The following is a 72,089-nucleotide window of genomic DNA, read 5'->3' on the forward strand; positions in this document are numbered from 1 at the left end:
AACAGCTGACTGCTGTGCTCAGAACACTGGAATTAGCAGGAGAGGAGGCTGCTGCTGCAGAGAGGACCGTCAAATAAGGCCCAGGAACGGCATTGTTAGACACAGTACAAAGCCAAGGGAAGTCATTGCCATGAGCCACCATGTCCACCAAAGGAAACGCAGACATCCTTTGGGAATGAACTATGCTGGCAGCCCTTCTCCAAGGGCTATTTGAGGTAAGTGCCAAGCCATCCTGGGTTTGCATTACTAAAGACGTGCAGAGGACCCTAGCCGTGTGTGTGTGTGTGTGTGTGTGTTGTGGGGGAGAGGGGTGGAGCTGGAAGTACCTGGAGGCTTTCCTGCCTAAGGCACAAATTCTTCCAAACCTAATTGACCTACACCAAGCTTTCCACATCAGGAAGGAAGCTGATAATGTATTATTGAGCTTCGGGACATATGTTACAGGAAAACTGAACAATAGTACACTGGTAGTTGATGCCAATACCATTTATAGAAAATTACCCACAGACTCATAGACCAAGAACAGCCAGCCCCAAAGGATGGGGCTCTTTCCTGTAGAGGAATGACAAATGAACTAAGGGCATAACCCCAAGGAAGAGTAAACAAACTTATGGTTTATTGGAAGTACTTTATGGACAGCCATAATTACTTAACTCTTTTCCCACTAAAGCTAGACTTTATATCATGCACATATTCCTGAGATGTTTTTCTGACTTGCTTTATGCACTGTTTAACCCAGGTTCATTATAGCCTCCACACAGCGGAGAAGCTTGAGTCTCACAGGGCTCCCTTCTATGGCTCAGATAATAGGACTCTTCATAATGCCACTTCGGTGGAAGAGGGACAGATTGACATATCATTGATAAAGGTGGTGGAAGAATTAGCTTGCTGTTAATCAAAATACTAGAAATGTAATTTAAGACTTAGTTGTTGTAAATTCATAATGTAGCACATCCCTCCGTCGAAGTAAAAGAATTCCTTTGAAGCTTAACCCTAGGGTTGGTCTAACTCAGGACAGCAGAATCAAGGCTATCAAGAGAAGTAGCCAGGCACAAAACATCCCCAATTTAGATAGCCAATGGAGCAGGAGACAGCAGGGCATGGTGGCCTAATAGTTCCTGAACACATAAAGGTACTAATTGTTTCCTTCCTGTGATCCGTGTAAGAGCTGTTTTTTGTCACATGGTTTAGGGTGTATAATTTGCTTGATTTTCACTGGATTTTTGAAGCATTTGGGAGGTAGCAAACCCAGTTTCCTTCTGTTTTTGCACTGCAGAATAAACGTGCAGTTTCTTGAATCAACCTCGACTTTGTCTTTGGCTAAAACATTAACAGACAATACTGGGCCCTTGTTCATGGGACATCCTGACATCTGTAGTTAGATTTCTGGGATGGCTTACCTCAGTCCTTGATTCTCAACACTGAAAGAAGTCACGCAGCAGAAGCACTTTTGTTATCCAAGTAACTTTTATGAGGGAATGGGAAGTTTTAGGTATTAAAGTCTTGGATAGTACACCTGGAAAGTGTGCAAGGCCACATGTGAAGGCCATGGGAAAGTTCATGTCCAAAATGGCCACTTCAGGGGAGCACAAAAAAATGTAGAAAATGGCCAGAAAGTGGAGTCCATAGAGCCAAAAGGGGAGTCCCAGAACCAAAAGGAGAGACAGACAGAGAGAGAGAGAGAGAGAGAGACCGAGACTCTAGAGGACATGCAGGCACGTGCACGCCTATGCAAAGGAGATAGCCCACCCTCTGACCAGTAAGAGAGCTACCTGAAAGAGACGCCTGAGTGAGAGAGAGAGCGCGCAACAGAGAGCCCTGATAGGGCATGGGGGCCAGTGTGAGCCCTTGCCCTCCGACCTGCAAAAGAGCACCTGAACAAGTGGAATGGCTTCCCTCAGTCTGCTATTTATCCCGTCCTGTCACCATGTAGGGGTGGGGGCTTGGTTGGGGATACTGGCCCAACTTATTGGTTGAGTTTAGGTGCGCCAGTGTGTTGTGATATTACCGGTGCCCGATGTGGATGTGCCTAGGTTGATCTCACCTTGGACCTAGGTAACCATAGTCTGCGCATGCCCAGCGTTAGATTTTTCCATACGTATCTAATGTGTGCCTAATTCCTTTCCAACTCCTTTGTTGTGGCATGGCCAGCTAATTTTTGTTTAGGGTAGGCATTTTTTGGAGACAACTCCCTTTATTCCTAATATATCTACCTGTCCATTTGTGTAAGGTCGAGAGATGTGATTCAATTGTGTCACGAGGCCAGGTGGGTTGCAAACAGTAAACTTTTTTATTAATCGCCCAGATGCAAATGGGCTGAATCAGGAAAGTGCATCAGCCCAGAGTTCAGGGTCTCGTGTCCTTATATACTGTATAGAAATGAGGAATGGGTTTGACCCGTCTGGGGTGGAAGATACAGGCTGAAGTTTTCTTGGTCAATCAGTGTCATAAAAGCTTCAGGTATCAACTCCCCGATATGATCACTGAAGACAAATGGGTGCATAAGCAAATGTGGTGAAGAAAGCTGTTGGTGCCCCGCTATCAAAAGATATAGTGTCTGGGGTTTTAAAGGCTTGAAGGTAAACAAGTGGCCATCTAGCTTAGAAGCAACAAAGCCCAAATGGAAGAAGCACACCAGCCTGTGTGATCACAAGGTGTCAAAGGGATCGGGTATCAGGCATCAAAGAACAAAAAATCATATCATTTTGAATGAGGGGCTGTGCAGAGGGGGACCCAAAGTCCATCTGTAGGCCACTGGACATCTCTTACAGAAGGGTCTCAGGGAGAAGATGAGCCAGTCAGGGTGCAGTGTAGCACTGATGAAACATACAACTTTCCTTTAGTTCTTTAATGCTTCCTTCTCCCCCCTCCCCCACTATCATAACCCCATTTTTACATTACAAATCTGGCTAGACCAGAGCATGTACATGGGTACAGATAAGAGCTAGAAATACAGGGAATCCAGGACAGATGATCCCTTCAGGACCAGTGGTGATTGTGGTGATACCAAGAGGGGGGAGGGAGGGGAGAATAGAGAGGGAGAACCAATTACAGGGATCTACATGTGATCTTCTCCCTGAGGAACGGACAACAGAAAAGTGGGTGAAGGGAGATGTTGGACAGTGTAATATATGACAAAATAATAATGTATACATTATCAAGGGTTCATGAGGGAGAGGGGAGCATGAAGGGAGGGGGGAAATGAGGAGGTGATGTCAGGGGCTTACGTGGAGAGAAAATGTATTGAGAATGATGAGGGTAACGAATGTGCTTTATACAATTGATGTGTGTATGGATTGTGATGACTTGTATGAGCCTCCAATAAAATGAAAGCTTCAGGTGTCCACTTTCAGTCATCTTCATGGTGCACTGATTCCCTTGCAGTGGTCACTGTCCTTGGTTCACTGGTTTCTGACAAAGGCACATTCTTTCCTGTTTGCGCAGAAATTTTTTATGGCAGGGTCAGCCTAGGAGCAGAACTTTATAGGGTGGGCTAGGGGGCAAACATGGAGGCACTTTGGTTCTTAGTAGACTCTGGCCAGCCTTACAGTTTGCATCACTATAAGAGCCCTTGATAACACGACTTAGGCATTAGCTGCAAGTAGGGAATCCATTCTATGGGGGGGAGGGGGGAGCACTCACGGATGATAGACATTGGTTACTCAGGCACAATCCTGAGTGTGCAGACTTTAAGGAACTGCTCCACTTCAATTTCCCCAATAAATCTAAGCTAACTGGACTACGACTGAACCAAATAAAGACAGAAGCACAGAAAGTAAGCTTGGGAGAGCCTCTCTGGAATTGACCCATCTGGCACACTTATTGGCTCCATGATTTACACAGATTAAAAACTGTATTTATTGTTATTATTTTATTCTTAAATGTCTTCACCTGTTGTGATATTGGATGCACACTCGTAATCTGCTCATATTTTATAACTAGAGCTGACAAGACAGTTCAGAGGATTGCTCTCATTAGGCAGCAAAGGAATGCTGACGCTTTCTAGGTTAAATACGTAATAACAGCGCATATCATGTATTCCAGGAGACTGATGGCCTTAAGGCAGGTTATAAGTCTCAAATGGGCAATTGTGAGAGATATAAACAATAAACATAAACGATTGGAATATAAAGAAGCCCTGGCGGCATAGTGGTTATTTGTTGGCCTGCTAACTGCAAGGCCAGCAGTTCAAAACAATCTGCTATTTTATAGAAGAAAGAGAGGTCTTTCTAGTCCAGTGAAGAGTTCGTCTCAGAAACTCACAGGGCCAGTTTTACCCTGCACTGTAGGTTCCCTATGAGTCAGCCCTGACTTGATGGCAGTGAGTGTGGCGTTTGGTATTTTAATGTAAGGCTGCCTTAACCAAACTAGCAAGTCTCTCCGTTTCCCAAAGACTAAGAGGAGTCTTCACATGTCAACTAATCCCTGTCTTCTTTAGACTTTTGAGATGCAACAGTAGAAACAACCTTTGCTATGCAGAGGGGAGGCAGTCAGCCTCCTAGCATTTGTCACTTGGGTGAAAGATTCCCCTACAGGTGATATATTTCACACATAACCACTAGCCTGGCCCTGGTGGTCAGCAGTTTGAAACCACCAGGAGCTCCATGAAAGAAATACTGAGCTTTCTACTCCAGCAAACAGTTACAGTGTTGGGAACCCAGGGGGGCTGGGTGGTGGTGTCACGATGACTCAGCATTGACTCCAGGACAGTGAGTCGGGTTTTGGGATTGCATTTCCTTATCACCTTTAGTCTCTATGAACCCCCACTCCTGTGTTATTTATAGTTCACATTTATAAGAGAACAACCACTTTACAAGGATCTACATGTGACCTCCTCCTTGGTGGACGACCAGCAGAAGAGTGGGTGAGGGGAGTCGTTGGACAGGGCAAGATATGACAAAAATAATAATTTATAAATTATCAAGGGCTCCTGAGGGAGAGGGAGCGGGGAGGGAGGGCAAAATGAAGAGCTAGTGGCAGGAACTTAGGTGGAGAACAAGTGTTTTGAGAATGATGAGGGCAGCATGTATACAAATGTGCTTGACACAATTGATGTATGTATGGATTGTGATAAGAGTTGTATGAGCCCCTAATAAAACTATTAAAAAAAACTTGGGAAACTTCAGAAGCACTCAGATTCTGTTATAGTTACTATGAATGTCTTCCAGAACTGGTCTTCTAGTAAACTCAGTTGTCTCTCCCTTTGTGAGCTTGGAGTGGTTATTGATTGGGCCAAATCACTCTCGTCAAGGACTAGGCGTTTGGAGGTTGTTACATGTTGAAGGTCTATGTCACCAGGCTTCTGTTCCTCAGAGAAAAGCTAGCAGGTTTCTCCCCAGTGGTTTTCCACAACAGAGTATCACATACGGCATTAAGACAACACCAAAAGACAGTAAATGGAGCAGAGATCTTCAATCACTTTGTTAGGTTTTGCAAGTAAGAAATACCTCCGTTTGGGCTTTGCATGAGACAGAATGCATGCCAAAGCCTGGTTTGTGATCCAAGTGGGTTTGTATAAAGGAAGGAAGAAGTTTTGGGTTTTACAGTCACTGAACACCCACAGGTGGTGGCCTGGAGCTAGAGATATAGACTATGCCTGGGTGAACGGAAGGAGGAGAAACAGCTGAAAGGGGTTGGGCCATCTTGAGGTCCCAGTTTGGTGCCTTTGGCTGGGAGGTGTGGTCGAAGGTATTGGCTGAATTAAGTCCACCTGTCTTAGTTTGGACCCACCCAGGTGTACCACTCACCTGGCTCCGTGGCCTGAATTAGCCTTTTGGCTGGTTAAGCCCTGCCTGGCTCTCTGAAGCAACCTCCTGTAGGGGTTCTCCAGGCATGGAGAGGGACAACCCCTGGTCCCTGCTTCTGGCTACCTGACATTCCCACACTGAAGGAGGATGGACACAATTCTTTGAGGTACTGGTGACGACATCTCTAGCTGCTTCCTGCTGGCAAAAGGGGCATGGCATGGGGCTTTGGGTCCGCACCCTTCCTACTCTGTGGGAAAGGGTTGCTCACTCAGGGCCAATGATGGATGAGGATGGGGTTATCCAGGAACAAGTGACCCGGGGGTTGGCACACTGCCTCAGAGACATGGGTAACCTGAGGACTTCTGAAAGAAACAATACAGGTGGACAAGGGTAAGGCTGTGAGATGGCCGTGCCCTTGGACATGGGGGTTAGTGTCACGGGAAGTTTAAAAAAGAAATCTTATCATTGACGGGCATGGGTGCTAGTTCACTTTAAACACAGGAATTTGGTGAAAGCATTTCCTGGCCTAAAGACTGTGGTGAATCTCAGGTAGGGCTTTCTGTGGAGCACTTACCTTTCCTGGGTGGCAGTGAAATACCCCCAAACAGCTCTCAGGGGTGCTTGTCTGTATGCGCCACTTCTCAGGGTTCTAGGTTCAACAGTTTCCACAGTTTTACCTGTGAATGGTGTGCAAGGTCCAGGGAAGAAGCCAAGGACAGGACAGATGGCCCCAGTATCAAGGAGAACATTTACTGACCTTCCTCCTACACCAATTACTCACCTAAGGTTCCAGACCCATAACAGCTGTCTCCTGTTTCTTCGCTGGCAGGGCCAGGCCAATCTTCAATGATCCCACTGGCCTGCAGGCACCTTCCCTCCTAGTTATTTGACAAAGGACAAAGGGTAGCCCAATGACCAGTTTGTTTGTGGTGGTGGCATGCCCTCGGGGGGGCCCTACCCCAGTCAGGGCAGTTCCATGCCCAGTGGCCCAGCTTCTGACACACAGCACTTGGCACTTTGTCCACAGGTCTGGGAAACTTGGGAGGTAGTTGACGGGCAGTGGTTAGCAACTGTGGCCAGTACCTAGACATGTCTAATGTCCTTCTCTCCTCCTGAGCCTGCACCTCGCCACCCTGTTCCCTATTGTAAAAGGTGGCAGTAGCTCCAGCAACCATCTCTTCTAGGGTAACTCCTTCAGGCTTCTGCACTAACTTCTGAAGCATCTCCGATTGTCTGGTGGGGCCTGTGTGAGAAATTTGTTCCTGAGTGAGACTTGCCCTTTGTCGGAATCTATATGTACAACATTGTGATTCCTCAGGGCCGCTTTTCGGCTCTCTAAGAAGCCTATGGGGCTTTTCTCGGGCCCCTGGTGAATCGCTGTCACTTTGGCATACTTAATAGCTTTTTGCTGACCTGACTTCAGTCCACTTGTGAGACACACCAGAAAATGTTCCTGTGCCCACTTGTCCTTGGGGTCATGATGATCCTAAGCAGGGTCAGTAGAAGACACAGCTGTTTCTCCTATTGGGTACTTATCAGTCATCATATGTAAACTCACCTGTTAGCACTCATTCTTTCACAAAATCTGTCATAGTCTGTCCCACTATGACCATTATATCCTTCCAAGTCAAATCCTAGGCTAGGGTGAGGTGTTAGAAGCTCTCTGTGTACTATCCGGGTTTGTCAGAGTAACTGCCCAGTCACTTTTAATCTGCCTGAGTTCAATTAGGGTGAAATGCCTGTGAAGTGCCCGGGGACCAAACTTCCCAGCTGTCTCTACTCAGGGTAGAACATTGGCAGGGTTACCTGTTTCCCCAGCCTCTGCTGGTTCAGGGCCCGAAGGGGGTGTGTTGGGGCAGGGGATATTGCAGCCTTCAGCTTCAGGGCCCCTTAGTGGGTCCTGGGTACATTGGGAACAAAGATCTTTCCTGTCCCTCACCAGGAAAATGCTCTAACATAAGGGAATTCTCCCACTTCCCCATCCTTCCACAGAAATGTTCTAGCTGACTCAGGGATGGAAGGGAAAGTGTGTCGTTCTTGGGCCAGGTTTCCCTGTCACCTAGAATATACTGCCACCAGATAGAATTGCAAAATGAAATTGGCTTCTGTTTCTCCGGCCTCTCCAGTATAAGAAACTCCATGAGGAGGCCCAGCTTCTCTCGGGAGAACTTGGAGTAAGAAAAGTGCTTCAGGTGGATGATCAGGATCTCAGGCGGCATCCACAGATCCAGTTTCTTGGTGGTCAGCCAGTGCTGCTTACAGTTAGGGCAGTACCAAGGGTTCTCTTTCTCCAGAGTCTCAACAGTGGTGAAGAGCCCAGTGCACTCCTGCAGCTTCACAGAGCTTTCTTCAGCACATAGTTAACATATCCATGCTTCACATAGCCCTCTGCTTCCGCCTCATTGTAGTAATGCTTCTTCATGTCTGGCTCCCAGTCGATGGCAATGTATGGCTGGGCATGGCCATCTTATTGAAGATCAGGTAGTCACTGGTCCCATTGGAATTCACGGTCTGCAGGGTAAACAGCTGCTTGCATCAAGATCTCTGAGGCCAGTTGAAAGGTCCATGGGAGTTGTCTACAGGAGCCCGGTACCTCCCATGACTCCAGAGCTGGGCCCAGCCTGGTCCAGGCCAGGGTCTTGAGGGTTGCCTTCATTAGTTTGTCCAGACTTGGAGGGGTTGTTGCCTTTATTCCCGCCATCTCCTTTGTCTTCCCTGTCATTGTCATCATCAGAGTTGGGCCTGGCCACATAGCACTAGAGGTGGTACAGCAGGATGTGATACAAGGCATCCCAGGTAAGCTGGTCACGGGGGACAGAAAGCAGGAGAGGGTGCCCAAAAAGCATCAGGCCATAGTAAGGATTGCTGAAGTCTCGGGCTGGAGAGTGCTCCCTCAGGTAGAGAGGAGCACAATATCCTCTCTCATACCCTCGTCGTTCCCAGCCCTGGGTAACACCTCAGAGATGAAGATTTCATCTAGGTCTAAGATGTTACTCAGAGCTGATAAATCTTATAGAAGCGGGCTATACCAGGTATATGCAGGTATACTACCCACTGGGCTCCAGGGCCTGACCTGGTGCATGCCACTTACCCTGATGACTGGATAGGCCCCACCTAGTTCTCCGAAGTAACTTCCTGTCGGGGTCCTCCAGGGATGGAGAGGGACAACCCCATCCCAGCTTCCAGCTACCTAACAACTTCACCATTTGAAGAAGCTGGTGACATTTAGGGGTATAAAATTGCATGTTTATTAGGATCTGGTGGCAGAATCTCATTGACTTACCTTATCCACTATCCTGCTTCCCCAGGGGCCCTTATTATTGTACCCTGATGGTCCTTATTCCAGCATAATGTTTGGTCTCATAAGCCAAGGCTTCTGTACCTCATTATTATGCCAGGCAGTGTTTGTCAGTCAGTTATCTGGACATGACTTCTGGAATGAATCATGGGAGGCAATTTGAGATGAGACATCTGGACCTCTAATTCTTCTTGACATGACCAGTGGAATGGATCAGGTGAGGTGGTGTTGGGATGAGTCATCTGCACATGGCTGGTTTGAATGCATCATTGAGACAATTTGGCATAGGGCATCCAGACCTCTCTAGCTGGCCTGGACAGAGCTAACACCTCTGGGTGCATTTGAAGAGTCAACCTTTGAGTTATAATCCTAGCTTTTATCAGTTTGTACCATCCAAGGATTCCTTTGATTAAAATGTATTCATGGGTACTGTACTTAGGATTTCAATACACTTGAAGGAGAATATTCAGAGGACACAATCCCATCCATAACATTGAAAAATCATAATTTGAGCATCTAATACAGTTATTTCTTTATTTTTCCTAAGTGCTATCTCTCTTTTATTCTTAAATTGGATTTTGTGAATATAAAATATTACTGTTAATAGCTACAGACTCATTTTTTTATCATTTAACAAACTTTTTGTAAGTTCCAAAGACATGCCAAGATTGAGGCTGTTGCTGTTGAAATTAATCAGATAGCTATATGACTGCCCAAGAAGTTCACATCATTCCTTAACCTAAAGCAACAACTACAAAAATTAAATCCCTTTTGTTGCCCAGAGAGACATTTAGGACCTTACCTTTTTGGGATGTGTGTCTGCTAATGTCAGGGGATTGAAATCTCACCCATAATTTTCAAATAGATAATTGAACACAGCCAAGCAGCCCGACAATGTTTTGTATTAAACTGACAACTAAATAGTGTTTTAGAGTAAAAAAAGAAACCCTGTCTCAAATAGAATTTAAGAAGAACATTTATAAATATTAAGAGCGACAGCACAAAGACAGATACATCATCTAAAGGCCATTAATACAAAGTAAAAATGGCATCCGAGGGTTAGTTGAGATACAAAGCTTTAAAAAGGTCATGGGAGAGTGAAGAAAACTGCTACAAAGGTATGACTGGTGGCAGATCAATACATCCAAGGAACTACAGAAGCAGCAATAAGACCACGATTAAATAATAACATCAAAATAGGATGTAATTATTTTGTTTAATACCTTCTAAGTTTAGATACTTCTGAAGGTGGTATTCAAATCCATCTAACTCTATTCAAAGGATTCTATGCTCTTCAATTGATACCACATCAAAATATGAGTTTGGCATCCTTTAGGGGCTAAAAATGTGTCTTGCTATATATTCCTTGAGTTTTAGGAACAAAATGAATTCTGAGTGGGCAAGACTAGGGCTGTTTGATGAGGGGGATCAGATTTCCAAATAAAATACTATAGGTCGTACTTTGCAACCATCAAAGAATGAACAGATGCATTACTGTGATGAAAAAACAATTCACTAGTATAATTTTGGAGACCTTTAAATATTTATGCCAAGAGTTTTAAATTTTCTTACAACTTCTTCCTAGTGCTCTACTGTGCTGTGTCCTTTATGGACACCTATCAAGGTTACTGCTCTGAAATCCAAAAGAACTGTTAGGTTCTCAAGTGGGTAATACTTTAGTTCTTGGCGTCGCACAATGAAAGAATTCATGCTGAAGCCCATTTTGTAATGCAAGTTTTATGAAGGACAGGACAACTTTCAGGTTTTACAAAGGGGTTCACAACTGGGCACAATCACGTGGAAAAGAGCACCCACAGGTGTGGACTTGGGAGTGGGATCCCAGGAGGCAGAAGCCCAAGAATCCTAGAGGCTACGAGAATGTGGCCTCAGAGACTGTTGGCCCCATAGGCCCAGAGCAGGCACTAGAGGGAGACCTTTCCCCTCCTCCTGCCTCTGACCAGGAGTAGGGTAAGAGAGTGCAGGTGCAAGAGAGCAAGGGGAAAAGAGAGCATCCCAGAGCATCATCCCTGCCTTTATTCTAGCCTACACCCTGACTGGGGGAAGGCGTGGTTGAAGGTATTGGTTGACCCCATTGGCTGGATTGAGCCCACCTGAATGATGTCATGAGCCTGGGTCTAATTTGGACCGCTCAGGTGTACCTCCTATCTGGCTGGGGAGCTTGAGTATGAGCATGCTCGGTTTGGGGTCTTCAAAGACATCTAATGGTTGATTTCTTTCCAACCTCCTTTAGGGGGCCTTTGCAGGCATGGGAGTTACAAACCCCTGTCCCTAAACTAGCAACCTAACAGAGAAATCAACAAAACCTTCCGAGCTGACCTCTGTACCTTGAATTTAACTGACTCAAGCAGTTCACCACAGAAGCTACTCTTTTGATTGCCCCATTTTTTTTGAAAGCTCTATCCACTAATCATAAAGACATGTTTAAATGATGTATGACCTGGAATCCCAGTTTCAGTACTTTTTGATGTGTGTGTGTCCGCATGTGCGTGTGTGCAAATCTATGTCATTTCTGTCATCAGATGAACCCTGACTGTATGGCTCTCAGTGGGGGAGCCCTAGCTCCTTGGTTGGACCATCATGAGACACAAGAAGGCAAATGAATATGTGAACCCAGGGAGGAAGCAGGAAGAGAGCTGTTATATTGAATAAAATGTCTATAAAGTACTGAATGGAAAACTAATCTGTTCTGTGAGCATGCACCCAAATCACAATAAGTAAATAAATACAAATACTAAAGACATAACAAATGAATTAGAAAGCAAAACCAAACTAATCAGCAAGACTAAGTTAATTCTTGAAAAAATCAATAAAATGAATAAATTACAGGTCAAATTTATTAGAGAGAAGGTGAACAAGATATAAATAAACAACCTAAATAAAAAATGAGATGGGTGACATTAAAAATAAAACCAATAGAAATAAAAAGGATCCTAACAGAATATTATTAAAATTTATACTAATTTTTTTGAAAACTTAGAGAAAATGGACACATTTCTAAAAAAAAACCCAACATCACAAACTTTAATAAAATATCTGAACAGATCATAGCAAAATAAAAAATTGAATCAATTTTCTTAGTGACCATCCACACTTGGAATTAAACTCACCAAAGTGACTCAACTTTCAGCCAAACAATAGACAAGCCTATAAGGTGAAAAACATCAGTAAGGTATACTCCACTGAGAACAATCAATTACTCAGGGTCAAAAGGGTAGCATTTGTACATGGACAAAGGTCAGAGCCAGGAAGGAAGAAAGGAAAGAAGGAACAGAGAGGAAACAGGATGAGTATTGTTACATTCTAGGATTGCATTAAGCAAAATGTATGCAAATAGGAAAATGGAAAAATGTGGGGGGTTATTTTTCAAACAATAAAAGATAAAAATTGAACATATGACTTAAAACATTAACAATAACAACCTTTCAACTAAAAGGGAACGCCCTGCCTTAGCAGTTTCATTAAGGAATTCTGCCAACAATTCAGAGAAGAATTGTCACTAGTAGTAAACTGTTCAAGAGCATAAAAAGGAAAAAATTTCCCCAAATTCATGCTACAAAAACTACCTCAAAAGTCTTCATCAAAAATGTGAAAAGAGAACCTACAGACTGGGGGAAAATTTGACTTTGATTATCCGACAAAAGTCTACTCTCAAAAATTTATAGATAACTCTCACACCTCAGTAATAAAATAAATTTAAAATTCCAATTTGAAAACGGACAAAGGATTTGAACAGATACTTCACCAAAGACGATATTAAGGTGGTTAACAAACTCATGTAAAGATGTTTATAATCAGTAGCCATTAAACAAATACATATCAAAGCCACAACAAGAAATCATCTTATTCTGGCAGTAATGGTATTGATCAAAAAGAAAACAAAAATTATGGTAAGGGTATGGGGAAATTGGAACACTTATACATTGCTGATGGAACTGAAAGTGGGATAACACTATAGAAAATTATGTGACGTAGTCTTAAGACAATAGAAGTAGACATACCATGTGATCTGGCAATCCCATTTCTTGGTGTGCCTGGTACAGAAATAAGATCTGTGACACAAATAGACACACATGTACACCGATGTTCGTCACAGCATCACTCATAATTGCTGAATGATGGGGAAAATTTGGTTAGCCATCAATTGTTGACTGGATAAATAAACTATGACATATACATACAGCAGAATACTATGCAAAATGAATAAAAACAATCTGTGAAACATCTCACAAAGATGAGCAAATTATTGTCACAATGGAAATAACCTTTTCAGTGTAACTTTACTGTTCCTCTTCTCACCAATGCAATTTTCAATTTAATTAATAATAGTTCTTCCTAATAAACTCCTGTGACTGTCCTGTGTCCTTTGAGAAAATCCATTAAGATTACCCCTCTCAGATTCCAAGAAATGATTGCGGTAACTTTCTGAACTCCATCTTGAATGTAACTGGTCCAGCACATCCTGTAGGAAATCACTGATTTCATTGGGCCTATTTTTGAAGGGCCTAGTGAGACTGAAATAAGTGTGTTACTTAGTCATCTCATCTGTAGCCATCCACTGATTGCAAAGACATGTTTAAACACATTTTGTTTGGGATAAACATGTGCATGTATGAACTGGAAATTTAGCACCAATGTTCCTTTTTAAAGAGAACATTTACTAAGTCTTAACTTAAACAAAGGCAGGACAACTACAGAGACATAGTATCTGGGGGAAGGAGATAATCAGCCCAAGGTCATACTGGGTTTCAAGGGTTTGCTGAGATGCAGAATTTTAAAAAGGACACAACAGAGCAAAGGGAAATTTCACAAAAACTAATAATACATCATAGTTATCAATAGGACTCCCAAAGTGGGACTGGGTCCATGAATGGGAAATGTACATTATGTTAGAGTAGCTTACAGTATTGAGCTAGGAGCTTTCCTGAGGCAGCAGGGCTATGTGACCCTCGGTACAATGATCTCCATCTAAAACACACCCAGGTAAACTAAAGAGAGACTGCCCCAACTTGACTAGTCAGGCAGGTGGAAGTAATCCACTTTCCAATACACTCTGGCTGAGGGCAAGTCTATCCCTGATGAATAGCCAGAGGAATTCAGTGACTGAAGCACTTGACTTGAGGCCCATAGTCTTGAGGACATCTAGATCCATTGGCAAAACACAGTTCCTGAAGAGTATGTTGCATATCCCAGTGTGATGAGTAGTTTATGAGGTCTTAAAAGCCTGCTAGTGGTCATCTAAAAGGCAACTATCAGTCTCTGCATTTGAAGCAAAGGAGAATAAAGCACAATGAAGATTTTAGGAAACAATTAGTCCTGTCAACCACTGTTTCTAACACTATAATAGGTAGTCCCATTTAAAATGTGTACAAAATGTAGACCAAAATTCAAAGCAAAAACCAACCAAACACAGTCTCCTGGGCTACTGTTCTGAAAGAGACAAAGGAACCCCCTAAACTCTTGCCCTGAGATGACCTTCTGACTTGAAATTCCCCTCCCCCCAGAGGCTGCCTTTCTAGACAAGACTATAAACAATAACCTCAGGCAATAATGTGCTCCTTAGAATTACTAACTGTATGTGACCAAAGAGAAAAAGTTTTAATAAACCAAAGATGAGAAGGAAAGGGGAGACAGGGAAACCTGATGGGTGTAAGTAGGTAGCTCGGGGAGGACATACATCATCGAGTGCTGGTATCATACAGGGATCACAGTCAAGATCATGGAAACATTCATGTATGAACTCTTGACTAGAAAACTGACTTATGTGTGTAAACTTTCATCCAAAGCACAAAATGAAGTGTTTTAAAAAATGTTGTAAGTTCACCTCCAATTAAGTGTCTCTGAAGGAAGGCTTGGAAATCTGTTTCCCCCAATTAGCCCTCTAGAGCACAGATCTACTCTGACATGCATGTTATTGTCATAACTTGCTACCGAGTCAACAGAAAATGATATGATTTTAGTTTGTTTTCTTCAATAGACTGAAGAGTACTTTTCTGTTCCATCTTTGGGAGGAAACTGAGGCTCTGGGATGTATTGAGATTGAGCTGGCCGAGCTGGAGAAATCGAGCTTGGCTCTGTAGTTTCTAACTCATGCTTTCTAACTTTCACTCACAGGTATGCTCTTCCTTGTTCCCTGAGCTGCCCCGCCCCTGCGGTGGGATCATGCGGTGGGATCATGCGGTGGGATCATCTGCGACTCGTTCACAGGAACTCATCAGGAGAGAAAATAGCGTTGTTCTGGAGTCACACACTCTACATACTATTGTGGGTACTGCTTTACTGCTTTCTCTTTTTCACTTTAAAGGCGACATCAAGGTAGTTTTCTGTCAGCTGAAAATAAAAATAAAATAGAATACCAGCTCCTGGTTCAACAGGGAATATTTTGTCGAGCGGATCAGACATTTAAGATGAGATGTTTTTCTTCCTCCATTAAAGCAGAGCTAAGCAGAGGATAAAGAGGTGTTATCTTCTCTATACATATGCAAGCAAAAGCCTGCATCCCCATTCTTAGAAGGCTGAAAGAGTTAGATAACAGTCATTTCTTAATCTAGTGATTCAAATGCAACGTTCTTCTTTTTTTTTCTTCTTTAAACCTTGCAAGGCTGATGTGGCAATGCAGAAAAAATGTGAGGATGCAAGGAAAAAATAGAGTTTATACTTACATAGCAATGAAGCAATATCAAATGGTGCATCAGAATACCATAAATTATGAGTTCAGTGGGACAAGCATTTCACCCCCTAAAGGGATGAGCGGTGACATTAATAGCGTTGTGTATAAGAAAGATGATGTGTGTCCTGTTACAGAAGGAAACACAGATATAAAATTTAGTACAAACATTTTGGCCCAAGATTGAAATGAAGGCAGAAAGGTTACAGTTGATGATGTGGACATAAAAATATCAATCTGAAATATAATTATAAATAAAATGGTCATTAACTTTTACAATGGCTATATATATTTACGTAATGTTAAAACTTACACATCACTGATCTTTATATCAACTTGTATATGGGCATTCTGAGGAAAACACCATATTTCCTGGAGTTGTTTGTAAAATAATGGAGAAATTGCAAGCTTAACCGTGTCTCAAATGCACAGACTGCTTCTCTGTGTGTAAACGGCTTGTGTGCTATGTATACAGACTCATTAATAAAATCACAAATGGCTCACCAGAGACACCAGACATAGCCAGAGTAGTATTACCAACTTGACCTTTAGCAAAAACAGCATGGAAATATTACTGCTACATCCAAAGGGCTTGTTTAACCCACAACTGCATAATGTGAAGAAGAATTATGTGTCCTGACCACTTAGAATGGTCTAAACCAAAAAGTGTTTAACTCAGGGCCAGCAAAGACTGAGTTCAAATCCTGACCATCACGTCACTTACTTGATGTCTCTGGGCTCGCATCAATAAGGAGATGAGACCGTTGCTAGCTGCCCACAATTTGACCCTACGCTCATGGCAATCCCTTGCACAGCAAAATGATACACAGCCTGGTCCTGTCTCATTTCCATGAGCATCATACGTTTTTTACCGGCTTGTGTTTGCAATTAGATCCCTAAGTATTCTCCCTAGTCCATTTTGTCAGGAAGCTTCACTGAAACCTTTTCCGAACCTGAGCAGCACATCAGCCTCCACAGACTGGTAAAAGTGGTGCATGTGGTACATTGACCATTGACCCACATCAAAGGTCAGAGTTCTACCACTAACCTATCGCCAGCCTTAATGTAGGGGCCTTGGTGGCCTAGTGGGTTATGCTTTGGGCTGCCTAGGTCAATCATTTGAAACCACCAGCAGCTCCATGAGAGAAGATTTCTGCGTCTGTGAAGAATTAGAATTTCAGAAATGCACCGGGGTAGGTTTACTTTGTCCTATGTGGTTGTTATATGTCAAAATCAACTGGAAGGCAGTGACTATGCTTGTTTTTTTAATCTAAAGTTTATGCTAGATATAAAATAACATAAAAACCTTTTAAGAGCCCTACTAGATACCATGAAAAAGTGGCACACTCGTTCCACAGAAGAAATTTGCCATAACGCATTGTTCATCAATGACAACTAATCTGAAGTAGAAACAATAGAGCCAGATTCAAATTCCAATTGTATCACTTATTAGCTAGTCATTTAAGAACTAGATTTCTCTGTGACTCCATCTCATCATCTATAAAATGAGAAGAGTAATGTTCACCTAACCGTGTTGTGGAGATTGAAGTATCACTAGCTACACAGAGAATGATGTGTGGTAGACAATTGGTGGCTACTCCTCCTTCCTGCCTGCCTGCCTGCCTGCCTGAATTCAATTATCAGTTGTTCCAGGAAATAGTCACATTACACCTACCAACACATCAGGCAAAGTTGCTATGAAGTTCCAATGTGAGAATAGATGTGAAAATGACAATATTTCCTTTTTCTCATACATATTCACGGAATGGTTTCATACATTAGATATTATTCTATTGTTATTTTTTAAATGCCATTAGGTCAAGGCAAAATCATGGTAATATTATATAGAATGAAATTTCAGTCCTTCCTCATAATCACAATTACTGGTATGTTTGAGTTACTGAGGCAATTATATAAATACATCTCATTGAGTATCTCCATCTAATTGATGGTCCCTTATAGCAACCCTATAGAATTTGGGAGAACTTCCCCTGCTCCATGGCTCTCTACTTTATTTAGTATGATGGTGTCCCAAGCAATGGATCCGTCATGATGACATGCTCACAACAAGGACGTTGGTCGACATTCCATTATGATCCGTAGGGTTTTCAGTGGCTACTTCTCAGTAGATCACCTGGAGCTTTCTAACGAGCTTGTCTTAGTCTGAACCCTGTCCACCACAATGACCTTGTTAATATTAGAAACACTAGTGGCACAGTCTACTAACTTACATTGTTTCACAGTAGAACTGCAATCCTCATTTTTTGTAATAAATTGTCATATATTTCTTCCAAACCACCTTTGGATACAATAGAAGCTCCAATCTTTTGGTTAGCATTAGTTGTTTGCTAAGACAATTTATTTCCCCTCTTTCTGCATGGAGAAATGTTGAGAAGGGGTGTCTGTCCTCTCTGTCTTTATTTGCTCTTCTCTAATTGGAGAGTTTGAGGGCACAGTGAAGGGAGCACCTGCAGTGAGGCAACAGTGTACGGAAATATTTAAATTTTTATTCTATTAATTTTGGGAGTCTTGCTTTTCGATAATGTAGCTTAAACTTCTTCCTTCCTTGCATTCTTAATCATGTGCTACTTCTTGAAATGATTGAGTACTGACCGATTCCTTTTGGTGCAGTGAGTGTATGTATTCCTTCCATCCTCCTCTGACGCTTTCTTGACGTACTGGTACCTTCCCTATAGAAGTCTTCAAGAATGACTACCCAAAGCGTCAGTTATTTAGCTTGAGAAATGATCAGTATGTCCTTCCTCTTCAGTTTTCTAATTCCAGATCATTAGACAGCATTTTATTACAATACTGTCCTTGGTCTCCTTGAGCTGCCTTTTGCAATATTTTGTTCACTTCCTTTCCTTCAACATTTCTTATTTCTGTAACTTTTTAACATTCAGGAGCAGGTTTCATAGTATGTACTAACATCCACTTTGGTCTTTTCTTTTTTTTCCTGTGAAATGACCTCTTGCTTTCTTTATGTATGAAGTTTTTAATGTCATCCCACAACTCTTTTGGTCTTTAGACATTAGTGTCAATGTATCAAATCTACTCTTGAATTTCTAAATTCATGTAGGATAGATTCAAGGTTTGACCCTCATGGATTACTTTTAATTTTGTTCAGCTTCAATAGGAACTTGCTGATGGTCTGTTCCACAGTTTTGTTTGGCGGATGACATTGAGCTCTATTGTCTCCACAGATACAGTCTATTTGATTCCTGTGATCCATCTGGTGAGTTCCTTGTGTTTATTGAAAATGATGTTTGCATTGGTTAATTCATTGGTCTTGCAAAATTGTATCATGTGATGTCCAGCATAGTTTCTATAATCAAGGCCACATTTCCCAACTACTTGCACTTTCTCTTTATTTCCAACTGCTCTCCAAAAATGTGGTAGAGAACCACTTGGTCAATTTATGGAAAACATCAACATTTGTGTCAATTCCAATTTCAAAGAAAGGTGACCCAATAGAATTCAGAGATTATGGAACAATATTATTAATATCACATGCAAATAAAATTTTTCTGAAAATAATTTGAAAATACTTGTAACAAGGAGCTGAGAGAAATTCAAGCTGGATTTAGAAGAGGACATTGAACAAGAGAGAGGTCATAGCTGACATTATATGGATGTTGGATGAAACATAAAAATAACAGAAAGACCTTTATTTTCTTGATAAAGTGGAGGATCAGTAACACAATATGACAACCCTCAATGGGAAACCTTTACACAGTGGCTGCAGTAATAAGTTCAAAAATAAAAAAGTGTGAGGCTGGCTCAGAATAGGGCAGTGTTTGTTCATATGCTTTTTATGAACTGGATCTGACGTAAAAACACCTAACACTATTGGATGAATAAGAAGCCCTAGGGCCCTAGGAGAGATTAATCACTGGAGAAAGACATGATGCTTAGTAAAGAAGTGGGGCACTGATAAAGAGGAGGACTTTTGACAAGAGATTGACACAGTGGTTGCAACAATAGGCTCAAACATATGAACAATTGTGAGGATGGTGCAGGGCTGTTGTACATAGCATCATTATGAATCAGAACTGATCCAATCCCACTTAACAACAACAGTGGCATAATAGTTAAGTATCTGGCTGTTAAATGAAAGGTTAGTGGTATAACCCCACCCAATTGCTGTATGAGAAAAAGAGATTGACATCTATAAAGATTAAAGTCTTGGAAACCCTATTTGGCAGGTCTACACTGTCAAATGAGGTCACGATGAGTTGAAATAAGACTAGACAACACCTGGCCTCACACAATGTTTTTGGGGTAATACTAGCAACAATAGATCTTTTGGATAAACTTACTTGGTGTTGGGCACTCTATTAAGTATTTTAAATACATTAACTGACTAAATATTTAAAAACACATTAACAAATAATATTGCTATTATCTCATTTCCAGACAAGGAAATATAAACAGAAACTTACTAAACCACTGTCTTAATCTTAGGCTGGGTTTTTTACTAAAGCAAAACCAGTAAAGTATATGTGGGTGTGTGTATACCTATATCTAGATCTACATCTACATATAAGTGTGTATATATGTATTGTTGATATCTATATATATGATATATCTATATCTATGTGTATCTGTATGTATACCTATAGCTAAGACTATATCTAGATGTAGACCTAGACCTTAACCTAGACCTAGACAGATCGAGAGACAAAGAGTTTTAAAACAAGGAAATGACTCATACAGTTGTAGAATTGGGCAAATTCCCAGTCCAGTTCAGATGTTAGGTTGGAGGCTCCTTAAGTGGCAACACCTCCCAGGGCTGGGGAAATATTCTCTAAGGGGCAGAATATGCTCTAAACCAGTGACTGATATATGGATTCATAGGTCCAGAAAGCAAGGGATGGAAACCAGAATGGCACCATTTACTATTACTCCTAGCACCACACTTACAACATTTTTTCTTCCTCTCCCTGTGACACTGTGCTTTTTGGGTCTGAATTTCTTTGTTCCAAAGGGAGGAATATTCTAGCCTGGAAACACAACACTGATACTATTCATGGTCAAAATTAGTTTTATAAGAAACAATTCCAGAGTAGTTCCAAGGAGTTGGAGATTGACGATAGATTCCAAGGAGTTGGAGATTGACGATAGATATTACTTTGCTCCATTTCCTCCCTACTCTCCCTCACATCCCTGGGCTCCACCATGTGCTGCCTTATGCCACAGAAATTCATGAAACTTTGAGGCTATGTTTCACGTGATGAGGGGCGCTTTTCAGTCCAAAATCTGAGGAACAGGAAGAGGAAGATCAAATGCAAGGTTTGAAGCCAGAAGCCAAATGTTCAAAGGCCATAAGAGGTCTTCTTGTTCCTACCAAGGTTCAGTCAGGAAAAGAGAGGTCAGGGTTCCCAGGTGAGGTGAGATGTGTTAAAACCACCACTTTTATGCATAACCAAATAGAGTGTCTTCAACCAAGGCTTCTATTAAGGCAAAATCAGAGATGACCCCAAGGACACAAAGGATGTGGCTTGTTCACACCCTTTATTAAAGGTCTTAAAGAACTCTCAAGGAAGAAAGGGGTGTGTCCTGGTTTGTGCTTTCTACTGAGGTGGGGTCTTAAACATGCCCCCAAGAAAACAAAGGGTGTGGCTTGGCCCCCATCCTCCACCAAGGTCAGGTCTCAATTCCATCGCAGTCCTGTTCACAGCACAGTAGAGAATGCTCTCCGCAGTGGGACTGCCATCACAGGAGTACAAAGCTCACTGCCATAATACGTCATATAAGGGCCTCTGGCTGGGCTGGAGGGGCCATATGGAACTCATCATTGACTGGACGTTGGGTGCCTCCTGGCTCCTTGCTGAGATTTGTATTACATGTCGTAGGTAAAAAAGAATACGTGTGGAATACAGCATGTTCCTTAGGATGTCTCAGGGCTCTCATGTGTTGTGGGCAAATTCACAGTCAAATTGTGATTAAAGTCAATAACAAACTAGTTGCTGATTTAGATTAGTTCACCTCTATAGTCAGATGTCTCTCATCTTCTTGCTCATTTTGGTTTGATCAGCCCCCGCAACTATGTGAGTCAGCACATATTCAGGCCTGCTAATTAGAACAAGCCCTGCTGTTGATTCAGATGCTCCCCCATGCTCGAGACTCACTGCACAAGAACCATCAATCAAGAAATCTATTTTCCAACAACCAGAATAAGAGCAACAAGATTAACCCTCAACAAACAGGAAAAACTGTGCAGACTAGAGTGGAAATAAAGTGGAAAACAGAAAAAATCAGCAGGAGAAGAACTAGGTTTCTTGAAAAGATTAACAAAACTGAAAACTGAAAAACTGCTGCAAACATAACAAAGGAAAGGAAAGATGCAAATATCTAGAATTAGAGATGAAAAGGATGCAATCTCAATTTTCAGTCTACTACAAAATGAAGTCTACTATGACTGCACTACAAAAAGTGTGACAACCTCAAAAGATCCAGCATCTGCGGTCTTACAGGCTTGCAGGTCAACAAGCAGCCATCTAGCTCAGAAGCAATGAAGCCTACAGGAAAGAAGCACACTCGCCTGTGTGATCACTAGGTGTCAAAGGGATCAGATATCAGGCATCAAAGAACAAAAAATCATATTGTGAATGAGGGGAGGTACAGATTGGGGAGCAAAGCTGATTTGTAGGTAATGGGACATCCCCTTATAGAAGGGTAGTGGGGAGGAGACAAGCCAATCAGGGTACAGTGTAGCAAAAATGAAACATACAACTTTCTTCTAATTTTTAAATGTTTCCTCCCATCCACTATCATGATCCCAATTCTACCTTACAAATCAGGTTAGACCAGAGGATCTACACTGGTACAGATAGGAACCAGAAACACAGGGAATCTAGAACAGATGATCCCTTCAGGACCAGTGGTGAGAGTGGCAATACCAGAGGGTGGAGGGAAGGTGGGGTAGAAAGGGGGAACCCATTATAATAATCTACATGTAGCCACCTCCCTGGGGGACAGACAAGAGAAAAGTGGGTGAAGGGAGGGAGTCATTGGATAGTGTAAGACATGACAAAATAATAACAATTTATACATTATCAAGGTTCATGAGGGAGGGAGGAGAGGGGAAGGAGGAGGAAAATGAGGAGCTGATATCAAGGCTTTAAGTGGAGAGAAAATGTTTTGAGAATGATGCCGGCAACAAATGTACAAATGTGGTTGACACAATGGATGGATGTATGGGTTGTGATAAGAGTTGTATGAGCCCCCAATAAGATGATGTTTTTAAAAGTGTGATGACCTCAAAGAAATGAACAAATATCCAGAAACACCCCAGCTACCCGAATTAATTCAGACTGATGTAGAAAACCTCAACAGACTAGTAATAAAGAAAGAGAGGAAGCCATCAAGAGACCCCCAACCAAGAAAAATCCCATGATCAGGTAGCTCCCTAAGGAGTTTTATCAAGTATTCAGTGAAGAACTGTCTATAATTCTACACAGAATGTATAAAAGACAGCAAACTTCCAAACTCATTCTATAAAGCAAACATATCCCTGATATCAAAACAAAGCTAAGAACCCCAAAAGACTGAAAGCAACAAACCAATATCCTGAATGAACTTAGATATAAAATTTCTCAACCAGATTCCAATAGAGTTCAATTACTTATCAAAAAATAATTCACCATAATCAAGGGTGGTTCATACTAAGTACACAAAGATGAAACAATATTACAGAAACAATAAATGTAATCTACAACATAAAAAGGCCAAATAAGAACCACATGATCATATCACTAGATTAAAAAAACAAACAAAAAACATTTGACATTATCAAACACCAGCTTCTGATTAAACCCTTAACAAAATGGGAATAGAAGGAAATTCCTCAACATAATAAAGACCATATATGAAAACCAGCAGTAAACATCACACTCAATGGGGGAAAATTGGAAATATTTTCCCTGAGAACCAGGGAAGCAGACAAGGATGTACCCTTTAAACAATAGACAATGCACTTTTTACCAATCCTATTCCACATTGTGCTGGAAGTCTTGGGCAGAAACGAGACAACAAAGAAAAATCAAGGGAATACAACTGGAAAAAGAAGGTAAACTGTCACTATTTGCTGATGACATAATTTTATATGTAGGATACTCTAGAGATTCAATGAAAAGTTTGGTTATTTTTGTTGGTGTAGTGAAACTGGAACTCTTTTTTTTTTTTTAATGTGCTGCTTTTAATGGAAGCTGTGTACAAGATATTTCACTCTTGCATCTTCTCAAGTGATTCTTCTTTGTATTTGCCCTTTTCCTTTCTGACTTGGCGAGATTTGGCTTTCCGCTCCAGGATCTTTTTGCGGTCTTTGTCCAGTTTTAACCTCGTAATCACCACCTTGCTGGGGTGAATGCCCACATGGACAGTGGTGCCGTTAGCTTTATCTCGCTGCACCCGCTCAATGTAGATGACGTACTTCTTCCGGTAAACCTGGACCACTTTGCCAATCTGTTGACCTTTGTAGTGTCTTTGCACAACCTGAACTTCATCACCCTTGCGGATAGGCATGGACCGGACATTGTATTTCTGTCTCAGTTCCTTGGAAAGCGGTGAAGACATAATCTTCCTGCAAACGTGGGAAGGGGCATTGAAATACCTTTTCCGGTTTTTGCTCCGGTCCGAAATCACAAAGGGATTGAACTTCATTTTGGCAGCTACTCCTTCAGCGATGGCCCCAAAAGGGAAAAGGAAATTGGAACTCTTATCCACTGCTGATGGGCTTGTAAATATGTACAGCCACTATGGAAGGCGAAATGGAAATTCCCATATCAGATGGTAATTGAAATACCAAATCATCCAGCAATACCATTACTGGGCATATACCTTGAGAATTGAGATAGTTATTGTTCCAGCCTGGCCGATAAACACATGTGGGATTAATTGAAGGGTGGAGAGAGAAATGGCTCAGCGAGCCTCGCCATTCTTATCTCTCACTCTTTGATCATCGGACCAGTATGTGGCTGCCTTCCTTGTTCTGTGCCTCAATTTGCAAGCTACACTACCTGTGGGACACCTAACCTATGGACTGTGTCTCTGTAATTTGAGGTCACCTTAAGACTTGCCTCACCAGAGAATTGGAATGTACATCTCTGGAGCTGGAGACTGACGGTTGGTGACCTGGCTGACAGTTGGTGGCCTGCCTTGCTGTTTGCTGCCTATTCTGGGATAGCCTAGCTCACTCTACAGAAGATTACCTGGTGGCCCTCAAGACTTGAAGGACTGCTAGTGTCTCACAACTCTCTCATGGGAGTGAGTTGCACTGAGGCATTTGTACTGCATTATAATTTAACTGTTCATTTCTTGTATTATATATATATGTATATAATTTAACAGTTCATTTCGTTGTTATATAGCTATCTTTATAAATATATATAAAATTATCAGCAATCTGGTTTGCCTCTCTAGAGAACCCTATCTAACACATACCTGAAAGAGATAAGAGAGAGATCATGAACAGACATATTTATTGCAGCGTAGTTCACAATAGCAAGAAGCGGGAAACACCCTACATTCCTATCAGTAGAAGAGTAGATACAAAACTCTGTTTTTTTAGAATACTGTGCTTCCTTAAAAACCAGTGATGAGTCTATGAAACACCTCCAGACTTGGAGGGAGCTGGAAGACATTGTGCTGAGTGACGTTAGTCACTCACCAAAGGACAGATATACTGCGTGAGGGCACAGCTTTAGGAACAAGCAGCAGAACAGGCACAAGCTCAGGTTTCTGGCCATCCAGTCGGCTGGACGGGGGCCAGACAGCCGGAAGAGAGATTTACTGGTGCCAATGAGTCCTACACCCTCTGCTCTAGGTCTTTTGAAGGTCAATTTGCCAGAGGCCACCTCACATCAGCTGGGATCAAATGGTCAAGGGAGGGGAAGAGGATGTTGTCTACTGAATGGCTGTCATGTAAATCTATGATGAGGTCCCTCGAGAGAGGTAGACAGCCCTATAAGATGAGGAATACTGTTTGGTAAAACATGTCGGGAAAGGGAGCAAACATGTCTGGGGGAATACAAATGCATGTCTGTTGGTAAGCAGAGAGGGAGGACTGACTTCCAGTTGGGGGGGGGATGAAAATATTTGGGGGGAATCTAGGGGGGCTAGTATCTTTGGTGGTATCCTCCACATTGACCCAGGCTTCTGGCTGCATCCTGGGGACCCAGTTTGGTGTTGTGGAACTCTGGGACACTGAATTGTGCATGCTCCAGAGGCTGCATCAGTGAAATCTGGTATGAAAACTCCACTGGGTGAACTGGACTCCACTCCACTCACTCTAGTAACTTGAGAACTTAAGTTGGAAAATACATGGTGTCTGAGGAAACAGAAGACTGCTGTGCCAATATTGTTGAACTGTTGGTTGGTGGACAGGCATGGTCTTGCTACATCAAAGCTCAATATGCTCTATTAAGATACTATGTATTATTCTGGCAAACCTGTAACTGACATTCTCAGTGATTATTATTGTAAATTTCCCTGACAATACCCATTATTTGTGTAAATATCATCTAGCCAGGAAAGGATTGATTCTGTACAAGTGAATAATTCAGGTACTGTGATACGGAGTTAGCTTGAATTGGCCTAATATCCCTCTCTTAACAGAACTTTAAAAAATTAGTACCAGGGGCTAACCAAAGACAATATTAACAGAAGATCATTAAGCCCCACGGGCATGATCCGTAAGACTTTCTACCAAAAATTAACAGGGGAGATTTGAAAGGGAGCCAAAGACACATAAAAAAAAAAAGAAACAAAAAACCGTAGATCCAGGAATGGGTTTGGCTTGCACGAAATCCTAGCTCCAATTTAAGAACAATTAGATCTCACATCATGACCCTGCTCAATACTCGCCCGTAGGAAGGGACCGCAGAGCATATGGGTGCTATACAAAAGACATGAGATGGTGCCTGGCTATCTGCTAAATGAGTATCTGGGGGGTTTAAAGGTTTGTCTCCTAACAAACAGCCATCTAAGGGATGTCCACTGAGTTCACATGGACGTAGCACACCATCATTAGTCACTGACGGATTATAGATCACATAATCTGAAGTGGAAGGAGGGATTGGTATCAGAGCCTAAATTGTAAGAATCTGGTTTCCAGAAGGCTGTGGTTGATGGTGGGAGCCCCAAATACATTTGTGGGAGCGACATGGGATATAAGCCTCCAATGATCTCCCTCTATTCATAATTGAGGAATGGGAGGAAAGTGGTTATTAAACAGAGTGTATTAGAGAGCTAACTACAGAAGATGAAACACATAATCCTAACTTGAACAATTAACACTCTGTCAGTTGATCCCTACCTTGGATGGATGCTGGGCCTGAGCTGGTTTTCAACATTATTTTGTATTTTGTATTTGTTTTTGATTGTTCATATTAGGATTCATCACAGAGGTGTTATGCCACTGGGGTCAGCCTCTTGAAGTTGTGTTACATGTCTTTCAGTATATGAAACCCAAGATTGGTGAACCTTTAGGAACAGCAAGCAGAATAAGGGTTTCAGGGTTCAGGGGTGATAGAATGGTGGGGGTAAAAAGGAAAAAAGTCATATTTGGAAATGGATTGTGGTAGCAATTGTATAATACTACTTGGGGTGATTAAATTATGGAATGATATAAGTATGTATTATCTCCCAATTAATAATTGATTAAAATTTAAAAGACCTACAGAAATAAACGCATATTTCATGCTCATAGTGAGGAAGGCTTAACATTATGAAAAAGTTCTACTGAAAACAACCTTAAACAAATCAATTCTCATTCAGATGTCAACATAATTATTTCAGGCAACAGAAAAATGAATTATTAATTTCATATGAAGAGGAGAGACACTGTATAAACAACGAAATTTTAAAGAAGAAGAACAGGGTAGTGGGTTTCTTCCTTTCTGATCTCAAAAGCTATTAATCACAGTAGTTAAACCAGTCAGGTGCTGGTTCGGTGTTAGATACATAGACTAATGGGACACAAAAGGGACCCCAGAAATAAAGCCATGTCCCTACAGGCCTTTGACAAAAGGCCAGAAAACATTAGGTAGGAAAAGAGAGTCTTGAACAAACGGTAGTGGCAAAATTAGATCTCCATCTGCTGAAGAATGACACAGGCCCCACACTTTACCCACAGTTACATAAGTGAATTCAAGATGGGTGACTGATAGATCTGAAAGGAAACTCCAGAGTGATCAAGACCATCCCTGAGAAAAGAAGGACTAGGGGCATAGCTGCTGTGGTTCCTAGGGGCCATCAAGTCACTTCGGATCCCTAGTCTTATGCACAACCCAGTGAAGCCCTGCCCAATTCTGCACCAGCTCTCAATCGTTCCTCTGCTGGAGCCCCTTGTTGCAGTCACTGCCAATCCTTCTCGTTGAGCGTCTTCATATTCATTACCCCTCTGCTTTGCCAGGCATGACGTCTTTCTTCAGAGACTGCTTGCTCCTGTCCACGTGTCCAAAGTATATAAGACCGACTCTCACCATCCTTGCCTCTAAGAAGCATGCTGCACTTACTTCTTCCAAGGCTGACTTGTTTGTCCTTTAAGCAGTCTGTGATATTTCATTATTCTTTGCCAGAATCATAATTCAAATTCAAGCCAGGCGGTTGAAAATACTATGGCTTGGGTCAGACACAATTTAGTACTTAAAGTAACATCCTTGCTTTTCAAAACTCTAAAGAGGTTGTGTGCAGCAGATTTGCCCAATGCAAGGCATAGTTTGTTGTCTTGAAAATACATTATTGAGCTTTAATTGCAGACCAACGGAAGACAAAATCCTTGAAGATGTCAATCTTTTCTCCACTTAACATGATGTTACTTAGAGGTCCAGTTATGAGGATTCTGGTCTTCTTTATATTCAATTGTAATCCATATTGTACACTACAATCCTTGATCTTCATCCGCAAGCGCTTCAAGTTCTCTTTAATTTCAGCATGCAGGCTTGTGAGATGATTCGGTGTTCAATATATCACGGATATTGACATTATGCCCAATGTCTGGGTTCTCTGAGGAGACAAGACAGTGCTCAGAGTTCACATCACCAGTAGGGGGTGTAGACTCCATTTGGTCTAGCCCCTCCCTCACAAATCTGCTTTCTGAGAGCTGAGTATAGTTCCCCCATGTTCTCTTTGCTCAGCTTCACACCAGTTCTATTCTGAGCCTTCCTCCTAAGGATACTTTGATTTTTTTGGTATCACAGCTGAGAAAAATTTGATCACACTGGCACTGTAATGATTCTAATAATACCATGTTGAAATCATTACTGTTTATATTATTAGCTTAATTCTGTAGAACATGTTACTGATCAGGAAATCCTTGTACACACAGTAGCAAATCTCCAAGTCATTCTGAGAAACAGGGCTGTTAGAGAAGAGGGAAGGACAGTGGTGGTTCTTTGGAAGAGTTCGTACCTTTCATGTAGGAAACTTGGTTCAATGAAGTTCAATTATGAGCCATGCTCTTTCTACATAGTTACTGCCCATCTATCAGCGGTGCCTTCCTTGGGTGTAGAGTTTCTGTATTACGAAGGGTCAGGAAGAAAGTTTTGACAATTTACTTCTGAAAATTAGCCAGTGAAACTCATACAGATCTCATCAGTTCAATTCGCAACCAATCACGAGGCCAGCACCTGATTAAGCAACAGCATTTCTTTCTGTTGTGCTTGAGGCTTCTGTGATCAAAGGCCGACTCGTTGGCAAGTAACCATAACAAGCAGAACTCACAGGCATCTATCTTTTTCTAATGAGGAAAATGAGAGGTGTACATTTAGACTCTTGAACAAGAGTATGTGCCTCAACTCCAGCCCCATGACAATGCTAATTAAGTAGGACAGGAATCCCAGTTCTAGGATACAGAGCCCCAAATGTACTTTAGTCTTTGGAGTAACCAGAAGGAATGATGCAGCCCCAAGCTTCCTCTCCACAGATACAGAGGCTCAACTCTTGGGAGTGGAGAGAACTGTTCTTTGCTGGAAGGATAGTGCCTTGCATGGGGTTTTCCATTTAGATGGCGCTCCGTATGTCTTTGTGGGATAAATGAATGAATAATGATTATGCCCTCAGGATGGTTGAGATAAAACTAGGAGGATATAGAAAGCCTACATCTCTCTAACTACAGAGCCCACAGAGGAAATCTATTTCATGTCCCTTAAAAATGATTTCTTAAAAATATGATGACCCTGGTTCCAGTGTGGATGTTTTGAATTTTTATATGCACATTAATTTCGTTTAAACATTTATCTTGATCCACTTCCTTGGCCTTATCTTGCCATGGTCTCTGTAAAAAGTGCATTGGGAAATTGGTCCCCAATTCACTGCCCTAGGCATCTTTCAATTCTCTGTGCCATAAATCCAGTTTCTGATATAAAAATATGTCAAATTGGCCAAGGAGAGTGAAGCCCTGCGGGTGTAAAAATGCATCATGAAACAGACGGCTGCAGGCATAGGATGCCTTTGTACTCCAGTGCTTTATCTTTCCATAATTCATGTTGAGTTCACATTTCAGCTCCTAATATGTCTGTTTGTTTTACATAACATAATGATGTGGAATACTTAGCAGCTAAATTACTTAGTTTTCTCAAAAAAAAAAAAACCACAAAAACTCAATTATAGTTGAATCCCAAGAAGCATCATGTGTTTGCTATTGAACCTGGCCAAGTCCAATAGATCTTCAGACTTGACTGTCTCCCACCTAGTCTTATCTCTAATCCCTCTTCCAGTTTACACACTACCTAAAATTTTTATCCTTTACTGAACTTGAGTTTTAGAGGCATGCAGGCAAGGTTAGTTAAAACAAAATTGACGTGTGCAGTGTGGGATCATAGGTTCAAAGACAATGGACATTCATAAAACACCTTGACCTCAGAGCCTCTGCTTCTTTGAATAGTGCCACTACTAAGCTCAATTTTCTGCCCAAAGAAAATCTTACTTTTCTTTGATCATGAGGCATCATGTCATATACATTCCTGTGACAATATATCAAGGCTGGTATATTGTGATAAATTGTAAGGAGTAAGTAACAAACATGGGCTTTACCTAAACCAGTTGAGTATTTTTTGTTTTTATTTGCATAGTACGCAGTATGGAAAGATATAAAATGCCCAAGTGCTGCAGAGAAAATTCTAACTCATAAGAAACCCAGCAAGAAAAATTAGAAATGCTCCATGAGATTTGCAAGGCTTTACATCATGATCTCACTTTTCTTTGATCATGATCATTTCACTCCTTCAGAGCAGGTATTGGGTTCAAACCATGGACTTTGGGTTAACAGCTCAACACTTAACTATACCGTGTTGAAATTGCTTACTGGTAGAAAGAGCTCGCACTCTTTCTATTTTTTTGGATCAGCTATTTTATTGTACTAGCTATGTGAAGGAGCCTTGGTGACCTTGTGGTTCAGTCCTGGGCTGCTAACTGCAAGGTTAGCAGTTCTAAACAACCAGAGGCTCCAGAGGAGAAACGCTGGGTTTTCTGCTCTTGTAAAAAGGTACAGTCTAGGAAATTCACAGGGGCAGTTCTACCCTGTCTGGTGGGTCACGATGAGTCAGTACTGACTTGATGGAAGACCATTTGGGTTAGATTGGGTCCAGCTGTGTGGTACCTAGTATAAACAGAACTTTCCTGGCTCCCAGCATCACATCTCTTCTCAAGAGAGTCACAACTGGTGGCTACATCTGCCTTTTTTTTTTAAGAAATCAATTGCATTCCAAAAGTCTCCCAGAGATTAATATTTTTATTATGTGGGTAAATACTGGGTGTAATAAAGGCTGTAAAAGAAGTAATAAAGTACTTGACAAATAATCAAGTACTCAAAAAAACGTAATTGAGGTTCTTCGATGACAGATATCAGATTTAAAGTGTGATCACAGCCTACTATTTCAAGTGGGAGCATATTAAACCCGTTCACTGTGAGTGATCCTGTTGGTATTTGAAATACCACTGACAAAGCTTCCAGCATCACAGAAACACACAAACCACCAAAGTACAAAACACTGACAGAGAATACTCACTATACCAAAGTGAAATGATTCAACTATTACAAGAGGTAGCATATGATTGAGAGCCAATGGAACAGAATAAAGTCCAAGCTGCTTTGAAGGCATCAACAAAACAAAGCTCCATGAATTAATAGAAAAACAATTAAAACAAGCTGATGAACCCATGGAAGCACTCAAGAAATTTGGAAGACAACTACCTGACTAACCAATAGGAAGAGATCTGTATTTTTACTCATTTCCAAAGAGAAAATAGGGAAATTATCACACAACACCATTGATAGTCCATGCAAATAAGTATTGCTCAAGATCATTTGAGAAAGTTTCTGGCAGTACATTGACAGGGAGCTACCAAAATTTCAAGCCATAATGAGAAGATGGCCTTGGATTGTAAAATTGTTAAGCACTGGACTGGGAGATTAATACTGATGTCAGATAGATCTTGATTGAAAGCAAGGAATATCAGGAAGGCGTTTACCTGCATTCTGTTTACTGTGCAAAGGCATTTAACAGTGCGGATCATAATAAACAAGGGATAGTCTTTAGAAGAATAGGAATTCCAGAACACTTGTGATCCTGCAGGACCAGAACATATCCCAAAAGGCAATGTGTAGATAAAACAAGTACACTGCATGTTTTAAAATCGGGGTCATAGCTTTTCAATAGCACACTCAAACTGTATACTGAGCAGATAAAACAAAAAGCTAGACAATATGAAGAAGAACATGCCATCAGGATTGGAGGAAGATTTATTAACAACCTATGATGGAGATTATACAACCTTGCTTGCTGAAAGCTGGGAGGACTTGAAGCACTTGCTGATGAAGATCAAGGACTGCAATCTTCAGTATGGCTTGCAACTCAATGTAAACAAAACCCAAATCCTCACAACTGTCTTCTGTTCTGCTGTGCATAGGTTCACTATGAGTCAGACTTGATGGCACCCAACAAAATAAAAGTCTGTTTTCTGTACCTGTCACCTGCTCAATCTCTTGCCATTGAGGTGGTTTTCCCTTATTCTGGCCCTGGTCCCATGTATATCAGATCAGAACCGCACCCCACAGCATTTTCAATGGCTGGGATCTTACAGAAATAGATCGACAAGCCTTTCTTCCAAGGTTCCCCTGTGTGCCTGCGTGCCAACCTTTCAGTTTGTAGTCCAGTCCTTAGTCCCTAAGGGCTCCTTATTATACAAGGGAACTTCAAAAAATTATTGGAGAAAATCCAAAATCTTAAAATTTCATTTTCCCACAAACTTTTGAAGACTCCTTGTGTAATAGGGAACCCTGGTGATATGGTAATTTCAGGTTGGGCTGCAAATCTCTGGGTTGGAAGTTCCAAACCACTAGCAGCTCTGAGTGCTGGTGACAAAGACTGAGTTTTTTACTCCCATAAACAGTTACAGCATAGTTGCTTCGGTAAAACAGATACCAACACTCCACAAGGCTAAAACATTTGCTTTCTGGCTTAAGTAGATGCTATCAACTTTAATTATATGGTCTGATGGTGCAGTGGTGAAGTACTTTGTTGCAAATCAAAAGGTTGCTAGTTTGAACCCACTAGGTGCTCTGTAGAAGAGATATGACAGTATACTTTTATAAAAATGTACAGCATTGAACTCTGATAAGGAAGTTCTGCACTTTCCTGAATGGTCACTGTGAGTTAGATTTGATTCAATAGCAATGGATGTTTTTGGTTTTGTTGTATAATATGCAATGACACATATATAATATATTATGTGGAATATATAGTATATATGTATTAGATAATATAGTTAACATGTATTATATAATATGATATAACACATAACAAAACAAGGAATAATGTAATGCAAATATATAAGTATGTAGTAAAGTGTATATAGTGCATGATTGATCTTTTACAAACTGGACACATGGCATCATCCGGACCTGCATCTACAATATTGTTTTTAACTACTATGTAATATTCCATTACTTGAATACATCTCAGTTTATGGAGCCAGTTTCTTATTCATGGTCCCTTAGATGATTTTTTTGTTCTTCTTATAAATAATGATGTATTTAACAATTTTATACATAATGTCTTGCACTTTGGGATTATATATATAGAACGATTGGTTAGGAGAAGAATTCCAGAGTCAGTAGAAATCATTATAAATTTTATATCTAACTTATAGAATATATTCTTGCCATGTTACATTCCAAAGAGCTTATACCTCTTTTCATCTTCTACAATCAAGTAATCAAATAATTTAATTTCAGCTATCAGCTATTTGGTAAATATACCACATATTAATGTATTACATATTAATGTAATTTTGCTAGAACACTTACTTTACTATTTTAATTTTAAATATTTTATTGGGTACTATCTTTGTATTTGTTATTATTTATTACTTCAAAAGGAGGCGATGCATCCTTTCACTTATTACAAAAGAACCTTTGGCTTCTTTTGGAGAATAATTTTATAACAACTCTCTCAAATTTTTTGGAGGTAAAGTCTGCTTGATGTGTGGTTCCTTCTCAATGAGTGTTGGTGACTTAGTTTTTCTACTTCAACACTCATTCCTTCAAATGTTTAAACAGAGGAAAAAATGCCTTTTATTCATAATTATTTCAATTTTTCTGAGTATCTGTGACCATATTTCAATCCTGCTATTAAAAGCTTGCAATTCCCTTTTTTGCACCTTCATTCTCTTTTATTTCCAAGAAGAGCTTATTGTTTTGCTCAACGTTTTGTTGTCATATTAATTATTTTTCCTTTTAATTTTTCTAGGTTTCTTCTTTCTGATCTTTAGATTCTTTACTATGTATTTCATCATATATTTAATGGTGATGATTAATTAAATTATTTTTACTCAATAGTTAAAGAAATTAAATTATTTCCATATTCTATTAGCCAAAGCATTAAAATATCGATGTCTAATGTTATCACTCTTATTCTTTTCTAGATTTTGTGCAAATAACCTTTGGTGTTTTATTTTATTATTTGTTTTTGAGTCAAGAATTATTAGTTTACAGAAAAAATGTTTGATAATTTTATCTATTTACAATATGCATTTCTAAAATTTTTATCTTTTATTAGCTAAATCAGAAAATAGATATCATTTTATGATATATTGATCCTTATTTGTTGACAAATAACTGTAAATGTAAGTAATCTTCTTGGGTATATGAAAAGAAGATATATGCTCTACTTACATAATATACAGTTTGACCTTTCCTTTAGCACTAACAGATTAACCTAGTTATTTAGATCTCTTTGGTCTACTTTATTTTGATGACTGCAGAACAATGTAGAAAACCATCTTCCTGGTTTATTTATTATTAATTTATTTATTCTATTTCATTCTTAATTCTTAAATGCCTATGTTTTCTTGATGTTATATAATATAATGTAATAAGTTTCATAATGAGATCTGTTATGGCAGTGGTCCTCAACCTTCCTAATGCTGCTACTCTTTAATACAGTTCCTCCAGTTGTGGTGACCCCAACCATAAAATTATTTTTGTTGCTATTTCATAACTGTAATTTTGCTACTGTAATGAATCAGGTGACCCCTGTAAAAGCAAAGGGGTTGTGACCCACAGTTTGAGAACGGCTGTGTTATGGGCAGTCAGTCAGTTCCAAGATTAGCATGCAATCCCTTTACTCAAATTACAGCCTTGATAAAATTGAAAGAAATTTCCTCCATGGTGGCCTAATTCCTAATTTAATGAATGCTGTGAAGAAGCTAGCTTGCTTTATGACTGGCTCTGGATCCTGCATCTGCCTTGTTGACCTCTGGTTCTTTGGATATGTCAGTAGCCTGGCAGATTCCATAACAATCCTGGAGCCATCAGTGGTTGGCCATTTGCCCTGATGACCCTGGATTAATTTGCCGCTCCAATGACAAATCTGACATGTTGATCTTGGATTCATCTATCTCTACAGATTGTGGTTCCTGCTGATCATGGGTTCAGACTTCTGAGCTTAACATCTGGTCAACAGACTTGGAATCAAACTGGATATACCTGCTTCTACAACCACGTGAGTCATTTTCTTAACACACACACACACACACACACACACACACGAATGAGAGAGAGAGAGAGAGAGAGATTTCACTGGTTTTGTTTCTCTACAGACTCCAGCACAATACAACTTCTGATATTAGATGTTCTTCTGCTCAGCCTTCTTCTTTTTGTTTTTTAATCATTTCATTGGTGGCTCATATAATTCTTATCACAAGCCATACATACATCAATTGTGTAAAGCACATTTGTACATTCATTGCCTTCATCATTCTCAAAACATTTGCTCTTAAGCCCCAGGCATCAGCTCCTCATTTTTTTCTCTCTCTCCCCCCTCCCTCATGAACCCTAGATAATTTATAAATTATTATTTTGTCATATCTTGCCCTGCCCGATGTCTCCCTTCACCCACTTCTCTGTTGTTCGTCCCCCAGGGAGGAAGTCACAGGTAGATCCTTGTAATTAGTTCCCAATTCCCAACCCACCCTCCAACTACCCTCCCAGTATCACCAGTCACACCACTGGTCCTGAAGGGATCATCGCCCTGGATTCCCTGTGTTTCAGTTCCTATCTGTACCAGTGTACATCCTCTGGTCTAGGCAGACTTGCAAGGCAGAATTGGTATCGTGATAGTGGGAAAAGTGAGGAAGCATTTAGGAACTAGAGGAAAGTTGTATTTTTCATTGTTGCTACATTGCAACCTGACTGGCTCATGTCCTCCCTGAGACCCTTCTGTAAGGGGATGTTCAGTGGCCTACAAATGGGCTTTGGGTCTCCACTCCGCACTCCCCCCCCGCCTCATTCACTATGGTAAGATATTTTTGTTAAGATGATGCCTGATACCTGATCCCTTCAACACCTTGTGATCACACCAGCTGGTTTGCTTCTGCCATGTGGACTTTGTTGCTTCTGAGAGAGATGGCTGTTTGTTTACCTTCAAGCCTTTAAGACCACAGACGTTATATCTTGTGATAGCTGGATAACATCAGCTTTCTTCACCACATTTGCTTAAGCATCTGTTTGTCTTTGGTGATCGTATCATGCAGGTGAGCACACAGTGCTATGATTTTTTGTACTTTGATGCCTGATAACTGATCCCTTCTACACCTTGTGATCACACAGGCTGGTGTGATTCTTCCATGTGGGCTTTGTTGCTTCTGAGCTAGATGGCCGATTGTTTAACTTCAAGCCTTTAAGACCCCAGACACTATCTCTTTTGATAGCCGGGCACCATCAGCTTTCTTCACCACATTTGCTTATTCACCTGCTTTGTCTTCAGTGGTTGTGTCGGGAAAGTGATCATCACAGAATGCCAATTTAATAGAAGAAAGTATTCTTGCATTGAGGGAGTACTTGAATGGAGGCCCAATGTCTATCTGCTACCCTAATACTAAACCTATAAATATATGCACATATAGATCTATTTCCCCATCCTCATATATAAATGTGTTAGCATATGTACATATCTTCAGACCTCTATAAATGCCCCTTGCCTCCCAGCTCTTTCCTCTATTCCCTTTGATTTCCTCCTGTCCCACCATCATGCTCAGTCTCCACCAGGGTTTCAGCAATTCCTCTTGGTTATATTACCTTTGATCATGCCCTACAAGGCCTCCTACACTCTCCTCACCACCAATTTGGGTCACTTGTTGTTCCCTTGTGCCTGGGTTTGTTAACACCTCTACCTCCCCCGCCCACTCCCACAACTTCCTCATCTCCCTTGTCCCCCTGGAACTGCCATGCCTGTTGTTCTCTCCTCCAGATTGTTCATCCAGCCCATCTTATTTAGACAGACCTGTGGAGATAATAACATGCACAAAAACAAGACAGAGCAAAACCAAGCAACAATATACAACAAAACTAACAGCAAACCAATGACAAAAACACGAAACAAAACACAACAAGAAAGAAAAGCTTGTAGTTAGTTCAAGGATTGTTTGTTGGACTTTAGGAGTGTTTTCCAGTCCAGTCTGTCATAGCACTAAGCCCTGGCCCCAAAGTCCACCTTCAGCATTCACTGGGGACCTCGTCGCTCCATTCCCTTGCTGTCCTGTTGTACCCACTTAGTTTTTTGCCTCAGTGTGGTGGGATCAGATCGGGTGCAATTCCCACACTGTGTCTCTTGTGTTGTCCCCTGTAGGGCTATGGGTCAGTGAGGGGAGTCATGTCTCATATTGGGACCGGTCATGTTATCCTCTCTGTGGACTGGCTGCTTTAATTGGGATCATCGTCCTCAAAGCCTGGTGGGCCAGGATATGCTCCACTCTCTCCTCCTACCCCTTCATTTGCTCCCATGTGCTCTGATCAGATATGTCCCTCTCCTGGAGCTGCAGATTCAATGACGTCCTTTGAAATAAAGTATTCTGGGGGGAGGGGCAGGTGTTTACTTAATAATTGGGATTGGGACCGGCCCCACAGACCTCTCCACTGGTTCCCTACTCCATGCTGACAAGTTGCATTCACATCTTGGAGCACTTGAAATCTGGTCCCTGTCTCTCTGTGGAGATACAAACAATACCCTCCCTTTTTACTTGTCTACCATATGTATCCCTGCCCTATGACCTGGTCCTGACCCCAGGAATGTTTGTATACAGTAGTTTTGTCCCGATGTGCCTTTTGCATTTTTTTTTAAAACTTACCTCAGCGGACTAATGTTGTATTTGTCTTTCGGGGCTTGGCTTACTTTGCTTAGCATGATTTCCTCCAGTTCTTCCCATGCAGCAATGGGCTTCATACGTGCATCACTGTTTTTTAGCGATGCGTAGTACTCCATTGTATGTATATACCACAGCTTTTTAATCCAATCGACAGTTGATGGAAATTTGGGTTGCTTCCAACTCCTTGCATCTGTGAACTGTGCTGCAATGAACAATGGAGCACAGATGTCTGGCCTTGGTTTGTTTCTTGCCTCTTCTGGGTATATGCCCAGTAGGGTGATTGCTGGGTCGTATGGTAACTTGATTTCCATCTGTTTTAGATATCACCAGATCGATTTCCATAGTGACTGTACATACTTACAGGTCCACAAGACATGGATGAGAGTTCCTGTCTCCCCAAAGCCCCTCCAACACTTGTGGCTTTCTGATTTGTCGAATTGGGTTATCTCTGATGGTTTTAGGGGTACCTCATTGTTGTTTTCATTTGCATTTCTTTTGTGATCAGGAACATTTTCTCATATGTTTATTGTCCATTTGGATTTCTGCCCCCGTGAAACTTCTGTTCAGGTTCTTTGCTCACCTCCTAGGAGGGTAATAAGTTTTTTTCTTTTTGGAAGGTAGCAGAATGTTGTAGATTTTAGTAATAAGGCCTTTGTCTGATGTATCATTGCTAAAGATGTTTTCCCAGTCCGTGGACTCTCTTATTACTCTCTTGGTGAATTCTTTCGATGTACACAGGTGTTTTATCTTCAGTATATTCCATTTGTCAATTTGTGCCTTCTCTGTGTTTGTGTCCTTCCCTATTTCTGATAGCCTATGTATTCCTTGTGCCAAAGTTCTAAAGTTGGTCCCAATTTCCTCATTGATGGCCCTAATAGTTTGGGGTTTAGCTTCAAGGTCTCTGATCCACCTTGAGCTTATTCTAGTGCATGGAGTGCGAAAAGGGTTTTGATTCATTTTTCTGCAGGTAGATACCCAATTTTTCCATCATAACTTGTTAAAGAGGGCATCTGCTTCCCATTGGATATTTTGGGGGCCCTTATGAAAGATCAGTTGTCTGTATGCTGATGATTATATTTCGGGTTTTCAGTTCTTTACCGTTGGTCTGAGTATCTGTCATTGTACCAATACTATGTGGTTTTGACAACTATGGCTGTGTTGTATGTGCTAAAGTCAGGTAAACAAGGCCTCTTTGTCCTTCTTCTTGAGGAGTTCTCTGCTAATTCTGGGCTGCTTCCCTCCCATATGAAGTTGGTAATCAGTTTTTCTATTTCCTTGAAGAAAGATGAGGGTAATTGTATCGGGATTGTATTAAATTTATATAGTGCCTTGGCAGAACTTACATCTTGACTATATTGAGTTTTCCAACCCACAAGCATGGGATATTCTTCCATTTTTTGAGGTTGCTCTTGGTTTCTTATAATAGTATTCTATAGTTTTCCTCATGAAGATCTTTTGTTTTTTCAGTCAGGTAAATCCCTATATATTTCAATTTTTGTTTGGCTATTGTGAAAGGTAGCTCCTTTTTGATCTCCTGTGGTCATATCTGATGTGTATAACAGTCCAATGGACTTCTGTTTGTTGATCTTTTATCCTGCCACTCTGACAAGCTCCTCTATTGCTTCCAATACTCCCCTTGTAGAGGTTTTGGTATTTTCCATATATAAAATCATATCATCTACAAATAATGATAGTTTCACCTTTTCCTTCCCCGACGAGTAGCTTTGATGTGTTTTCTTTGCCTTATACTGTTAGCTGAAACCTCTATCATGATATTAAATAAGAGTGGGGACAAGGGGCATCCTTGTCTGGTCTTCTTTTTCAGTGGGATTGTATTAGTCTTTTTCCATTGACTAACATATTGGCTGTTGATTTTTTATATATAGCTCGTATTGTCTTCAGGAATTTTCCTTCCATTCCTATCTTCTCAAGTGTCTTAAGCAGGAATTGGTGTTGGATCTTGTCGAATGCTTTTTCTGTATCTATCAATATTATCATGTGGTTCTTATAGTTTTCCATGTCAATGTGATGAATAATGTTGAACCATCCCTGCATCCCTGGTATGAATCTCACTTGGTCATGGTTAATTATTTGTTTCATATATTTTTGTATTCTATTGGCTATTATTTTGTTAAGGATTTTTGCATCGATGTTCATTAGGGATATTGAGCTATAGGTCTCAATTCTTGTGGGATCCTTGCCTGGCTTTCGTATCAGAGTTATACTAGCTTCATAGATGGAGTTTGCTCTCTTTTTTCCATGTTTTGGAAGAGTTTGTGTAAGATTCGTGTTAACTCTTCCCTAAATGCTTGGTAGAATTCACCAATGAAGACATCTAGTCCAGGGGGTTTTGTTGTTGGTAATCCATTGATAACCTTGTCTATTTCTTCTTTTGCTATGGTTCTGTTGAGATTCTTGATGTCAATTGAGGATAGTCTAGGGAGGGATTGCTTATCCAAAAATTTGCCCCTTGTCTTCCAAATTGTTGAATACATGGGAGTACAATCCTTCATAATACTATATAATTATCCTTTTGATTTTATTAGGTTCTTGTAATGTCCCCTTTTAATCCCCTATTCTTGCTATTGAAATTTGTTCCCTCCATTCTTTTGTTAGGTTAGCCAGCGTTCTGTCGATGCTGTTTATCCTTTCAAAGAACAAACTTTTAGCAGCATTAATTTCCCCCCACAGTTTCTTATTTCTCCCTCTCCTGAATCTCAGCCCTGATTTTAATAATGTCTTTTCCTTTGCTATCAGTAGGATTTTCCTGCTGACTCTGCTCCAGTTGTTGTAATTTTGTGCCAGCATATCAAACACGAGCCTCTCTTCCTTTCTCAGGTGTTCATGTATTGCTATGAAACTTCCTCTAATAAGTGCCTGTGCTATGTCCCATAAGTTTTGGTATGTCGTGTGCTCATTCTCGTTGGTTTCTAAAATCTCTGATCTGTGCCAGTATGCACTCCTTTTGCAGTAGAGACTTATTCATTCTCCAATTGTTTGCTCTTGTTTTCTTTGTCTTCCTTTTGTTGATTTCCAGCCTTATGGCACAGTGGTCAGAGAGAGAGGTCTGTATGATATCAATGTGCTTAAATATATGTAGACTCTCATTATACCCCAGAATGTGGTCTATCTTTGAATATATGCCATGTGAACTAGAGAAGAATGTGAAGTAATTTTTGTATTTGGATTTAAAGCTCTGTAAATATCAGGTCAAATTGTCTAATTGTAGTGTTGAGATCTCTAGCCTCCTTGTTGCATTTCTTCTCCTGTGATGTATCTTTCTCAGAGAGTGGTGTGTTGAAGTGACCCACTATAATTATTGAGGCAGTGATTACTTTTTACATCTTTTGAAGTGTTTGGTTAACATTCAGCAGGTTTCTCATTCGGGTAATGTATGTTTACAATGCTTAATGGTTCTTCGTCTACCATTCCCTTGAGCATTTTGTAGTGTCCCTCCTTATCTCTTTTTATAGTTTGCACTTTGAGCTCAATTTTATCCGAGATTAGGATTGCAACCCCTGCTTTTTTTGAAGTGTAGTTTTCTTGAGATAACTTTCTCCAACCTTTGATTTTTTGTCTCTAAGCCTTGAGATATCTCTTCTGTAGGCAGCAGGTTGATGGGTTGTGTTTTCTAAGCAAGTCTACTAGTTTCATCCTTTAAAGCCTCAATTCAGGCCATTGATATTCAGGGTTATTATCTCCATCTGGGGACTGTGTTGTCATCTTATACCTTTTGTGTTGAGAGTTTTCCTACTTTCCTTTCTCATTAGTGTGTTCTGCATATGTGTGTGTGTGTGTGTATGTGTGTGTGCATCATTCGTGAATTCTTTCCATCCTTAAGTCAATGCTATCTAGGGGTCTGTTTTCTCTTTGTTGCCCTCTAGGTGAGGTTGTTCTAAGTGGTGGTCTCTTATTTATGCTTGGTGAGTGTTGTTCTTCTGCCCATACTGGTCGGCAAGGATCTTTTGTAGTGTTGGGTTTCTTCTAACGTATTCTTTTAGTTTTTCCTGGCCTAGGAAAACTCTTAGTTCTCCTTCTATCTAGATCAATAAGTTGGCTGGGTAGAATATTCTTGGGTTTGATTTTTTTCCCTTCAATTTTTGTAATATGTTACTCCACTCTCTCTCTTCTTCTTCATAGTTTCTGCTGATAGGTCTGAGCATATTCTTATTTTGGAACCTTTATATGTGATTGCTTGTTTTTCCCTAGCTATTCTCATGATTTTCTCCTTTTCCTCCAAGTTGGATAGTTTAACTGTTATGTGCCTTCATGACTTCTTCATAGCATTTAGTCTAGCTGGTGTTCTTTCAGCTGCCTGAATGGTTGCCTGGTTTTCATTCATTAAGCTTGGGATGTTATCCTCCAAGAATTCTCTCCCTATTGTTTCAGATGGCTTCGTTGTTGTATCTTCCTCCGGTAAGCCAATAATTCTAATGTTGTTCCACTTCATAGCATCAGACATAGCTCTTTGGTTTTCTTCAGCTTCTCTGATGATCTCATTAGATTTTTTTTCACATTTGTTAAAGTCTGCTTGGCTGTCCTCCAAGTCCCTGATGAGGTTCTCTGCTTCCTTCAGTTGATTCTCCAGGTCCATGTTTCTGCTATTGGTTTTGTTATCTCCTCCCTAAGCTCCTGTATTTCCCTTTGGTGTATGACCTTTATCTCCTCTGTCATTTCATCCTTTTCATGTATTATTTCCCTCATATCCTGTATGACTCCAAACAGCTTTCTGAAAATTTCTTTCTGTGACAACTCAATGCCAGCTTCCTCCATGCATTTTGTGATGTTCAGGACATCTTCTTCCATTGCCTTTTGTTTCTCCTGTTTTTTAGTTGAGGTCATTGGGGCTGATGGATCTTTACGTTGCGTTGTTTTAGAGTAGCCAAGTGCCATTTTACAGGGAGTCAAAGAGAACTAGCTCTCTCTGGGAGACTAGTAGGAATGCTTCTTTGAACTGCTTACAATTAATTTCACTATGGAATTAACTTACTACTTTATGCTCCTGTGGCTTCCCTCTCAGGGGAGTGCCCCAGAAGGCTGGTGGGTTGCCTGCTTTGGTGTTGTGGAGGTTGGGCAGCTGTTCCTGCAGCCGATTGGAATGTTGACGAGTGTTGGCCGAGCTGCCTTAGGCTCCCAGGCACACAGGGAGGAATTCCCCAGTAAGAAATTGTGCAGAGTATTCCCTGGTGGAGGTCAGCAGGGATTTTCCGTGCCTTGGCCTATCTATTCAGGGTGGAGCTCACCTAGCTTGGTGGTGGCGCAGGCATAAATGCCCTAGGATAAGGCCAGTGGTCTGGAGGTCATAGTGGAGTGTGAGAGAATAGAAAAGGGACAAAACAGAGAACAAAACTATAAAGTAAGCCCGCTGGGACTGTTCAGGGATATAGTGAAGAGAGGGGAACAAAAACAACAATGTCGTTGAGTCCCAATCCCTGCCAGTGGCGCTGCAATGGTTTAGTCCCCACTTGCGGAGGCAGCAGCGGCACGCTGTGGCTGTATTGAGAAGAAGCCTCTGTGCAGCCCTCCAAGACTGTGTGCAGATATACAGAAGAGAGGGAAATGAAAGTGACAATGTAGCTGAACTGATCTCTGCTGGTAGAGCTGCACCACCCATGTCAATTTGGAGGTAGGAGCACCTACACTCAGCTCCCGCATTTGTTACCTCTGTGGTCTGGCCTAAGTTACTGATCCACTCTGAATTCTTGCTTTTCCAACAGGAAAATAGTAACAAAAATGCCCATTTACAATTTTTAAATTAAATATACCCATTTTATTTTATTTTTTTTTACCAAATATTTACCAGAGGATCACTGGGGTCTCAAATGGTTCAGCAATTAGTTAACTGAAAGGTTAAAGCTCAAGTGCACCCCCCTGGCTTAGTTTACATCTTAATAACCAGCCTGGAGAGGGTCTATGGCTGCCAGGTGATAAACACGGGATGAGCTCCTCCGCAAATCCTAAAGAGGTCCACCAAGGGGTGTCCTTGCTTCTTGGAAGACAGAAGGACAGACTAACAGATACTATGTTTACTTTTTTATTACTATTATTGAAAAAGTGGGGGATCAGCAGCCCAGGCTGATCTTTCCTTAATCACTATCATCATTGGATGGCAGCTCTGTCCTCAGCAAGAGCAGATCCATTCCAAACCCTGTCCCAACCCACCAACCTATGCCGCTCCCCTTACTGGCATCTGGAACTTGTTCATGGAAGGGAGACTGCGTGCGCCCAAGTCATGCTATTCACCCTTTTGTTTATTTCTTTTAGTTTTCTTTTATCTGCTCCACCCCTCCCCATACATAACTCCCTCCCACTTGTGACAGATGCTTCTATATACCATCTCAGCCTACGTAGTAGTGATCACCACCCAGATTTTTTTTTTACTTCTGCGTTTTTGCATTATCCCTTTAGTTTAAATTGTTTTATATCTTCATTAACTCTCACGTCCTCTCCATGCAGCCCGGCCTCTTGTGTGTAAGCAAGCTTCTTAGGCAGACACAGGTAGAAGCTGGCCCTTGAGGCACAAACCCACCCTTGATCAGGTTGCCAGAGCAATGGAACTTCATACCTACACCCAACCTATGCCCGCATATATTTTCCTTTCAATTTTCTTCCTCTTTCTTCTGTGGTCTCCCTCACATCCTCACTACTTCCTCCTCCTCTCTTTCTTTCTTGTTCATGCTTTTTTACTTATTCTTCTAAATATATACATGCATAATCCTCCTCTCCTGCTTTGACTATTAGCTTACAATCTTCTCCTGCCCCACCATCTCCCGCTTTCTCTCTCCCTCTCCTAGACAATATATTTCCACATTAGATATTAAGACATATTACACATCATAAACAGGTTTTACTTCTGTTTACAATCTCTTTGATCTATTCAGGTGGTCCTTCTTGCTACTACTATTGCTTGTAGCTCACTCCCTCTTTTCATCTTCTAAGCCATCCTCGCTTATTCATTGCTCTCTCCTTTTCTGCATTTTGCATAGCATGTGCTTCCGAGGAAAGGGGAGTCTGTAGAGAAAGGGAAGGACATGTATGGTTGTGGCTATCAGGAGCAGACAGAGGAGTATCTCTTCCATTCTCAGATACACCAGGTACAAATGTGAGGTAAATGTAACTGCCCCTTGAAAGAGCTGCGGGGTAAACAGAGCTCTCCGAGCTGTTTCCAAATAGAGTGTTAGAGGAAGAATGTTTAGAAAAAAGAATGATAATAGAGAAGCCTTTTTGAGATCGACTTCTTAAATAGTTTTTAGTATGGTATCAGGAGAATTTCTGATCTACGTGTGAGCTATTTTCAGAAAGAGGAAGGACAGAGTCAAGCAGTATTTTTAACTTGTTGGTATAGAGTTAATGTTTTGGTCAAATTGCACACCATTATAAAAGCCAGTGGAAATGCTGTCAGGCAGTTATTCTCTCCTAACCACTGTGCTACTATGAGTTGGACCACCTGATGGGAGCTGGTAACAACTGGTAAGAATAGAAGACCTGCTATCCCCCTGTCACCAAATCCATTCCCGGGACAGAGGATAACTACTGCACAGGATTTCAGAGACGGTAAAGTTTTACCAAAGCAGACTGCTTCATTTTTCTCCCACAGAGTAGCGACTGCATTTGAACTGCCAACCTTTACACTATAAGCTGAGAGCTTAACCTTACAAGATGATATATAGTAGAAAAAAAATTGTTGATGAAGATTGTCCATGACAGAGGGTTAACGGGGTGGGTGTTGGGGGTGGCAACTCTTGGTATAAGAAATAGAACAGCAGGAGTAAACACTGCCCGGTCCTGTGCCATCCCCACAACTGTGCCTCTGGTTGAGTGTCATCTTCTTGCAGCTACTGTGTCAATTCATCGCCTTGAGGGACCACTTCCTTTTTGCTGCTCCTCCACTTTACCAAACATGATGTCCTTCTCCAGGGACTGGTCTCTCCCGACAGCATGCCTAAAGTATGTAAGACAAAGTAAATCTCACCATCTGTGCTTCTGAGGAGCACTCTGGCTGTGCTTCTTCCAAGACACAACTGTTATTTTTAAAACTGTCCATAGTACTTTCAATAATTTCCCCAGCACCACAAATGCATGGATTCTTCTCCTGTCTCCCTTATTCAAAGTCAACTTTCCCCTGCCTCCATATGAGCCAATGGAAAATACCATGGCTTGGGTAAGGCACACCTTAGTCTGCAAATAAATGTCCTTGCTTTTCAATATTCTAATGAGGTCTTGTGAAGCAGAGTTACCTAATGCAGCCTGTATGGTTATCTCTTGACTGCTGCTTCCATGGATAGGATTGTAGATGCAAGCCTGTCACAGCCCTTGACAACTTCAACTGTTTTCTCCATTTATCATGATGTCACCTATTGGTCCAGTTGTGAGGATTCTGGTCTTCCTTACAGTGAGTTGTAATCCACACTGAAGGCTACACTCCTTGATGTTCATCAGCAAGTGCTCCGAGCCTCCTTACTTTCAGCAACAACAAAAAAAAGTGTGTCATTTGCATACCACAGATGATCAAAAAGCCTTCCTCCAATCCTGATGCTACATTCTTCTTCATATAACCCAGCTCCTCTGCTGATTTGCTCAGCATAGAGATTGAACAAGTATGGTGAGAGCATAATCCTGACACACACCTTTCCTGATGTTAAACCATGCAGTATTCCCTTGTTCTGTGAGCACAGCTGCCTCCTGAACTGGCAATTATGTTTGGATGATTTTAAGTAAATTTTACTTGCATGCTATAGCAATGATCTCATTCTATAGTTTGAGAATTTTTTTTTGTCACCTTTCTTTGGAGCTGTGGTGGTTACATAATTTCATGTCAACGTGAATATAGATAAAAGGGTATGGGTGGAATATAACCTTTCATTCAGCTTACAGCATGATGGTGCCTCCTTGTGGGATCCTCCCCTCTCTCTCTGCTTTGATCTTGTTGGTGAACCATGCTGAGACCATCCAGAATCCTGTGATGCTTCTTCCACCACCATTGGATCCACAGAATTTTCACCCACCAGCCTGTGATCTTCCTGCATCACTGCATGTGACTGTGTGAGTCCGAAGAGGGCGTCATTGACTAGTGCCAAACTTATGGACTAGATCTAGACTGGGCTGGGATGTTTGCTTGATGTATAATTACTTTTAGATATGAAGCTCTCTCTAACTCACATATGGATGTCTCTAGATTTGGTTCTCTAGTCAGCCCAGCCTAACACAGAATGGCCACAAATATGGATCTCTTCCAGTCAATTGGTCATGTCTTCCAAATTTCCTGGCATAGACTAAAGTGTTTCCAATGCTTCTTCAGCTTTCTGAAATATCTCAGTAGGTGTTCTTTCAGTTCCTGGTGCCTTGTTTTTGGCTGATGTCTTCAGTGCAATTTGAAGTTCTTCCTTCAGCACCACTGGTTCTTGCTCACATACTACCCCTGAAATAGGGAATGCTGGATAGTTCTTTGTGATACAATGATTGTGTGAATCCCAACCATTGTCTCTAAATGCTTCCTGCATTATTCAATAGTTTTCCTACAGGATCTTTGAAAACTGCAGTTCGATGCTCAAATTTTCTCTTGATTTCTTTCAGTTTCAGATATGGTGAACATGGTTCTACTCTTTGGGTTTTGTAATTCTAGATCCTTGCACATTTTATTATAATATTTACCTTTGTCTCTTGATCTTCCCTTTGAAATTTTCTATTCAGCTCCTTAACTTCCTCCTTTCTTCCTTTTCCTTTAACTACCCTGTAATTAAGAGCAAGTTTCAGAGTCTCTTTTGACATCCACTTAGATCTTTTCTTTCTTTCCTCTCTTATAAATGACCCTTTGCTTTCATCACAAATGCTGATCTTGATGTCCTCCCATAGCTCATCGGGTCTTCTGTCAGTGTTCTGTGCATCAAATATGTTCTAGAGATGTTCTGGAAATTCAGGTGTGATAGACTCAAGTTTGTATTTTGGCTCCTGTGGACTTCTTTTAATTTCCCTCAGCTTTATCCTGAATTTATATCTGAACAATTGATGATCTGTTCAACAGTCAATCTCTGGTCTGGTTTCAGCTACTGATAATGAACATTCTTTGTGTCTTCCCAGAGATGTAGTCAGTTTGATTTCTTGTATTCAATCTGGAGATATCCGTGTTTATCATTGGTTTTGAGGTTCCTTGAAAAGATATTTCCTATGAACAACTTGTGTTTTTAAAAATTCTATCAGGCAATCTCTACTTTCATTTCTGTCACCAAGATCATATTTTCCACGTACTGTTCCTTCCTCTTTGTTTCCAAATTTTGCACTCAATTCATCAATAACTATCAATGTGTCTTGATTGCATATTTGATGAATTTCCCAAATTGTTGGTAAACTTCTTCAATTTCTTCATCACTAGATTTTGTGGTTGGTGCATAAATTTGGACAATAGGTCTATTGATTGGATTTATTTGAGGACAGGTACATATAATCCTCTCACAGACTCATTTATTTTTTGATGTGACAGGGATAGTGCATTTGGAGTTCATTCCACCAAGTCAGACTGTTGATGAAGTTTTTAATTTAAAGATTCTGAAAAAATAGAGTAACAGTGTGTGATTAAAAAGGCCTGATTTGTGGCAGATGGGGAACTGGTTTTGTCACCACGACAGTGTACCTGCTCACACAGCCATTTAAGTGCGTCAGTTGTGGACCAAAAACAGCATGCCTCTCTTGATCTATGCACCTTACTCACCTGACTTGCTCATGCAACCTCTCTTTGTTTCTGAGAATGCAGAGGCACTGAAAGGACAGGGATTTGATGGACATTAAGAAAAAAAGTGAGGGAGGTGCTGTCAGCCATCCAAACACATGAGATTGAAAAATGTTTCCAAGAAAGGAAAAACAGATAGACAAATGTATTAAGTGTCATGGAGAGTACTTTGAAGGTGATAAGTTTGTTTTGTAAAAAATTTAAATACATAGCTTTGTAAAAATCATTTATTTTTTTGTTTGTGTCAGCCCCTTACATTTCAAGATTAATGTTTGTGTTTTTGACAATGCCATTGCAGTAGATTACATTGTTCCCTAAATAGTACATCACAGGATTTTCAAATGGTTCAAATGGTTAACACCAGTCCATTTCAGCTTGCTAAGTCCTAGGATAGTGATATTCATGCATTTCATTTCATTTTTGACAACCTCCAATTTTCCTAGATTTATACTTCACACCTTCCAAGTTCCTATCATCAGCCATATTTTACAGCTGTTCCTCCTGACTTTGTGTCATGGTCCATTAGCAGATGAAGATCCTCAAGCCTCTGATCCCACAGACTACTCGATTCAAGTCACCGTGGATGACGGCACTCTGGGAAAGCAGCTCTTCCTCAGCCACAGTTTGAGTACCCTCTGATCCAACAGGCCCATCCTTTGGCATAATTCTTGACAGTGTTTTGTTTCCATCCATTAAGTCTCTAGAGTTGGACAATGTTTGAAAGCTGCACATTAGGTTTTCAGTGGCTACTTCCTCTGAAGTGTGCAGCCATTTTCTTTTTTTCGTTCTGCTCTTAGTCTGTAAGCTCCACTGAAATGTGTTCACTTTGGGTGGCCCTGCTGGCATTTGAAATACCAGTGACACAGCTTCCAGCATCATGGAAGCACACAAACCACCACAGTATGACAAACTGATAGGCAAGTTGTGAAGATGTTGCTATTTAGAGGTGGCACTGCATTCATTGAGGGACATCATGTGTCATGATTTCCCTTTGGGCCTTAGCATCCTCATTTGTAAAGCAGAAGTGTTAGGGTGAGCTCTGAGCTTCCTCTCCGTTTTCATATTTTCCGATTCTTTTTTCCCTCATCTAGTGAGATGGTTGCAAACTCAAAATTAGAGAAGGTATTCTTAGAGATAAGTTATTATTATTTTACTTATCACTCAGGTAACCAAGCCAAATTGATGGACAATGATTTCATTCCATCACGCAGTGACAACCTAGGACAGAGTAAAACTGCCCCCAAATCGTTTCTGATGTTGTTACCTTTATGGAAACAGATGGTCAGGCCCTTCTCTCTCAGAGGCTGGTGGGTTCAATCACTGACCTTCCATTTTATCTCTAAGCAACGAAGATACTTAATAATAACTACATGATTCTCCATAATTAAATAAAATTATAAAGATAGCCATGAGAGTGGAAAATTATATGTTTTAGAGATTTTGAAATATTTGCATTAAGTTTTAGTTTTGTGTAGGAGTGAGAACTAGGTATATTCTGTGTTTAGTTCTCCTGGTTCCATCTTCCTCTTATTTCTTGACAGCAGATTTATCAATGTGTCTTTCATGCTGAGTTTTTTCAATGGCTGGCTTCACTTTGCTAAAAAGAGGGAGAATGTTACCTCGGCGTTTTGAAAGGAAATATTTTTAGTGTAATGGAATGATTGAATGCAAGGTGATTCTGATATAGTCTAGTAACTTTTTGTAGAGAGTGTAGAGAGAGGAAGCTATGAACAGAAAAGATATTTATCTTTGAGTTTTAAATGTGTATGGTTAAAATGCAAGCTTTTTAAAAATAGAGTTTGATAGAGTTTAAAGCTGGAAACAGCAGAAGGGAAAAATAGCAGCCTTAGCTATCCTGTTGTGTGTTGTGATTTATCACTGAAAATAAACTAATGGATTGAAATGCTTTTCTTTTTCCTCTTTAATAGATTGGGGGAACTACTACATATCTGTGATGTGTGGGCAGAAACAACTTTTAAATACAAAGCTACACATAAATAACGATAGCTCTTCTAGATGTTGGAATATACAGAGATAATAAACAGTGCAGAAAAATAGAATACCTGCATTACAAGGTTACTACTTAATGTGAATGATAACATGTATAATTACAATTCCTAGTCCAGGGCTTGGCACATAGAATATATAGCAAGTGTGTGCTATTATTGTTCTTATAATAGTGTTTAGAGAGAGTAAAGTCAGTGACCATTGAAAATAATGTGAATTATTTTTATTTATTTATTTTTAAAATGAATTCTTTTTCTAAAACTCCCTCATGTTTCTTTTTGACAATAATGCCAATCTTTAGAAAAATGGCAAGAGTAGAATAGTACAAAGACTGTCCATAAAGCATATATATACTTGCCTCAATTTCATCTACAGTTATCTATTTATCACTTATTTATCTATTTGTCTAACTGTCATCTATTATTCCTTTTATTCCTGAGCCAATAGAGAACATGTTGCTATAATATGGCTCATTTGAGAGGGAGGGATTGATTTTATTGATTTATAGAGTTCTATAGCATATCTGGAAGCTTTCTAACCATAAAGCTTAAAAAAACTTAAGTTATAATTTCAGTGAAATTTATTCAGTGCTTATATAAAATGCAAATGTATATTGAATAAATATTCCCTATTACCACAGTTGATTGTGTTTCCTGATATAATGATTTTCTGGAATTAATAATTGTATTATTTGTGTGTGTGTGTGTGTTGGGAGGGTGAGCATCATAGGATGCCAATTTAATAGAATAAAGTATTCATTCATTGAGGGAGTACTTGAGAAGAGGCCCAAGGTCCTTCCGCCACCTTAATACTAATAAATATAGGCACATAGATCTATTTCCCATTCTCATATATATTTGCATATGTAGATGTCTTTGTCTAGACCTCTATAAATGTCCTTTGCCTCCTAGCTCTTTCCTCTATTTCCCTTGACTTTCCTCCTGTCCCACTATCATGCTCCGTCCCCATCTGGATTTCAGCTATACCTCTTCGTTACCTTGTATTACCTTCGTTACCTCTTCATTAATTGTATTAATTTTTATTTTGATTCTTATTTCTATCTATTGTGTATGATCCAAAATCATCTTAAAATATTCCCATGACTCTAGGCCACCTTGTCAACTACCTCAAACTGTCATGCCCAAATTTTCCACTGGGATGACTGTTGTGACTTGGGGATCTTTCATACTTTGTTTCCCACATACCCTCTATCAAGGTAGACCATCGTCTCATTCATTAGTGATCTTCACCTGCTTTTTCCTTTGTCTTTCAGTTTTTGCCACCCATTAGTGTGGAGCAGACACCTATACTTTTCCCTTTAAAATGTTGAGATATAAAAAATGTAGTTATCAGTGTAAAATTTTCATATGTAAATCATGTATTTCAGTATTTTAACATGTCCATTTATTAAACCCATACAATGAAATTCCACTAAAAATCCCACTACTTCTACTAGGATCCTTAAAATAAAATTGCTACTGAATATACACTACACCAAATCAACTACTATAACATATATAATATGGTGACATTGGCACACTCTTCAAATTCTACACTATTCTCATCTTCATCTTCCCCTTTGTTTCTCCTATTGAGACAGTCAATTCCCCCTAAGCTTCCTAGCTAATATTTCAAATTGCTTTCAGAAAATCTGATGCCGTGTCATGAGTTCTTTGAAAGGGAATAATGAATCTCATCATACACATTCTTCAGGACTTAACGAGGTGTTTGGTTTTAGAAAGTTACATTCTGAATTTTACTTTCTGACAACAAAATCCACTTGTTTATGAAACTAAAGATATCATCTTAGATGTTATAGACTTGTGTGCTTGGTATAAACACACAACCAAACCTGTAGGAATCCTGGTGGTGCAAGATGGACCGCTAACCATAGAGCTGGCACCTCAAACCTACCAGCCACTCCTTGAGAGAGGTGAGGCTATTTGGTCCTGTGAGAATTTCCAAAAACCAAACTCACAGGTATCAAGTCAATGCTGACTCAATGTGACTTTCTGTGGGTTTTCAAGAATAACTGTTACGGGCATAGTGTTTCTCCCACAGTGGGTTCCAACGGCTGACCATACAGATCACGGCCCAGCAGATAGCCGTTATATCACCAGGGCCTCAGAACCCATGTATATGGTTATAAGAGAAATAACTGACTCAATGGCCTTGCGTTTGGGTTCAGGATACACACACACCCACACGTATGTATGTATGTATGAGTTTTTACATTTAGATTTAAACCTTAAGTATAACGAAGTTTTTTATTATCTTTAAACAGCTTACTGTGATTTGAGTGAAAGTTTGCAGAGCAAATTTGTTTTTCCTTCAACAATTTAAATGCATCAATTCTTCTTTTGGACATTGAATAAGGGAGACCAAAGAAGAATCGATGCATTTGAATTGTTGAAGGAAAAACAAATTTTCTCTGCATACTTTCACTCAAATCACAGTAAACTGTTTAAAAATAATAAAAATAAAACTTTGTTAGAGATGTTGGACAGTGTGTGTTATGACAAAATAATAAGAATTTATAAATTACCAAGGGTTCATGAGGGATGGGGGAACAGGGAGAGAGGGGGGAAAATGAGGAACTGAAATTAAGGGCTCAAGTAGAAAGCAAATGTTTTGAGAATGATGATGGTAACAAATGTACAAATGTGCTTGACACAATGGATGTATGTATGAATTGTGATAAGAATTGTAAATCCCCCAATAAAATGTTTTAAAAAGCAAACAAACAATACATCTTGGCTTGGGTCATGTACACTCTATTCCTGAAAAGTGACTTTGAAATCTTGTGCAGCAGATTTGTCCAACACATTATATCCTTTGATCTCTTGACTGATGATTCCATGAACATGAATTGTGGATCTGAGCAAGATGAAATCCAAGCAAGATTAATTAGAAAATCATAGGATTTTATTGGGGGCCCTTACATATATCAATTGTATTGAGTATTTTTGTACATATTTTGCAATCATTCTTTTCTAGACATTTACTTTGTATTGAACCCTTGTTATCAGCCCACATCCCTTATGACCCCTTGATAAATTTATACATTATTATTATTACTTTCATATCTTACACCGATGGCTGTCTCCCTTCCTCCATGGCTTCTGTTGTTCACTCCTCTCACTAAGGAGCCATGTATCTTCGATAGTATTCAGTATTCCTGGCTGCAGACAGGAGAAGACCAATCGGTGCACATTAATTCTCAAAGTAATGTCCTTGTTTTCAACACTTTAAAGAGGTTTGTGCAGCAGGGGTTGTGCTTTGGGCTGCTAATTACAAGGGGAGCATTTTGAGATCTGGAAGTGGAAGCTTTCTACTCCAGGGGAGAGTCACAGTCTCAGAAGCCCAGATGGATAGTTCTACATGGTCTCCAGGAGTCAGAATCAACTCAATGACAGTTATGTTTTGGTTTAAAACCACTTTTTAATGGTTCGGTCTAAGTTTTGACGATTTCCAATTTTCTTATGTTCATATATTATATAATTAACATTTTCTGACTATTTCGATGTTTGCAGCTATTTCTCCTCATTTTGTATTATGTCCCATCGGCAGATGAAGGTCCTCTAAACTTTGTCCATTTCATTAAGGTTTAGTCTACTTTTAAGAGATGACATTTTCCTAGTGGTAGTTCCCATGTCTCCCAAATGGAGGTGCTCATGTTCAGCACGATGTCTGTCAGTGTTGTGCTGCTGCTCACAGGATTTCCAGCAACTAGTTTATCAGAAGCTTGCTACCTCTCCCTTTTGCCTAGCCTGTTCTTAAATTGTTCATAAGTTAACCTTGAAACATTAGTGCCATCGATCCCAGCAGTACCCAAGTCCCTGAAGTACAGCAGATAGGCAGGGAGGATTCGCCCTCTAGACCTGTCTCTTGGTTAGCTGAACACTGAGCCGTGGAAGCGAGTTCTGTTCCAGGCAAGAAGGGTAACTTGGGGCCATGGTCTTGGGCTGTCTATTGTTGTTCATATAACCTGGAGGTTAGTCTTTCTAATCATTTTCTGTCTTGTTCCACATTTTTCTCCCATTCATTCTAGAACCTTCTATTGTTCTCCTTTGCAGAACAGTCAGCTGTGGTAGGCACAATCATTTCCTCTGCTCTCAGAATCATGGGGTATATCTGTGTGGTCCGTTAGTCCTTTGGACTAATTGTCTTCATGTATCTTCGATAGTATTCAGTGTTCCTGGCTGCAGACAGGAGAAGATCAATCGGTGCACATTAATTCTCAAAGTAATGTCCTTGTTTTCAACACTTTAAAGAGGTTAGAGATTTACCAAATGCAATGTGCCCTTTGATCTTGTTTGCTGCTTTCATGAGAATTGATTGTGGATCTAAGCAAGACATAATCCTTGACAATTTCAATCTTTTCTCAATGTGTCATGGTATTAATTATTGGTATTGTTCTGTGAGGATTTTGGTTTTATTTACATTGAGTTGTAATCCATATTGAAAGCTGTAATCTTTGATGTTCATTGCCAAGTACTTCAAGTCTTCCTTACTTTCAGCAAGCAAGGTTTTATCATCTGCATAGTACAGATTGTTAGTAAGCCTTTCTATAATCCTGATGCCACATTCTTTATATAATGCAGCTTCTCTGATTATTTGCTCAATATATAGATTGAATAAGTATGGTAAAAGGATACAACCTCAACTCATACTGTTCCAGACTTTAAACAATATGCATTTTCCATATGAGTACAATGTAGTGCTCTGGGATTCCTAGTTCTCTCAAGGCTATCCATAGTTTGTTATGGTCCACACAATGGAATGCCTTAGCACAGACAATGAAACACAAGCAAACATCTCTCTGGTAAGATCCATTTGACATCAGCAATTATTTCCCTCATTCTACATCGTCTTCTGATTCTGTCTGACCGGAACTTCTGATAGTTCCCTGTTAATGTCCTGCTGTAACCGTTGATCTTTAGCAAAATTGCATTCGCATGTGAAAACAATGACACTGTTCTACACACTGAGCAATGGGTCACCTTTCTTTGGAATGGGTACACATTTTTATCTCTTGCAGTCAGTTGTCCTCTAACTTCCTAATTTCCTGGTAACGATGGGTGAGTGCATCCTGTAGTTGATCAGCTTGTTGAAACATTTCCATTGCTATTCCACCAATTCCATGAACCTTGTTTTTGTCTAATGCTTTCAGTGTAGCATGAACCTCTCCCTTCAGCATCATTGGTATCACCGGTTCTTGCTCATACATAAACTCTGGGAATGTTTGAATGTCGACTAGTTCTTTGTGCCTCAGTGACTGCATATTCCTCACGTCTTCTTGAGTGCCTTCCTGCATCTTTTGATATTTTGCTCATAAAACATTCCAGATTACAACTCAAAGCTTAGATTTGTTTTTTTTCTCTTTCAATTTAAGATATACTAAGCATTTTCCCCTTTGGTACCCTAATTCTAGGTCTTTGCACATTTCATTACAATATTTCACTTTATCTTCTCAAGCTGCCCTTTGGAATTTTCTGCTCAGCTCTTTGACTTCATCAATTCTTAAATTTTCTTTAGCTGATTTACAATTAAGAACAAGTTTCAGAGTCTCTTCTTACATTCAATTGGATCTTTTCTTTATTTATTTCCTGTCTTTTTGATGACCTCTTTCTTTCTTCATGTATCGTGCTCTTGGTCTCATTCCACAGCTCTTTAGGTCTGCTGTCATTAGTGTTCAATGCGACAAATTTGTTCCTGATATGTTCTCAAAATCCAGGTGAAATATACTCAAGATGGTACTCCGGTTCTCATGGACTTGTTTTAATTTTCTTCAGCTCTTCCTGAACTTATATTATGAATATTTATTGATGTGTTCTTCAGTCAACCCCTCATCTGGTTTTAGTTGCTGATATTGGGTTTCTCTGTTGTCTCTTACAACAGATGCAATTTGATTTCTGTGTACTCCATCTGGAGAAGTTCACTTTAAAATATGTATTTTTTAAATAAAAATCCATCTATCTTGCAAAGTTCTATCATGCAATCTCCAGTTTTGTTTCTATTACCAAGGCCATATTTCCAACTCTTATTTCTTCCTACTTCTTTCCAACTTTTGCAGTCCATTCACCAATAATTATCAGTGCACCTGGATAGCAAGTTTATCAACTTCATAGGAAAGACACTGGTCGAATTTTTCATTTCTTCATCACTCTGTTTCATGGTTAGTGTATACATTCGAATAATCGTTGTAGTGATTGAATTTCCTTGAATGAGCATACATATAATTCTATCATAGCATTTTATTTCAAGATATATCTTAAAATATCCTTTTTGACGATAAATGCAACTCCTCTCCTCTCATATGTTTCAGTTTGAACATGAATTTCTGAGTCAAATGGTCAATATCATTTAGTCACACTAATGCCTAGAATGTCTACTTTTATGCCTTCCATTTAATTCATTACAACTTCAAATTTTCCTAGATTCATACATTATACTTTCCAAGTTCTGATTATTAATTGATGTTTCAGCTATTTCTTCTTATTTTGAGTCCTGCCCCATCAGTAAATTAAGGTCCCTCCAACTTTACATCCACATCACTCTGGTCAACTCTGTTATGTGAAGCAGCTCTTCCTCACTCATATTGTGAGGGCCTTCTTACCTGAGGAGCTCATCTTCTGGCACTATCTCTGACAATAGGTTATGTCTTTTCATGGTTTTTTCAGTATCTGACAGTGTTTTGATTCTGGCCATATGCTTTCAGTGGCTAATTCCTCAGAAGTGGAGAGCTTACTTTTTCTTCATAGTCTGCTCTTGGTCTGTGTCCTGCTGGAATATGACAGACAGTTCACATGGCTTCCAGCAGCACCGCATCACACAACCCACTAAATATGACAAACTGATGAGCCCAGTAGTTCTCAAGATTAAGAGGGTTACCAAAAACCAAATCCAGTTCCATCAAGTGGATTCTAACACAGGATCCATACAGGTCAGAATAGAACTGCCCTTTGGTTTTCTGAAGCTGTGTATCTTTCCAGGAACAGAAAGCCTCATCTTCAGTCCTTGTAAAAACAGAAGTATTTTATCTGCTGGCCTTGCAGCTGGCAGCCCAACACAGAACCCGCTGTGCAATGTGAGGATTCCTTTTATGAGGACTAGTCAAATCAAAAATACCTTCACTGAGAGCTGCTGCCTAATGAGGTTGAAAGAAGACTGAGGTGGGCCATTAATACCAGAAATAATGTATGTTTTGAGACGTGTGTTAGGTTGTATTTTGTAAAGAAGCAAAATCAATGACACTTCTATGTGTTGTATATAGAGATTTCTATCAAGAAATGGTTCACACAGTTGTAGAAATAGATGAGTCCAGTCTAGTTCAATAGAAGCTTCTAAATGATGGAAGTCAATGAACAAGAAGCAAGGCGATGAAGCAGAGACAGCAGGAGGCTGGATGTAGAAGCCAATGGAGTCTGTCAGTAGTCCACTGTTGGCTCCTGGTATTGGCAGGTGATGCAATAGGTGATCAAGGGACTACATGAAAAATCCAGCTTCAGTAGAAAAAGAGGAACAAAGAGGATTTGACTCTGCTTGGCCTCTCTCTTATATAAATAGGCTTATGACATCAAAGAGTGTCTGGCTGGCATAATGTCCAGCCATCAAAAGAAGGAAATGCTAAGTTGTTTGAGATCTTTATGAGAGGATCACATCGACGTGGCCACTACAAGTGAAAAGATGCAGAATATTAGTAGGGTTTCATAAAGTAATTTCAATGAAGTGATGACTTTTGGAAAATAAATGGAAGGAGTTCAAAGGCAATCATTGAGAATTTATAAATATCCAGAGGGCGACATAATATACATTGTCATGGCCTAATAAAAGATGTCAGAAAGTGTCCATGAGGAAATGAAGCTCTGAGATCAAACCAAAGATCTGAAGCTAAGGAGGGATTAAAATCTCTAAGAAGTTGGGAAATGTATACGTTATTTTAGGGGGAGTATCCTGTGAGATGCCTCAGAGTTAGGCATAACAAGATGTGTGCAAAGACATGAAAGAAGAGCAGGGAATATGAGGACATTGAGACGTCTTATGAGAATGGAGGATCTGAGATGCATGAGGACCTTATTCTAGCACAGCTTCGTAAGGTGTGCTCGTCTTCTTTGGTCCAAATGCATTTGGATGTTAATGCTTTTCAAAAATAGGGTGCCATTCTCTGAATTGTAGTTTTATAATGCCACCATGGATAGCAAATGAAAAGCAGATAAGAAGCTAAGCCCATTGCCCACAACCCATGGCAATTAGTGGAGTACTATGAGAAAGTTCTCGATAGGACTGGTCCATAGAGCAGATCTGCCCCATAGAGCTTCCAAGAGGAAGCTTTATGCCATTTGACTGCCACAGCTCAATCCAAGGGAGTGACTTGTGGGTTACAACTGTAACCGCTCAGTAAGCAGCCTAGGGTTTCACTGCTAGATTGCCCTCGCAGGGTTCCAGATAAGAAATGAAACATACTTAGAGCATTTTGGCCAGTGAGGGATTTATGCTCAGGAACTCTTTCTGGAGCAACAAAGCATGTTCATTCATAGCAGTGAAAGTGTTTTATGTTTGGAAATGAATATGGTCTTTGTGTTTGATCATATCTCATGTTAATTTATTGTGCTGATTCGGTTTGTTCTGTGGAGAAGCTAAACTCACTCACCATTAGATTCGACATGTTAAATTAATCAAATGCCTTAAAAGACCTGAAATCCTCAGACAGTTCAAAGTCATATTCATGTTGACCAGCACTGTTTTTGACATGATGAGCAAAAGAAAATAGTTTCATTCATTTCTCTTCATGCTTTAGCATGGCGGTATTTATTAGTCTACAATTTTTCCCCATTTACTCACTATGAATTAATTGCCTTAAATTATCTTATTTTTAATCTGTTGTTGGTTATCCATCAAAACCGAACCAAACCCATTGCTTTGGAATCATTTTGAGTCATAATGACTATAAACCAGAGTTTTCAAGGATGTAAATCTTTATGGGAGCTGACTGCCACATCTTTCGCTCAAGCAAAGGCTGGTGATTTTAAGTTTACATCTGAGCATTTAATCATTATGCCACCTGGGTCCCTTTTGTTGCCCCCCACCCCAGTAACTTAAAATATAGTATTTCAACTGTCGCAACACACCATGCATCATATTCTCATTCATTGCTTCTTAGCACTTCATTATTTATGACTTTGATCCTGCTTATAAAAGATGAAAAGATCAAAGTGGTCAAGGATGTCCTGTTACTTAGATTGACAATCAACACTCCTGGAATCCACGGTGAAGTAATTAAGGTAGTGTTACACATGTCTCCCCGCATGTGCTCTCTCTCTCTCTCTCTCTCTCTCTCACACACACACACACACACACACACACACACACACACACACTTTTCATGGTACCAACAAGGGATTTTTAGATATTAATACCTGTTATATGCCAGGCATCATACAGAACTATTACAATCATTGATTTCCAAAGCAATCATATGAAGGAAATATTTGTTATCGTTCTTTTGTGGATGAAAATCAGAATTTAGAAAAATTGAAACCTGTTCAGGGCACATAGCTAAATATTAAGTTTCAAAAGTATTTGGAACAAACGCTTTGTGATGCACATTTCCACACCTTCAAACGTTAGCACCCGGTACTCCGCCGTCGCCAACATCTTGCCCTGTTTGTTGTGTCAGTCAGCCCCATTTAATTTTTTGTTAGAGAAGTATTTAGAACAGATGTAAGAGAAATTTATTTTCACCTATATACCTTTCAGCAAGTAACTATAACTGACTTTTAAAGAAAACATATGCATACTATTGTCAAAAATGTTGATGTTACTTAATAATTTCTAGATATCATCTAATGTGTTCATTATGTATCCTCATGGCCACAAAAATGTATTTTTAGAGAGTTAGAAAACTGTTTTAATGGGATCTAAAACTGTCATCCACACTGCATTTAGTTAATATAGCTATTAAGACTCTTCTAATCTTCAATATTTCCTCTCCTTCCTCCTCACAGCCTTTTTTCATGGCAACAACTTATTGAAGAAATTAGGTTGTTTCTTCTATAGATTTCCCATAGGGACTGGGAAATTGCTTCCACTTCGTTCTGTTGACTTAGTCTTCTCCATATTTTAAACAGAGGTAGATCAATCAAATGATACCATTAGATTAATTTTAATATTATGTATTTTGGAAAAATGTTTTCTTCGTAGGCAATACATTACTCAGGAAACACAAAACATCTTGTTTTTCTTTTATGAATGTTTGATTAATGATTTGATTTGATTAATGAAGTCAGGTATTACTAATATGAGCAATACTTTTCAAATAATTCGATGTGGTTTTTACTAATGTGTTTTGTAGCCATTGCCTAGATCCATTATATAATTGTCATTGTTGTTGATACAGTTAAAGTGTATTGTGCCAACCTGGCCAATAAACACATGTGGGGTTAATTGAAGGGCAGAGAGATGAATGGCTTGGTGAGCCTCAGCTTTCTAGTTCTCGTGTCTCTTGCTTGGTGATGGTCGGACCAGGGTACAGCTGCGTCAGCCAATTCCCTGCTTCAGTTGGCAAGACTCACATCCTGCAAGACATCCCCGAGGAGAAACCACATGGACCTACCCTGATGCAGCCCTGGCTGTTGGAGCTGCCGTGTAGAGACCTCTGCCAGCGCCGAGATGCTTACACATACTGACTCGGCTTTCCTCCTGTAGTCAGTATCATTGCGTGTGTTTTGTGAGATTGAGGAGGATTTTGTGGATTGGTGTCGGACATATGGGTTAATGTTAACAGGCCTTGTGAGCTGGGCAACACTGGCTTGGGATGTTTTCTTTTTGTTAATATCATTTTAATAGGGGCTCATACAAATCTTATAACCATCCACACAGACATCAATTGTGTAAAGCATATTTGTACATTCATTGCCCTCATCATTCTCAAAATATTTGCTCTCCACTTAAGCCCCTGTCATCAGCTCCTCACTTTTCCCCCTACCTCCCTACTTGTACCTCCCTGCTGCCTTAATACTAAACCCTCCTACCTTAATACTTTCCCCTCCCTGCTACCTTAATACTAAATTTATATATATATGCACATAGATCTATTTCCACATCCTCATATATAAATATATTTACATATGTACATGCCTTTATTGAGCTCTCTATATATGCCTTTTGCCTCCTAGCTCTTCCCTCTGTTTCCATTTACTTTCTTCTTGTCCCACTATCATCTTCAGCCTTCATTAAGGTTTCAATAATTCCTCATTACCCTTCAGTAATTACATTACCCTTGGTAATGCCCTACCAGGCCTCCTACTCTCTCCTCATCACTGATTTGAACCACTTGTTGTTCCCTTGTCCCTGGGTTTGTTAACTCCACTTCCTTCCCCACCCACCCTCTCCCAGGTTACCCCCCCATCCCCCCCCCCCAGTAACTGTCGGTCCTATTGTTTTCTCCTCCAGATTGTTCATCCAGCCTATCTTATTTAGATAGACCTGCAGAGATAATAGCATGCACAAAAACAAGACAGAGCAAAACAAAGCAACAAAAGGAAACAAAGCAACAACAAGCCAATGACAAAAACAAAACACAACAACAAGAAAGAAAAGCTTGTAGTTAGTTCAAGGACTGTTTGTTGGCCTTCAGAAGTGTTTTCCCGTAGAGTCTGATGGGGCACCAAGCCCTGACCCCAAAGTCTATTTTTGGTATTCCCTGGGGACTTTGTTGCTCTGTTCCTATTGCTGTTCTGTTCCACACCCTTAGTGTTTTGCCTCTGTGTGGTGGAATCAGATCAGGCATAATTCCCATACTGTGTCTCCAGTGTTGTCCCCTATAGGGTTATAGGTCAGTGAGGGATGTTGTGTCTCATAGTGGGGCCAGCCATATGGTCTTCTCTGTGGATTGTCTGCTCTGAGTGGGAATATTGTCATCAAGGCTTGGTGGGCCAGGATGTGCTCCACACTCTCTTCCTCCCCCTTCATTTGCTCCCACGTGTTCTGGTCAGATATTTCCCTCTCCCTGAGCTGTAGCTTCAGTGCTGTCCTCTGAAATAAATTCTTCTGGGGGGAGGGGCAGGTGTCCAAGTAGTTGGGATTGGCACCAGCCCCTCAGACCTGTACACTGGTTCCCTACTCCATGCTGGCATGTTGCATTCACATCTTGGGGGATTGGGTTGAAGTCTAGTCCCTCTTTCCCCGTAGAGATATAAACAATACCCTCCCCTTGGGTGGGTAGTGCCCTGTGACTCTGCTACCCATATCTTTTATTTTTTTTCCTTTCCCGCACTCCGTTTTAGTTGGCTACCATATGTATCCCTGGATTTGGTTTGGCCCCTTTCATACTACCTTGTCCTCACCCTTGGAATGCTTATATACAGTAGCTTTTTCCCTATGCCTCTTTTGCCTTTTTAAAGCTTACCTCAGCAGGCTCATGTTGTACTTGTCCTTTTGTGCTTGTCTTACTTCGTATAGCATGATTTCCTCCAATTCTTCCCATGCAGTGATGTACTTTATACATTCATCACTGTTTTTGAGCACTGTATAGTACTCAATTGCATGTATATACAACAGTTTTTAATCCATTCATCTGTTGCTGGAAGTTTGGGTTGTTTCCAACTCCTTGTGATTGTGAACTGTGCCATGATGAATATTGGAGCACAGATGTCTGGCCTTGGTTTGCTTCTTGCATGTTATGGGTCTATGCCCAGTAAAGGTATTGTTGGGTCGTATGGTAACTCAGTTTCCATTGGTATTGATATCACCAGATTGATTTCAATAGTGGCTGTGCATACCTATAGGTCCCCCAGCAGTCGATGAGAGTTCCTGTCTCCCCACAGCGCCTCTAACACTTGTTGCTTTCTGTTTTTTTGAATTGGGCTACCTTTGAGGGTGTCAGGTGGTACCTCATTGTTGTTTTCATTTGCATTTCTTTTATGGCTAAAGATCGGGAACATTTTCTCATATGTTTGTTGTCCATTCGGATTTCTGCCCCTGCGAAACTTCTGTTCAGGTCCTTTGCCCACCTCCTCAGAGGGTAATTAGGGGTGGTTTTTTTTTTTTTGTTTTCTTTTTGGAAGATAGCAGAGTATTATAGATTTTAGTAATAAGGCCTTTGTCTGATATGTCATTGATAAAGATGTTTTCCCAGTCCGTGGACTTTCTTATTACTCTCTTGGTGAATTCTTTCAATGTACACAGGTATTTTTTTTCTTCAGTATATCCCATTTGTCAATCTGTGCCTCCTCTGTGTGTGTGTCGTTCCCTATTTCTGATAGTCTATGTATTGCCTCTGCCAAAATTATCAAGTTAGTCCCAATTCCCTCATTGATGGCCCTAATAATTTGGGGTTTTACTTCAAGGTTTGTGATCCACCTTGTGTTTATTCTTGTGCATTAGAGTAAAATAAGAGTCTTGCTTCATTTTTCTGTAGGTAGATATTCAATTTTTCCAGCACCACTAGTTATAGAGGGCATCTGCTTCTCATTGGATATTTTTGGGACCCTTATGAAAGATCAGTTGTCTGTTTGCTGATGATTTTATTTCTGGGCTTTCAGTTATTTTCCATTGGCCTGAATATTTATCATTGTACCAATACATGCTAAAGTCAGGTACAACAAGCCCTCCTACTGTGTCCTTCTTGAGGCGTTCTCTGCTAATTTTGGGATTTTTCCCTCTCCATATGAATTTGGTAATCAGTTTTTCCATTTTTTGAAGAAAGATGAGGGTAATTATATTGAGATTGCATTAAACTTATATAGTGCCTTTGGCGAATTGATGTCTTGACTATATTGAGTCTTCCAATACTTGAACATGGGGTTTTCTTCCTTTTGGTGAGGTTACTCTTGGTTTCTTGTAATAGTGTTCTGTAGTTTTCCTCATATAGATCTCTTTTTAAAATTTTAGTCAGGTATAGCCATAGATATTTCAATTTGTGTTTGACTATTGTGAAGGGTACCACCTTTTTGATCTCCTCTTCTGTGGTCTTATGTGTACAGCAGTCTGATGGACTTTTCTTTGTGACTTGTATCCTGCCACTCTGCCAAACTCCTCTACTGCTTCCAGTACTCCCCTTTTGGAACTTGTGGGATTTTCACTATATAAAATCATATCATCTGCAAATAATGATAGTTTCACCTCTTCCTTCCCCAGATAAATACCTTTGATGTCTTTTCTTTGACATATGCTGTTAGCTAAAACCTCCAGTATGATATTAAATAAGTGGGGGCAAGGGGTATCCTTGGCTGGTCCCCTTTTTCAGTGGAATTGTGTTCCTCTTTTCTCATTGACTACCACTTTAGCTGTTGATTGTTCGTATATAGCTTGTATTATCTTGAGGAATTTTCCTTCCATTCCTATCTTCTCAAGTGTCTTAAACAGGAATTGTTGTTGGAAGTTGTCAAATGCTTTTTCTGCATCTATTGATATTATCATGTGGTTCTTATACTTTTTCATGTCAGTTTGGGTAATGATACTAATGGTCTTTCATATGTTGAACCATCCCTGCATCCCTGGTATGAATTCCACTTGGTCATGATGAATTATCGCTTTTATATACTTTTGTATTCTATTGCCCAGTATTTTGTTAAGGACTTTTGCATCAATGTTCATTAGGGATATTGGGCTGTAGTTCTTGATTCTTGTGGGATCCTTTCCTGGTTTGGGTATTAGAGTTTTACTAGTTTTATAGAAGGAGTTCAGGAGTTTGTGGTCTTTTTTCTATGTTCTGGAAGAGTTTGTGTAAAATTGGTGTTAGTTCATCCATAAATGCTCGATAGAATTCTCTTGTGAATCCATCTGGTCCAGGGGATTTTTTTGTTGGTAATCCCTTGATAACCTTGCCTATTTCTTCCATTGCTATGGGTCTGTTGAGATTCTTGACATCCTTTGGGGATAGTCTAGGGAGGGATTGTTTTTCCAAGAATTTGTCCATGTCTTCTAAGTTGTTGAATTAATTGGAGTAGAATCCTTTGTAGTACTGTGTAATTATCCTTTTGATTTCATTATGGTCTGTTGTAAAGGCCCCTCTTTCATCTCTCAATCTCACTATTGAAATTTGTTCCCTCTTTCTTTGGTTAGGTTTGCCAGTGGTCTGTCGATTCTGCTGATCCTTTAAAAGAAACAATTTTTAGCAGCATTAATTTTTGCCACGATTTTCTTAGTTTTCCTCTCCTGATGATCAGCCCTGATTTTTATTATTTCTTTTCTTTTTCTATTAGAGGGATTGTCCTGATGACTCTGCTCTCGTTGTTGTAAATTATGTGACAGCATATCAGCCAGGAGTCTCACTTTCTTTTTCAAGTTTGCATGTATTGCTATGAAACTTCCTCCGTTTCCACTTCCGTTGCTGTGTCCCATAAATTTTGGTCCATCGTGTTCTCATTCTCGTTGAACTTTCCTAATTTCATCTCTGATAAGTGTCAGTATGCACTCCTTTTGCAATGGAGAGTTATTCATCTTCCAATTGTTTTCTCTTGTTTCTTCTTCCTTTTGTTGATATCCAGCCTATGGCACAGTGGTCTGAGAGAGAGAGGTCTGTGATATCAGTGTGCTTAAATTTATAGATTCACTTTATGCCCCATCATGTGTTCTATCTTTGCATATGTGCCATACGGGATTGAAAATAATGTGATTTTTTTTTTTGGTATTTGGATGAGAAGCTCTGTAAACATGTATCAGGTCAAATTGTCTAATTGTATTTAGATCTCCAGCCTCCTTGTTGAGCTACATTCCCTGTTATCTATCTTTCTCAGAGAGCAGTGCATTGAAATCACCGACTATAGCTGTTGAGTGTGTGATTTCTTTTTTAATGTTTTGGAGTGTTTAGTTCATATATTCAGTGGGTCTCTCATTCAGGGAATATATGTTTACAATATTTAGTGGTTCTTTGTCTACCATTCCCTTGAGCATTATATAATGTCCCTCCTTATCTCTTTTTATGCGTTGCACTTTGAGGTCAATTTTATCTGAGATTAGAATTTCAACCTCTTTTTTTTTTTTGAATTGCTGTTTACTTGATATGACTTTCTCAAGCCTTTGATTCTCAGCCTATTTTTGTCTGTAGCCTTGAGATGTGTCTCCTGTAGGCAGCAGATTTATGAGTTGTGTTTTCTAACCCTGTCTGCTAGCCTCAGTCATTTAATGCCTGAGTTCAATCCAATGATATTCCGGGTTATTATCTCCATGTGTGGACTCTGTGATGTCATCTTATACGTTTTGTGTTAGGTGTTCCTACCTTCCATTCTTTTTAGTGTGTTGTGCATGTGTGAGTGTGTGTATCATTCTTGACTTCTTTCCATCCTTAAGCCAATGCTATCTTAGGGTCTGTTCTCTCTTTGTTGCCCTTTGCGTGAGGTTGTTCTATGTGGTGGTCTCTTATTTATGCTTGGTGAGAGTTGTTCTTCTGCCCATACTGGGCCAGCAAGTATCTTTTGTAGTGCTGGGTTTCTTCTAATGTATTTTTAAGTTTTTCCTTATCTAGGAAGACTTTTACTTCTCCATCTATCTTGATCAATGATTTGGCTGAGTAGAGTATTCTTGGGTTTGTGTTGTTTTCCTTCAATTTTTGGAATACTCAACTCTCTCCTCTTCATTGTTTCTGCTGATACGTCTGAGCATGTTTTTATTTGGAAACCTTTATATGTGATTCTTGTTTTCCCTAGCTGCATTCATGGTTTTCTCCTTTTCCTCAAATCGGATAGTTTAACTATTATGTACCTTGGTGACTTCTTGGGATTCAATCTAACTGGTGTTCTTTCAACTTCCCGAATGGTTGCCTGATTTTCATTCATTAATCTTGGGATGTTTTTGTCCAAGGATTCTCTCACTATTATTTCAGATGACTTCTTTCTTGTGTCTTCCTCTGGTAAGCCAATAATTCTAATGGTGTTCCTCTTCATAGCATCAGACAGAGCTCCTCTGTTTTCTTCAGCTTCTCTGGTGATATTATAAGTTTTTTATTCACATTTGTTAAAGTCTGTTTGGTTGTCCTCCAAGTCACTGGTACGATTCTCTGCTACCTCCAGTCAATTCTAGAGCTCCATGAGTCTGCTACTAGTTTTTGTACTCTCCTCCCTAAAGTTTTGTATTTGGTGTATGGACTTTATTCCCTCTGTCATTTATTCCTTTTTCCATATTGTTTCCCTCATACCCTGTATGACTCCAAGCAGCATTTTTAAAAATTTCGCTCTGTGGCAGATCAATGTCTGCTTCTTCTATGCATGTCATTAGGTTCAGGACATCTTCTGTCATTGCCTTTTGTTTCTCTTGTTTTCTTCACTGAAGTTGTTAGGGCTGTTGGCTGTTTGTGTTGTGTTTTTGCGAGGAGCCAGGTGCCATTTTTCCAGGGAGTCTAAGAGCACTGACCCTCTTAGGAGACTTGTAGGAATGCTTCTTTGAACTGCCACAGCTAATTTCACTATAGAATTAGCATCCCACTTTATCCTCCTGTGACTTCCCTCTCAGAAGCCTGGTGGGTTTCCTGTTGTGGTATAGAACACCATAAATGGTGGGCAGAATTTCCCTGGCCAGGTAGATTACTGTGGAGGTTGGCCAGAGGCTCCTTCAGCTGCTTGGAAAGTTGGCAAGTATTGGCTGAGCTCCCTTAGGCCATGTGAGGCATTAAGGTAGGCGGGAGAATGTTCCCTCAGTCATGTGGGACAACAGAAAAATAGGAGCTCCCCCAGTCACACAGGCAGGAATTCCCCAGTAAGAATTTGGGTGGTGGGGTATCCCCTGGTAGAGGTTGGCCGGACTTTCCCCAGCCTCAGGCTATATTTCACAGGGTGGAACACACCTAACTGTGTGTGGGGCAGGTGTGAGTGCCCTATGCTAAGGGGAATGGTCTGGAGGTAGGCAGTGGAATGTGACAGAACAGTGAAGAGACAATGAGGAAAAAAAACTGAGCCCACTGAAACTGCGGGGGGGGGGGGGGGGGGAAATAGATAAAAGAGAGGGAAACAAAAGCAACAATATAGCTTATCCCTGCCCATGTGGCTACAAGGGTTTAATCCTGCCCGGAGGCAGCAGCAAGCTGTGGCTGTGTTGAGATAAAGCTCCTACACTGGATCAAAATGGTCTGGCTGAGACAGTGGTGGGGCTAAGGTCAAACCCTAGCTGGCCTCCACTGTGGTAAGCCAAAATCCTATAGCCCCTCAAAACCTTGTGGATCTGTGGCTACTTATCTTTATGATGCTCCTCCTGCGATCCAGCAGTGTTGAGTTTCCCTCTTAGTTACTCTCCTGGGTAATTTCTGCAGAGTCCGTCTGGTATGCGTTACTCTGTCACCATCTTCCCAGAAATCGGGATGTTTTCTTGATGTGCTCTTACCCTTTATATGAAACCCTCACTTATACATATGATTTCCTGTGGGTTTGTTTCTCTAATGCACCCAGGCTAACACAGCTGTGAACAGTTGTGATCCACAGGCTTTCTTTGACTGTTTTTGGAAATTATAGCCAGGGCTTTCTTTCTGTTATGCCTTAGTTTGGTACACTGACATCTGTTCCATGTTATCACACACTCTTATTGACAAGTGGTGGTTGCCTCTGAGATATATTAGCCATTATTTGTCTACTATTGAACCACCACTGCCCTATCTTCTATCATTGATATTTTATTTCATTAATGAGTGTCAAAGAGATTTTTTTTAGAACTATATCATTTCTGACATATCATTAAGGAGTCTCAATAGCACAATGGTTTAGAACTGAATTTTTCTCATCAATTATTTGGTTAATTTGAAATATACTTCATATTCAAAATTTTTGATAAATACTCAAAATATATCGTATTTCAGCATAGTAAGTTGATGTGCTATGAAACTAAAACCAGGATAATGTGGTTTTAAACATTTAAAAATATTCACTAGAGGGTTTAAAATGCTATAAAAAATAAAAGCAATATTTTAAAATCCTACTTATTTTTGACTGTCAAGAGGTTAAAGGGCTAGTAACTGAAATATCCTCATATTGCTATTTTGAGGAAAATGTGTAGTGTTCAAGGAAATAAACGAGATCCAAAATTCAAATATAATTTGTGGATACATAATTGTTAAGACTTAAGGCAAAGGCAAACAGCAATTATCTACATGTTGGTACCATCAACATGAGGGCACAGTGGTGTTCAACAGAGACACATGGATACAAAATAGGATATGGAGCAAGCTTTGCAGAACTATTACAAAACATGACTGATTGCAGATCAATACATCACATTTCAAGTGGTACTTCAAAATCAGAAAGAAACTATGATTGGGATACCTACACCATTCTAGACAGAAATGCTTGCAAGACTGGTTCATGGCCATCCAACTAAGGCAGTCAGTATATGACTCATGATTATATGGATCCTGGCTCCCCAAACTCTGTCAAGGACATACCAAGGCAAGTCCCTAAAGGTAGACTTCTCTTTCTTTGATGAGCTAGGGGTATTGTAGCAATTTAATTTCTAATATATACTACCTCTGGGCAAAGGAGCCCTGGTGATATCATGTTTAACCATTGGGCTGCTAACTGCAAGGTCAATAGTTTGAAACCATCAGCCATTCTATGGGAGAAAGGCAGGGCTCCCCAATTCTCTAAAGAGTGAGAGTCTCAGAAACACACAAGGGAAGTTCTACCCTATCCTATAGGGTTGCTATGTGTTGGCATCTGCTTGACAGCAGTGAGTTTTTGTTTTGTTTTGTTGAGGACAAAGATATTCACAATGACCTTCAGAAAATGCATTGGAAGTTGAATCTATGTGAAAACTCAAACATCCATCTAGGGCCTTCATTGTCAAATGGTAGCCTTCTGGAGACGTAGTGCTCAGAATTTAAACTCCAATACAGTATGAAGGTGTCAACAGTCACTTTTTATAAAGTGTTCTCTTACGAGGATGACGAACGATTAGTCTAATTATGGGCTACCTAAAATATAAGTGATCAATAGTTATATTTAATTAATAGCCTGGGGAATACAGTACCTGATTCTTCCTTCATCCCTTCTCCCATGCTCCTGGCCACAAAGGTTGCAAGAATGGCATTCAAATTCTAACTCACGAATTGCCCAGAAAAGCAGGGAATTTTATGTGTATGTGCAGTATTTTCTATCTAGCCCTTAGGGGTTTGCTATTGTCTGTATCAGCAGAAATTTGTCAATTGGAAGCGACTCAATGTTTATCTTGAGTTCAGCCTTTAACAACAGCTAGAATGAGGCATGTGTCTGTGGGCCCATGTGAAAATCTGAAAATCATTATCCCCTTTGCTTTAAAAATGAAAATGATTTTTAAAAATCCTCCAGGAAATGAGAATTTGACTGTGAGAGGTTCAGTATATTGTTCTTGTCTGTCCTGCTGCCACGCTAGACTGGGTGACAGGAGAAGAGGTTATTTATTGTCTCCACTGACCTTTGAAAGGCATATTATTACTAACCCTAAAGGAAAATGTTGTTCTAACATTGCCAAAGAGATGGCATTTCTTTCTTTCTTTCTTTTCTCAGAGAAATGGCATTGGCTAAGAACAATCTTTAGAAATGTACAAATTACATGGGAGGTGGGTGGGGGTGGGGGCGTCACATCTTAGCTCTTGATTTTCAACACTAATTGCCACACGGCAGACGTCAGACATGTCTCCACCCTCCACCTTCCATCCCTTTTTACCATTCTGACATCACCATCCCTCCCACAACACTCCTGTGGCTAAATTCAATAATCCATTGAATTGGCTACATGGAACTCACAGATAAAGTTCATGATTATAAGGATTATTAGGGGAGTTAATAGGTTACATGTCAGGTGAAAAAAGCTCGGATGTATTGTTGAACTGTTGGGGCAGTACATTGACAGGGAACAGCCAGAGGTTCAGGTGGGTTTAAAAAGAGGATATGGAGCAAGGAATAGCATCACTGATGTCATCTGGATCTTGGCTGAGAATAGCAGAAAGATGTTTACTTGGGTTTTATTGACTATGCTAAGGCATTCCATTGTGTGGATCATAGTAAACTATGAACAGTCTTG

At 40.2% G+C, this 72,089-nt stretch overlaps 1 protein-coding gene across 1 annotated transcript; it reads right to left on the minus strand.

Annotated features, from left to right (window-relative positions):
• Positions 1-23,956: 23,956 nt before the first annotated feature.
• On the minus strand, positions 23,957-24,394 carry LOC142424155 (large ribosomal subunit protein uL24-like). Its single transcript, XM_075529259.1, has one exon. The coding sequence runs from the start codon at positions 24,392-24,394 to the stop codon at positions 23,957-23,959; it is 438 nt and encodes a 145-aa protein (XP_075385374.1).
• Between the last annotated feature and the right edge of the window lie 47,695 nt (positions 24,395-72,089).

Source organism: Tenrec ecaudatus, chromosome 13 (genome assembly GCF_050624435.1).
Source record: "Tenrec ecaudatus isolate mTenEca1 chromosome 13, mTenEca1.hap1, whole genome shotgun sequence".
Lineage (NCBI taxonomy): Eukaryota > Metazoa > Chordata > Mammalia > Afrosoricida > Tenrecidae > Tenrec > Tenrec ecaudatus.

Excerpts from the sequence above, each read along its gene's own strand:
- LOC142424155 (XM_075529259.1), bottom strand. The coding sequence starts at position 24,394 with ATGAAGTTCAATCCCTTTGTGATTTCGGACCGGAGCAAAAACCGGAAA.